Here is a 72089-nt window from a genome sequence, read left to right on the forward strand (position 1 = left end):
AGACCTGTAACTTCTTCTTTAAGAGGCTCCTCTGTCCTCCACTCGTTACCTGTATTAATGGCACCTGTTTAAACTTGTTATCAGTATAAAAGACACCTGTCCACAACCTCAAACAGTCACACTCCAAACTCCACTATGGCCAAGACCAAAGAGCTGTCAAAGGACACCAGAAAACAAAACTGTAGACAGGCTGGGAAGACTGAATCTGCAATAGGTAAGCAGCTTGGTTTGAAGAAATCAACTGTGGGAGCAATTATTAGGAAATGGAAGACGTTAAAGACCACTGATAATCTCCCTCGATCTGGGTCTCCACGCAAGATCTCACCCCGTGGGGTCAAAATGATCACAAGACCGGTGAGCAAAAATCCCAGAACCACACGGGGGGACCTAGTGAATGACCTGCAGAGAGCTGGGACCAAAGTAACAAAGCCTACCATCAGTAACACACTACGCCGCCAGGGACTCAAATCCTGCAGTGCCAGACGTGTCCCCCTGCTTAAGCCAGTACATGTCCAGGCCCGTCTGAAGTTTGCTAGAGAGAATTTGGATGATCCAGAAGAAGATTGGGAGAATGTCAGATGAAACCAAAACTTGTCGTGTTTGGAGGACAAAGAATGCTGAGTTGCATTCAAAGAACACCATACCTACTATGAAGCATGGGGGTGGAAACATCATGCTTTGGGACTGTTTTTCTGCAAAGGGACCAGGACGACTGATCCGTGTAAAGGAAAGAATGAATGGGGCCATGTATCGTGAGATTTTGAGTGAAAACCTCTTTCCATCAGCAAGGGCATTGAAGATGAAACGTGGCTGGGTACAGTGCCTTGCGAAAGTATTCGGCCCCCTTGAACTTTGTGACCTTTTGTCACATTTCAGGCTTCAAACATAAAGATATACAACTGTATTTTTTTGTGAAGAATCAACAACAAGTGGGACACAATCATGAAGTGGAACGACATTTATTGGATATTTCAAACTTTTTTAACAAATCAAAAACTGAAAAATTGGGCGTGCAAAATTATTCGGCCCCTTTACTTTCAGTGCAGCAAACTCTCTCCAGAGGTTCAGTGAGGATCTCTGAATGATCCAATGTTGACCTAAATGACTAATGATGATAAATACAATCCACCTGTGTGTAATCAAGTCTCTGTATAAATGCACCTGCACTGTGATAGTCTTAGAGATCCGTTAAAAGCGCAGAGAGCATCATGAAGAACAAGGAACACACCAGGCAGGTCCGAGATACTGTTGTGAAGAAGTTTAAAGCTGGATTTGGATACAAAAAGATTTCCCAAGCTTTAAACATCCCAAGGAGCACTGTGCAAGCGATAATATTGAAATGGAAGGAGTATCAGACCACTGCAAATCTACCAAGACCTGGCCGTCCCTCTAAACTTTCAGCTCATACAAGGAGAAGACTGATCAGAGATGCAGCCAAGAGGCCCATGATCACTCTGGATGAACTGCAGAGATCTACAGCTGAGGTGGGAGACTCTGTCCATAGGACAACAATCCGTCGTATATTGCACAAATCTGGCCTTTATGGAAGAGTGGCAAGAAGAAAGCCATTTCTTAAAGATATCCATAAAAAGTGTCATTTAAAGTTTGTCACAAGCCACCTGGGAGACACACCAAACATGTGGAAGAAGGTGCTCTGGTCAGTTGAAACCAAAATTGAACTTTTTGGCAACAATGCAAAATGTTATGTTTGGCGTAAAAGCAACACAGCTCATCACCCTGAACACACCATCCCCACTGGCAAACATGGTGGTGGCAGCATCATGGTTTGGGCCTGCTTTTCTTCAGCAGGGACAGGGAAGATGGTTAAAATTGATGGGAAGATGGATGGAGCCAAATACAGGACCATTCTGGAAGAAAACCTGATGGAGTCTGCAAAAGACCTGAGACTGGGACGGAGATTTGTCTTCCAACAAGACAATGATCCAAAACATAAAGCAAAATCTACAATGGAATGGTTCAAAAATAAACATATCCAGGTGTTAGAATGGCCAAGTCAAAGTCCAGACCTGAATCCAATCGAGAATTTGTGGAAAGAACTGAAAACTGCTGTTCACAAATGCTCTCCATCCAACCTCACTGAGCTCGAGCTGTTTTGCAAGGAGGAATGGGAAAAAATGTCAGTCTCTCGATGTGCAAAACTGATAGAGACATACCCCAAGCGACTTACAGCTGTAATCACAGCAAAAGGTGGCGCTACAAAGTATTAACTTAAGGGGGCTGAATAATTTTGCACGCCCAATTCTTCAGTTTTTGATTTGTTAAAAAAGTTTGAAATATCCAATAAATGTCGTTCCACTTCATGATTGTGTCCCACTTGTTGTTGATTCTTCACAAAAAAATACAGTTTTATATCTTTATGTTTGAAGCCTGAAATGTGGCAAAAGGTCGCAAAGTTCAAGGGGGCCGAATACTTTCGCAAGGCACTGTATTTCAGCATGACAATGATCCCAAACACACCGCCCGGGCAACGAAGGAGTGGCTTCGTAAGAAGCATTTCAAGGTGGAATGGGCCAAAATACCAGCAACAAGTGTGTGCAAACCTTGTGAAGACTTACAGAAAACGTTTGACCTCTGTCATTGCCAACAAAGGGTATATAACAAAGTATTGAGATAAACTTTTGTTATTGACCAAATACTTATTTTTCCACCATAATTTGCAAATACATTCATTAAAAATCCTACAATGTGATTTTCTGGATTTATTTTTCTCATTTTGTCTGTCATAATTGAACTGTATATATACATATATATATATATACCCATTGATTATATATATATATATATATATACACTGCTCAAAAAATAAAGGGCATATATATATATATATAGTTTGGACACACCTACTCATTCCAGGGTCTTTCTTTATTTTTACTATTTGCTACATTGTAGAGTAACAGTGGCAAAATACCACTATTATTCTACATTAAGAAGGAAATAAATTCCACAAATGAACTTTTAACAAGGCACACCTGTTAATTGAAATGCATTCCCTGTGACAACCTCACGAAGCTGGTTGAGAGAATGCCAAGACTGTGCAAAGCTGTTATCAATGCAAAGGGTGGCTACTTTGAAGAATTTCAAGTGTAAAATATATTTTGATTTGTTTAACACTTGGTTACTACATGATTCCACATGCGTTATTTAATAGTTTTGATGTCTTCACTATTATTCTACAATGTAGAAAATAGTCAAGATAAAGAAAAATCCTGGAATGAGTAGGTGTGTCCAAACTTCTGACTGGTACTGTATATATAATGTCTATATATATATGTCCAGAAATGGATGTAGCAACTACAGATTGCCCCTTTAAGTTTATCAAAGGTGTGAGAGTTTGAGCATGTGTCCATTAGGCCAATGGATTTGTATTTTTATCAGCATGAATTAGATTGGAATAAATGTGGGGCTTTTATTGCTCATATGCTGGGATCTGCACTATGCAGCTGTTGCTGGGATCTGCACTATGCAGCTGTTGCTGGGATCAGCACTATGCAGCTGTTGCTGGGATCTGCACTATGCAGCTGTTGCTGGGATCTGCACTATGCAGCTGTTGCTGGGATCTGCACTATGCAGCTGTTGCTGGGATCTGCACTATGCAGCTGTTGCTGGGATCTGCACTATGCAGCTGTTGCTGGGATCTGCACTATGCAGCTGTTGCTGGGATCAGCACTATGCAGCTGTTGCTGGGATCTGCACTATGCAGCTGTTGCTGGGATCTGCACTATGCAGCTGTTGCTGGGATCCGCACTATGCAGCTGTTGCTGGGATCAGCACTATGCAGCTGTTGCTGGGATCTGCACTATGCAGATGTTGCTGGGATCTGCACTATGCAGCTGTTGCTGGGATCCGCACTATGCAGCTGTTGCTGGGATCCGCACTATGCAGCTGTTGCTGGGATCTGCACTATGCAGCTGTTGCTGGGATCTGCACTATGCAGCTGTTGCTGGGATCCGCACTATGCAGCTGTTGCTGGGATCTGCACTATGCAGCTGTTGCTGGGATCTGCACTATGCAGCTGTTGCTGGGATCCGCACTATGCAGCTGTTGCTGGGATCCGCACTATGCAGCTGTTGCTGGGATCTGCACTATGCAGCTGTTGCTGGGATCCGCACTATGCAGCTGTTGCTGGGATCTGCACTATGCAGCTGTTGCTGGGATCTGCACTATGCAGCTGTTGCTGGGATCCGCACTATGCAGCTGTTGCTGGGATCCGCACTATGCAGCTGTTGCTGGGATCCGCACTATGCAGCTGTTGCTGGGATCTGCACTATGCAGCTGTTGCTGGGATCTGCACTATGCAGCTGTTGCTGGGATCCGCACTATGCAGCTGTTGCTGGGATCTGCACTATACAGCTGTTGCTGGGATCCGCACTATGCAGCTGTTGCTGGGATCCGCACTATGCAGCTGTTGCTGGGATCCGCACTATGCAGCTGTTGCTGGGATCTGCACTATGCAGCTGTTGCTGGGATCTGCACTATGCAGCTGTTGCTGGGATCCGCACTATGCAGCTGTTGCTGGGATCTGCACTATGCAGCTGTTGCTGGGATCTGCACTATGCAGCTGTTGCTGGGATCCGCACTATGCAGCTGTTGCTGGGATCCGCACTATGCAGCTGTTGCTGGGATCTGCACTATGCAGCTGTTGCTGGGATCCGCACTATGCAGCTGTTGCTGGGATCCGCACTATGCAGCTGTTGCTGGGATCTGCACTATGCAGCTGTTGCTGGGATCTGCACTATGCAGCTGTTGCTGGGATCCGCACTATGCAGCTGTTGCTGGGATCCGCACTATGCAGCTGTTGCTGGGATCCGCACTATGCAGCTGTTGCTGGGATCTGCACTATGCAGCTGTTGCTGGGATCCGCACTATGCAGCTGTTGCTGGGAACCACACTATGCAGCTGTTGCTGGGATCTGCACTATGCAGCTGTTGCTGGGATCTGCACTATGCAGCTGTTGCTGGGATCTGCACTATGCAGCTGTTGCTGGGATCTGCACTATGCAGCTGTTGCTGGGATCCGCACTATGCAGCTGTTGCTGGGAACCACACTATGCAGCTGTTGCTGGGATCTGCACTATGCAGCTGTTGCTGGGAACCACACTATGCAGCTGTTGCTGGGATCTGCACTATGCAGCTGTTGCTGGGATCCGCACTATGCAGCTGTTGCTGGGATCTGCACTATGCAGCTGTTGCTGGGATCTGCACTATGCAGCTGTTGCTGGGATCCGCACTATGCAGCTGTTGCTGGGATCCGCACTATGCAGCTGTTGCTGGGATCTGCACTATGCAGCTGTTGCTGGGATCCGCACTATGCAGCTGTTGCTGGGATCCGCACTATGCAGCTGTTGCTGGGATCTGCACTATGCAGCTGTTGCTGGGATCTGCACTATGCAGCTGTTGCTGGGATCCGCACTATGCAGCTGTTGCTGGGAACCACACTATGCAGCTGTTGCTGGGATCTGCACTATGCAGCTGTTGCTGGGAACCGCACTATGCAGCTGTTGCTGGGATCTGCACTATGCAGCTGTTGCTGGGATCTGCACTATGCAGCTGTTGCTGGGATCTGCACTATGCAGCTGTTGCTGGGATCTGCACTATGCAGCTGTTGCTGGGATCAGCACTATGCAGCTGTTGCTGGGATCTGCACTATGCAGCTGTTGCTGGGATCCGCACTATGCAGCTGTTGCTGGGATCTGCACTATGCAGCTGTTGCTGGGATCTGCACTATGCAGCTGTTGCTGGGATCCGCACTATGCAGCTGTTGCTGGGATCTGCACTATGCAGCTGTTGCTGGGATCTGCACTATGCAGCTGTTGCTGGGATCCGCACTATGCAGCTGTTGCTGGGATCCGCACTATGCAGCTGTTGCTGGGATCTGCACTATGCAGCTGTTGCTGGGATCTGCACTATGCAGCTGTTGCTGGGATCCGCACTATGCAGCTGTTGCTGGGAACCACACTATGCAGCTGTTGCAAGAGCACATTTTTCACTGGCTGTCCACTGGTTTCAAAAACAATGATTGATAGGCAGCTTAAACGTATTGAATTCAACCATTATTGGGTTCAAATACACATTTAGATTTGTGAACAGCAAGCCCATGTAATGCTTTGTAGGTTAGCAGTAAAACCTTGAAATCAGCCCTTGCCTTAACAGGAAGCCAGTGTAGAGAGGCTAGCACTGGAGTTATATGATAAATTGTTTTGGTTCTAGTCAGGATTCTAGCAGCCTTATTTAGCACTAACGGAAGTTTGTTTAGTGTTTTATCCGGGTAGCCGGAAAGTAGAGCATTGCAGTAGTCTAACCTAGAAGTGACAAAGCATGGATGAATTTTTCTGCATCATTTTTGGACAGAAAATTTCTGATTTTTGCAATGTTACGTAGATGGAAAAAGCTGTCCTTGAAACAGTCTTGATATGTTCATCAAAAGAGAGATCAGGGTCCAGAGTAAGAGTCTTAGTCAGGGAGGTGACCAAAAACCCAATGGTCACTCTGACAGAGCTCTAGAGTTCCTCTGTGGAGATGGGAGAACCTTCCAGAAGGACAACCATCTCTGCAGCACTCCACCAATCAGGCCTTTATGGTAGAGTGACCAGAAGGAAGTACATGACATTACAGTACTTAAAGACTCTCAGACCATGAGAAACAAGATTCTCTGGTCTGATGAAATCAAGATTGAACGCTTTGGCCTGAATGCCAAGCATCACGTCTGAAGGAAACCTGGCACCATCCCTACGGTGAAGAATGGTGGTGGCAGCATCATGCCATAGGGATGTTTTTCAGTGGCAGGGACTGGGAGACTAGTGAGGATCGAGGGAAAGATGAACGGAGAAAAGTACGGAGAGATCTTTGATGAAAACCTGTTCCAGAGTGCTCACGACTTCAGACTGGAGCAATGGTTCAACGAGCATAAGCACACAGCCAAGACAACTCAGGAGTGGCTTCGGGACAAGTCTCTGAATGTCCTTGGGTGGCCCAGCCAGAGTCTGGACTTGAACCCGATCGAACATCTCAGGAGAGACCTGAAAATAGCTGTGCAGCAATGCTCCCCATCCAACCTGACAAAGCTTGAGAGGATCTGCAGAGAAGAATGGGAGAAACTCCCCAAATACAGCTGTGCCAAGCTTGTAGCATCATACCCAAGAAGACTCGAGGCTGTAATCGCTGCCAAAGGTTATTCAACAAAGTACTGACTAAAGGGTCTGAATACTTATGTAAATGTGGTATTTCAGTTTTTTGTTTTTTTTATATACTGTATATTAGCAAACATTTCTAAAACCCTTTTTTCTTTGTCATTATGGGGTATTCTGTGTAGATTGGTGAGGGGAAAAAACTATTTAATCAATTTTAGAATAAGGCTATATTTTAACAAAAAGTAGGGGTCTGAATACTTTCCGAAGGCACTGTATGTTGTAGTCTTTTTCATTATAAGGTGACATCAGCTTTGCCATGAGAGGCACACTTCAAATAGAGTGAGTCTCTAAGAGTTAGACAATGAAGTCCACAGCAGTAACTACATCTGCCCTGCTGTAGACCAGTGTTCTGTAGAACAATGGGAACTATAGGTGAGCTTCTCATTAACAAGCGATAGCATGATTCATTGTACACTGATCAACTGTACACCTTGTTTCCTCTTTGTGTGAGAGCTCTCACCCCTAACCTCTTTCTACCTCACTTACTTACTACTTACTAAGGTATTTTACTCCTCATGGAACATAGGCCAGTGGATGAAGATGAAGATGTCTTTCTACCTCCCTCACTCTTATCAAGGCAGCTGAGGCCAGATAAGTACTTGAGCCGATGTGCATCTTCCGCTGAGCAAATGCTCTCCATCCAACCTCACTGAGCTCGAGCTGTTTTGCAAGGAGGAATGGGAAAAAATGTCAGTCTCTCGATGTGCAAAACTGATAGAGACATACCCCAAGCGACTTACAGCTGTAATCACAGCAAAAGGTGGCGCTACAAAGTATTAACTTAAGGGGGCTGAATAATTTTGCACGCCCAATTCTTCAGTTTTTGATTTGTTAAAAAAGTTTGAAATATCCAATAAATGTCGTTCCACTTCATGATTGTGTCCCACTTGTTGTTGATTCTTCACAAAAAAATACAGTTTTATATCTTTATGTTTGAAGCCTGAAATGTGGCAAAAGGTCGCAAAGTTCAAGGGGGCCGAATACTTTCGCAAGGCACTGTATTTCAGCATGACAATGATCCCAAACACACCGCCCGGGCAACGAAGGAGTGGCTTCGTAAGAAGCATTTCAAGGTGGAATGGGCCAAAATACCAGCAACAAGTGTGTGCAAACCTTGTGAAGACTTACAGAAAACGTTTGACCTCTGTCATTGCCAACAAAGGGTATATAACAAAGTATTGAGATAAACTTTTGTTATTGACCAAATACTTATTTTTCCACCATAATTTGCAAATACATTCATTAAAAATCCTACAATGTGATTTTCTGGATTTATTTTTCTCATTTTGTCTGTCATAATTGAACTGTATATATACATATATATATATATACCCATTGATTATATATATATATATATATATACACTGCTCAAAAAAATAAAGGGCATATATATATATATATAGTTTGGACACACCTACTCATTCCAGGGTCTTTCTTTATTTTTACTATTTGCTACATTGTAGAGTAACAGTGGCAAAATACCACTATTATTCTACATTAAGAAGGAAATAAATTCCACAAATGAACTTTTAACAAGGCACACCTGTTAATTGAAATGCATTCCCTGTGACAACCTCACGAAGCTGGTTGAGAGAATGCCAAGACTGTGCAAAGCTGTTATCAATGCAAAGGGTGGCTACTTTGAAGAATTTCAAGTGTAAAATATATTTTGATTTGTTTAACACTTGGTTACTACATGATTCCATATGCGTTATTTAATAGTTTTGATGTCTTCACTATTATTCTACAATGTAGAAAATAGTCAAGATAAAGAAAAATCCTGGAATGAGTAGGTGTGTCCAAACTTCTGACTGGTACTGTATATATAATGTCTATATATATATGTCCAGAAATGGATGTAGCAACTACAGATTGCCCCTTTAAGTTTATCAAAGGTGTGAGAGTTTGAGCATGTGTCCATTAGGCCAATGGATTTGTATTTTTATCAGCATGAATTAGATTGGAATAAATGTGGGGCTTTTATTGCTCATATGCTGGGATCTGCACTATGCAGCTGTTGCTGGGATCTGCACTATGCAGCTGTTGCTGGGATCAGCACTATGCAGCTGTTGCTGGGATCTGCACTATGCAGCTGTTGCTGGGATCTGCACTATGCAGCTGTTGCTGGGATCTGCACTATGCAGCTGTTGCTGGGATCTGCACTATGCAGCTGTTGCTGGGATCTGCACTATGCAGCTGTTGCTGGGATCTGCACTATGCAGCTGTTGCTGGGATCAGCACTATGCAGCTGTTGCTGGGATCTGCACTATGCAGCTGTTGCTGGGATCTGCACTATGCAGCTGTTGCTGGGATCCGCACTATGCAGCTGTTGCTGGGATCAGCACTATGCAGCTGTTGCTGGGATCTGCACTATGCAGATGTTGCTGGGATCTGCACTATGCAGCTGTTGCTGGGATCCGCACTATGCAGCTGTTGCTGGGATCCGCACTATGCAGCTGTTGCTGGGATCTGCACTATGCAGCTGTTGCTGGGATCTGCACTATGCAGCTGTTGCTGGGATCCGCACTATGCAGCTGTTGCTGGGATCTGCACTATGCAGCTGTTGCTGGGATCTGCACTATGCAGCTGTTGCTGGGATCCGCACTATGCAGCTGTTGCTGGGATCCGCACTATGCAGCTGTTGCTGGGATCTGCACTATGCAGCTGTTGCTGGGATCCGCACTATGCAGCTGTTGCTGGGATCTGCACTATGCAGCTGTTGCTGGGATCTGCACTATGCAGCTGTTGCTGGGATCCGCACTATGCAGCTGTTGCTGGGATCCGCACTATGCAGCTGTTGCTGGGATCCGCACTATGCAGCTGTTGCTGGGATCTGCACTATGCAGCTGTTGCTGGGATCTGCACTATGCAGCTGTTGCTGGGATCCGCACTATGCAGCTGTTGCTGGGATCTGCACTATACAGCTGTTGCTGGGATCCGCACTATGCAGCTGTTGCTGGGATCCGCACTATGCAGCTGTTGCTGGGATCCGCACTATGCAGCTGTTGCTGGGATCTGCACTATGCAGCTGTTGCTGGGATCTGCACTATGCAGCTGTTGCTGGGATCCGCACTATGCAGCTGTTGCTGGGATCTGCACTATGCAGCTGTTGCTGGGATCTGCACTATGCAGCTGTTGCTGGGATCCGCACTATGCAGCTGTTGCTGGGATCCGCACTATGCAGCTGTTGCTGGGATCTGCACTATGCAGCTGTTGCTGGGATCCGCACTATGCAGCTGTTGCTGGGATCCGCACTATGCAGCTGTTGCTGGGATCTGCACTATGCAGCTGTTGCTGGGATCTGCACTATGCAGCTGTTGCTGGGATCCGCACTATGCAGCTGTTGCTGGGATCCGCACTATGCAGCTGTTGCTGGGATCCGCACTATGCAGCTGTTGCTGGGATCTGCACTATGCAGCTGTTGCTGGGATCCGCACTATGCAGCTGTTGCTGGGAACCACACTATGCAGCTGTTGCTGGGATCTGCACTATGCAGCTGTTGCTGGGATCTGCACTATGCAGCTGTTGCTGGGATCTGCACTATGCAGCTGTTGCTGGGATCTGCACTATGCAGCTGTTGCTGGGATCCGCACTATGCAGCTGTTGCTGGGAACCACACTATGCAGCTGTTGCTGGGATCTGCACTATGCAGCTGTTGCTGGGAACCACACTATGCAGCTGTTGCTGGGATCTGCACTATGCAGCTGTTGCTGGGATCCGCACTATGCAGCTGTTGCTGGGATCTGCACTATGCAGCTGTTGCTGGGATCTGCACTATGCAGCTGTTGCTGGGATCCGCACTATGCAGCTGTTGCTGGGATCCGCACTATGCAGCTGTTGCTGGGATCTGCACTATGCAGCTGTTGCTGGGATCCGCACTATGCAGCTGTTGCTGGGATCCGCACTATGCAGCTGTTGCTGGGATCTGCACTATGCAGCTGTTGCTGGGATCTGCACTATGCAGCTGTTGCTGGGATCCGCACTATGCAGCTGTTGCTGGGAACCACACTATGCAGCTGTTGCTGGGATCTGCACTATGCAGCTGTTGCTGGGAACCGCACTATGCAGCTGTTGCTGGGATCTGCACTATGCAGCTGTTGCTGGGATCTGCACTATGCAGCTGTTGCTGGGATCTGCACTATGCAGCTGTTGCTGGGATCTGCACTATGCAGCTGTTGCTGGGATCAGCACTATGCAGCTGTTGCTGGGATCTGCACTATGCAGCTGTTGCTGGGATCCGCACTATGCAGCTGTTGCTGGGATCTGCACTATGCAGCTGTTGCTGGGATCTGCACTATGCAGCTGTTGCTGGGATCCGCACTATGCAGCTGTTGCTGGGATCTGCACTATGCAGCTGTTGCTGGGATCTGCACTATGCAGCTGTTGCTGGGATCCGCACTATGCAGCTGTTGCTGGGATCCGCACTATGCAGCTGTTGCTGGGATCTGCACTATGCAGCTGTTGCTGGGATCTGCACTATGCAGCTGTTGCTGGGATCCGCACTATGCAGCTGTTGCTGGGAACCACACTATGCAGCTGTTGCAAGAGCACATTTTTCACTGGCTGTCCACTGGTTTCAAAAACAATGATTGATAGGCAGCTTAAACGTATTGAATTCAACCATTATTGGGTTCAAATACACATTTAGATTTGTGAACAGCAAGCCCATGTAATGCTTTGTAGGTTAGCAGTAAAACCTTGAAATCAGCCCTTGCCTTAACAGGAAGCCAGTGTAGAGAGGCTAGCACTGGAGTTATATGATAAATTGTTTTGGTTCTAGTCAGGATTCTAGCAGCCTTATTTAGCACTAACGGAAGTTTGTTTAGTGTTTTATCCGGGTAGCCGGAAAGTAGAGCATTGCAGTAGTCTAACCTAGAAGTGACAAAGCATGGATGAATTTTTCTGCATCATTTTTGGACAGAAAATTTCTGATTTTTGCAATGTTACGTAGATGGAAAAAGCTGTCCTTGAAACAGTCTTGATATGTTCATCAAAAGAGAGATCAGGGTCCAGAGTAAGAGTCTTAGTCAGGGAGGTGACCAAAAACCCAATGGTCACTCTGACAGAGCTCTAGAGTTCCTCTGTGTAGATGGGAGAACCTTCCAGAAGGACAACCATCTCTGCAGCACTCCACCAATCAGGCCTTTATGGTAGAGTGACCAGAAGGAAGTACATGACATTACAGTACTTAAAGACTCTCAGACCATGAGAAACAAGATTCTCTGGTCTGATGAAATCAAGATTGAACGCTTTGGCCTGAATGCCAAGCATCACGTCTGAAGGAAACCTGGCACCATCCCTACGGTGAAGAATGGTGGTGGCAGCATCATGCCATAGGGATGTTTTTCAGTGGCAGGGACTGGGAGACTAGTGAGGATCGAGGGAAAGATGAACGGAGAAAAGTACGGAGAGATCTTTGATGAAAACCTGTTCCAGAGTGCTCACGACTTCAGACTGGAGCAATGGTTCAACGAGCATAAGCACACAGCCAAGACAACTCAGGAGTGGCTTCGGGACAAGTCTCTGAATGTCCTTGGGTGGCCCAGCCAGAGTCTGGACTTGAACCCGATCGAACATCTCAGGAGAGACCTGAAAATAGCTGTGCAGCAATGCTCCCCATCCAACCTGACAAAGCTTGAGAGGATCTGCAGAGAAGAATGGGAGAAACTCCCCAAATACAGCTGTGCCAAGCTTGTAGCATCATACCCAAGAAGACTCGAGGCTGTAATCGCTGCCAAAGGTTATTCAACAAAGTACTGACTAAAGGGTCTGAATACTTATGTAAATGTGGTATTTCAGTTTTTTGTTTTTTTTATATACTGTATATTAGCAAACATTTCTAAAACCCTTTTTTCTTTGTCATTATGGGGTATTCTGTGTAGATTGGTGAGGGGAAAAAACTATTTAATCAATTTTAGAATAAGGCTATATTTTAACAAAAAGTAGGGGTCTGAATACTTTCCGAAGGCACTGTATGTTGTAGTCTTTTTCATTATAAGGTGACATCAGCTTTGCCATGAGAGGCACACTTCAAATAGAGTGAGTCTCTAAGAGTTAGACAATGAAGTCCACAGCAGTAACTACATCTGCCCTGCTGTAGACCAGTGTTCTGTAGAACAATGGGAACTATAGGTGAGCTTCTCATTAACAAGCGATAGCATGATTCATTGTACACTGATCAACTGTACACCTTGTTTCCTCTTTGTGTGAGAGCTCTCACCCCTAACCTCTTTCTACCTCACTTACTTACTACTTACTAAGGTATTTTACTCCTCATGGAACATAGGCCAGTGGATGAAGATGAAGATGTCTTTCTACCTCCCTCACTCTTATCAAGGCAGCTGAGGCCAGATAAGTACTTGAGCCGATGTGCATCTTCCGCTGAGCACAGCAAAGTCCTCCTAAACCTCAACCTAAAAAAGGTTAGGTCACTCATACGCCATGTACCCCTGCATCTCGTTCCCCCTGCCCCAGGAGTCTTCTGTCCTTGTGCCCTATTGGCCATCCCTGATCAGGTGGACAGAGGATGCCTAAAATCTTCTCTAAGACTTGAAAACACTCAATCATTTGCCTCTCCGGTGTTCGTTAAAAGCAGTTGACGTGGCATCTGCGTAGTTGACGACACCAGTCGGCCCTCTAGGTGATCAGCTAGGACGGTTTTCTCCTTTTATTTGGTTTTAAGCTGAAGCCGGGGTGTGAGCATGGGGGCCGGAGCGAGCGCAGAGGACAAGCACTCCAAAGAACTTGAGAAGAAACTCAAGGAGGACGCAGAGAAGGACGCCAGGACAGTCAAGCTGCTGCTTCTGGGTAATGTCTGCCTGTCTGGCCCTCTGGTCCTCTGGCCCTCTGGTCCTCTGGTCCTCTGCTCTGGGGAAGGGCCTGTGTGGAGGGTGGTCTATGGGGTGCCTCATCATAACCTGGTATCCAGACTATGCACTAAATGAGTCATAGGCTCTAAGGCCCTATGTGACTGTCTAGTGATTGAGTCTTATCTGGTCAAAGGTCTGTTGCTCGGGATGGCTTCCTTAGTATTTAATAGAACGTGAAAAGGTTTCTTTCTTAAAAGCAACCTTTGGACACTAAGTGTGTAATCCCATGTTTATATTGCTGAGTAGACTCTACTACACTCTTAGAAAAAAAGGGTTCCAAAAGGGTTTTTCGGTTGTCCCTTTTAGGTTCTAGATCACACCTTTTATCCTAAGAGGGATAGGGATAGAGATAGTTCTGTCCTCCGTCATTTAACCTTGAGAGAGATGTGAAGATCATGTCCATAGTAGTCTCCTGTGGTGTTGAATAATGCAGGTGTGTAGACAGAGACAATGTTATCTTGTCTCTTCGTATTATATTATTAATCATGCAGTTGCCCTAAACCAAATTGGATTGTAATTTAGATTTTACCAGCCTTGCAAACTCATTATTTTGTAATGATTTTGTCTTTATTGGGGATCAATCAAGGTAACTGTCAAAGCTAATAGAACTACTATGACAAATACATTTACCCTCTTGTCGACATATGCTAAATTGACTGAAAATGCTGATATTCAGAGTCACTACATTTTGCATTAGCAACAACGGTGAAGCTAAGTATCCTTGGTCACTCTGCAGGAGCCCGAGGCTGTAGTTTATCCCCCCTGGCTTTCACACTATTGTTCTGAACACTTTGGTAATTACTCAGCTCAAGCCCCTGGTAATCCTCAAACAACAATTGTTGCAGTACAGAAGTCTTAACCCCACACTACTGCACACACACCCTAACCTAATTACCCCAATGCAAACCTATTATAGCTCCACTGACCCCAACATCCACGCTTAACCGAACACCCTGCACCAATACTTCATGAACTAAGTCTTAGCAAGTATCTAGGGGACGAGCGAGAGAGAGAGAGTGCGAGAGAGAGAAACAGACAGACAGACAGTGGGAGGGAGACAGACAGTGGGAGGGAGGGAGGGAGGGAGCACTTTCATGTCATCATAAACTTGATTAAGACCACAACATTGATTGTAGATTCCTGAGTTGTAATAGCCATGTAGTGAACACATGCAGATTGAGGTGGTTCTGTTGACAGAAGAACATTCAGCACAGCACTCTGTTGACACTGTCCCTGAGGGGCCTCAATACCTCATAGACACTCTATTAGAGACTGAGCTAGTGTGTGTCTCTCCCTGACATCGATCAATCAATCAAATTCATTATATAAAGTCATTTTTACATAAGCAGTTACCCGGGCAACTAATAACCATGATGACTGTAGAGGGGCAGCAGGGTCAACTAATACCCATGATGACTGTAGAGGGGCAGCAGGGTCAACTAATAACCACGATGGTTGTAGAGGGGCAGCAGGATCAACTAATAACCATGATGGCTGTAGAGGGGCAGCAGGGTCAACTAATACCCACGATGGCTGTAGAGGGGCAGCAGGATCAACTAATAACCATGATGGCTGTAGAGGGGCAGCAGGGTCAACTAATAACCACGATGGCTGTAGAGGGGCAGCAGGGTCAACTAATAACCATGATGACTGTAGAGGGGCAGCAGGGTCAACCAATACCCATGATGACTGTAGAGGGGCAGCAGGGTCAACTAATAACCATGATGACTGTAGAGGGGCAGCAGGGTCAACTAATAACCATGATGACTGTAGAGGGGCAGCAGGGCCAACTAATACCCATGATGGCTGTAGAGGGGCAGCAGGGTCAACTAATACCCATGATGGCTGTAGAGGGGCAGCAGGGTCAACTAATACCCATGATGGCTGTAGAGGGGCAGCAGGATCAACTAATAACCATGATGGCTGTAGAGGGGCAGCAGGGTCAACTAATAACCATGATGGCTGTAGAGGGACAGCAGGGTCAACTAATAACCATGATGGCTATAGAGGGAAAGCAGGGTCAACTAATAACCATGATGGCTGTAGAGGAGAAGCAGGGTCAACTAATAACCATGATGGATATAGAGGGGCAGCAGGGCAAACTAATAACCATGATGACTGTAGAGGGGCAGCAGGGTCAACCAATACCCATGATGACTGTAGAGGGTCAGCAGGGTCAACTAATAACCATGATGACTGTAGAGGGGCAGCAGGGTCAACTAATAACCATGATGACTGTAGAGGGGCAGCAGGGCCAACTAATACCTATGATGGCTGTAGAGGGGCAGCAGGGTCAACTAATACCCATGATGGCTGTAGAGGGGCAGCAGGGTCAACTAATACCCATGATGGCTGTAGAGGGGCAGCAGGATCAACTAATAACCATGATGGCTGTAGAGGGGCAGCAGGGTCAACTAATAACCATGATGGCTGTAGAGGGACAGCAGGGTCAACTAATAACCATGATGGCTATAGAGGGAAAGCAGGGTCAACTAATAACCATGATGGCTGTAGAGGGGAAGCAGGGTCAACTAATAACCATGATGGATATAGAGGGGCAGCAGGGTCAACTAATAACCATGATGGCTATAGAAGGGCAGCAGGGCAAACTAATAACCATGATGACTGTAGAGGGGCAGCAGGGTCAACTAATAACCATGATGGCTGAAGAGTGGCAGCAGGGTCAACTAATAACTATGATGGCTGAAAAGGGGCAGCAGGGCCAACTAATAACCATGATGGCTGTAGAGGGGCAGCAGGGTCAATTAATAACCATGATGACTGTAGAGGGGCAGCAGGGTCAACTAATAACCACGATGGTTGTAGAGGGGCAGCAGGATCAACTAATAACCATGATGGCTGTAGAGGGGCAGCAGGGTCAACTAATACCCATGATGGCTGTAGAGGGGCAGCAGGGTCAACTAATACCCATGATGGCTGTAGAGGGGCAGCAGGGTCAACTAATAACCACGATGGCTGTAGAGGGGCAGCAGGGTCAACTAATAACCATGATGACTGTAGAGGGGCAGCAGGGTCAACCAATGCCCATGATGACTGTAGAGGGGCAGCAGGGTCAACCAATACCCATGATGACTGTAGAGGGGCAGCAGGGTCAACTAATAACCATGATGACTGTAGAGGGGCAGCAGGGTCAACTAATAACCATGATGACTGTAGAGGGGCAGCAGGGCCAACTAATACCCATGATGGCTGTAGAGGGGCAGCAGGGTCAACTAATACCCATGATGGCTGTAGAGGGGCAGCAGGGTCAACTAATACCCATGATGGCTGTAGAGGGGCAGCAGGATCAACTAATAACCATGATGGCTGTAGAGGGGCAGCAGGGTCAACTAATAACCATGATGGCTGTAGAGGGACATCAGGGTCAACTAATAACCATGATGGCTATAGAGGGAAAGCAGGGTCAACTAATAACCATGATGGCTGTAGAGGGGAAGCAGGGTCAACTAATAACCATGATGGATATATAGGGGCAGCAGGGTCAACTAATAACCATGATGGCTATAGAAGGGCAGCAGGGCAAACTAATAACCATGATGACTGTAGAGGGGCAGCAGGGTCAACTAATAACCATGATGGCTGAAGAGTGGCAGCAGGGTCAACTAATAACTATGATGGCTGAAAAGGGGCAGCAGGGCCAACTAATAACCATGATGGCTGTAGAGGGGCAGCAGGGTCAACTAATAACCATGATGACTGTAGAGGGGCAGCAGGGCCAACTAATACCCATGATGGCTGTAGAGGGGCAGCAGGGTCAACTAATACCCATGATGGCTGTAGAGGGGCAGCAGGGTCAACTAATACCCATGATGGCTGTAGAGGGGCAGCAGGATCAACTAATAACCATGATGGCTGTAGAGGGGCAGCAGGGTCAACTAATAACCATGATGGCTGTAGAGGGACAGCAGGGTCAACTAATAACCATGATGGCTATAGAGGGAGAGCAGGGTCAACTAATAACCATGATGGCTGTAGAGGAGAAGCAGGGTCAACTAATAACCATGATGGATATAGAGGGGCAGCAGGGTCAACTAATAACCATGATGGCTATAGAAGGGCAGCAGGGCAAACTAATAACCATGATGACTGTAGAGGGGCAGCAGGGTCAACCAATACCCATGATGACTGTAGAGGGGCAGCAGGGTCAACTAATAACCATGATGACTGTAGAGGGGCAGCAGGGCCAACTAATACCCATGATGGCTGTAGAGGGGCAGCAGGGTCAACTAATACCCATGATGGCTGTAGAGGGGCAGCAGGGTCAACTAATACCCATGATGGCTGTAGAGGGGCAGCAGGATCAACTAATAACCATGATGGCTGTAGAGGGGCAGCAGGGTCAACTAATAACCATGATGGCTGTAGAGGGACAGCAGGGTCAACTAATAACCATGATGGCTATAGAGGGAAAGCAGGGTCAACTAATAACCATGATGGCTGTAGAGGGGAAGCAGGGTCAACTAATAACCATGATGGATATAGAGGGGCAGCAGGGTCAACTAATAACCATGATGGCTATAGAAGGGCAGCAGGGCAAACTAATAACCATGATGACTGTAGAGGGGCAGCAGGGTCAACTAATAACCATGATGGCTGAAGAGTGGCAGCAGGGTCAACTAATAACTATGATGGCTGAAAAGGGGCAGCAGGGCCAACTAATAACCATGATGGCTGTAGAGGGGCAGCAGGGTCAATTAATAACCATGATGACTGTAGAGGGGCAGCAGGGTCAACTAATAACCACGATGGTTGTAGAGGGGCAGCAGGATCAACTAATAACCATGATGGCTGTAGAGGGGCAGCAGGGTCAACTATACCCATGATGGCTGTAGAGGGGCAGCAGGGTCAACTAATACCCATGATGGCTGTAGAGGGGCAGCAGGGTCAACTAATAACCACGATGGCTGTAGAGGGGCAGCAGGGTCAACTAATAACCATGATGACTGTAGAGGGGCAGCAGGGTCAACCAATACCCATGATGACTGTAGAGGGGCAGCAGGGTCAACCAATACCCATGATGACTGTAGAGGGGCAGCAGGGTCAACTAATAACCATGATGACTGTAGAGGGGCAGCAGGGTCAACTAATAACCATGATGACTGTAGAGGGGCAGCAGGGCCAACTAATACCCATGATGGCTGTAGAGGGGCAGCAGGGTCAACTAATACCCATGATGGCTGTAGAGGGGCAGCAGGGTCAACTAATACCCATGATGGCTGTAGAGGGGCAGCAGGGTCTACTAATAACCACGATGGTTGTAGAGGGGCAGCAGGGTCAACTAATAACCATGATGACTGTAGAGGGGCAGCAGGGTCAACTAATAACCATGATGGCTACAGAGGGGCAGCAGGGCCAACTAATAACCATGATGGCTGTAGAGGGGCAGCAGGGTCAACTAATACCCATGATGGCTGTAGAGGGGCAGCAGGGTCAACTAATAACCATGATGACTGTAGAGGGGCAGCAGGGTCAACTAATACCCATGATGACTGTAGAGGGGCAGCAGGGTCAACTAATAACCATGATGACTGTAGAGGGGCAGCAGGGTCAACTAATACCCATGATGACTGTAGAGGGGCAGCAGGGTCAACTAATAACCATGATGGCTGTAGAGGGGCAGCAGGGTCAACTAATACCCATGATGACTGTAGAGGGGCAGCAGGATCAACGAATAACCATGATGGCTGTAGAGGGGCAGCAGGGTCAACTAATACCCATGATGGCTGTAGAGGGGCAGCAGGGTCAACTAATAACCACGATGGCTGTAGAGGGGCAGCAGGGTCAACTAATAACCATGATGACTGTAGAGGGGCAGCAGGGTCAACTAATACCCATGATGACTGTAGAGGGGCAGCAGGGTCAACTAATAACCATAATGACTGTAGAGGGGCAGCAGGGTCAACTAATAACCACGATGGTTGTAGAGGGGCAGCAGGATCAACTAATAACCATGATGGCTGTAGAGGGGCAGCAGGGTCAACTAATACCCATGATGGCTGTAGAGGGGCAGCTGGGTCAACTAATACCCATGATGACTGTAGAGGGGCAGCAGGGTCAACTAATAACCATGATGACTGTAGAGGGGCAGCAGGGTCAACTAATAACCATGATGGCTGTAGAGGGGCAGCAGGGTCAACTAATAACCATGATGACTGTAGAGGGGCAGCAGGGTCAACTAATAACCATGATGACTGTAGAGGGGCAGCAGGGTCAACTAATAACCATGATGGCTGTAGAGGGGCAGCAGGGTCAACTAATACCCATGATGGCTGTAGAGGGGCAGCAGGATCAACTAATAACCATGATGGCTGTAGAGGGGCAGCAGGGTAAACTAATAACCATGATGGCTGTAGAGGGACAGCAGGGTCAACTAATAACCATGATGGCTATAGAGGGAAAGCAGGGTCAACTAATAACCATGATGGCTGTAGAGGGGAAGCAGGGTCAACTAATAACCATGATGGATATAGAGGGGCAGCAGGGTCAACTAATAACCATGATGGCTATAGAAGGGCAGCAGGGCAAACTAATAACCATGATGACTGTAGAGGGGCAGCAGGGTCAACTAATAACCATGATGGCTGAAGAGTGGCAGCAGGGCCAACTAATAACCATGATGGCTGTAAAGGGGCAGCAGGGTCAACTAATAACCATGATGGCTGTAGAGGGGCAGCAGGGTCAACTAATAACAATGATGGCTACAGAGGGGCAGCAGGGCCAACTAATAACCATGATGGCTGTAGAGGGGCAGCAGGGTCAATTAATAACCATGATGACTGTAGAGGGGCAGCAGGGTCAACTAATAACCACGATGGTTGTAGAGGGGCAGCAGGATCAACTAATAACCATGATGGCTGTAGAGGGGCAGCAGGGTCAACTAATACCCATGATGGCTGTAGAGAGGCAGCTGGGTCAACTAATACCCATGATGGCTGTAGAGGGGCAGCAGGATCAACTAATAACCATGATGGCTGTAGAGGGGCAGCAGGGTCTACTAATAACCACGATGGCTGTAGAGGGGCAGCAGGGTCAACTAATAACCATGATGACTGTAGAGGGGCAGCAGGGTCAACTAATACCCATGATGACTGTAGAGGGGCAGCAGAGTCAACTAATAACCATGATGACTGTAGAGGGGCAGCAGGGTCAACTAATACCCATGATGACTGTAGAGGGGCAGCAGGGTCAACTAATAACCACGATGATTGTAGAGGGGCAGCAGGATCAACTAATAACCATGATGGCTGTAGAGGGGCAGCAGGGTCAACTAATACCCATGATGGCTGTAGAGGGGCAGCAGGATCAACTAATAACCATGATGGCTGTAGAGGGGCAGCAGGGTCAACTAATAACCACGATGGGTATAGAAGGGCAGCAGGGCAAACTAATAACCATGATGACTGTAGAGGGGCAGCAGGGTCAACTAATAACCATGATGGCTGAAGAGTGGCAGCAGGGCCAACTAATAACCATGATGGCTGTAGAGGGGCAGCAGGGTCAACTAATAACCATGATGGCTGTAGAGGGGCAGCAGGGTCAACTAATAACCACGATGGCTGTAGAGGGGCAGCAGGGTCAACTAATAACCATGATGACTGTAGAGGGGCAGCAGGGTCAACTAATACCCATGATGACTGTAGAGGGGCAGCAGAGTCAACTAATACCCATGATGGCTGTAGAGGGGCAGCAGGGTCAACTAATAACCACGATGGCTGTAGAGGGGCAGCAGGGTCAACTAATAATCATGATGACTGTAGAGGGGCAGCAGGGTCAACCAATACCCATGATGACTGTAGAGGGGCAGCAGGGTCAACTAATAACCATGATGACTGTAGAGGGGCAGCAGGGTCAACTAATAACCATGATGACTGTAGAGGGGCAGCAGGGCCAACTAATACCCATGATGGCTGTAGAGGGGCAGCAGGGTCAACTAATAACCACGATTGCTGTAGAGGGGCAGCAGGGTCAACTAATAATCATGATGACTGTAGAGGGGCAGCAGGGTCAACCAATACCCATGATGACTGTAGAGGGGCAGCAGGGTCAACTAATAACCATGATGACTGTAGAGGGGCAGCAGGGTCAACTAATAACCATGATGACTGTAGAGGGGCAGCAGGGCCAACTAATACCCATGATGGCTGTAGAGGGGCAGCAGGGTCAACTAATAACCACGATTGCTGTAGAGGGGCAGCAGGGTCAACTAATAACCATGATGACTGTAGAGGGGCAGCAGGGTCAACTAATACCCATGATGACTGTAGAGGGGCAGCAGGGCCAACTAATAACCATGATGACTGTAGAGGGGCAGCAGGGTCAATTAATAACCATGATGACTGTAGAGGGGCAGCAGGGTCAACTAATAACCATGATGACTGTAGAGGGGCAGCAGGGTCAACTAATACCCATGATGACTGTAGAGGGGCAGCAGGGTCTACTAATAACCACGATGGTTGTAGAGGGGCAGCAGGGTCAACTAATAACCATGATGACTGTAGAGGGGCAGCAGGGTCAACTAATAACCATGATGGCTACAGAGGGGCAGCAGGGCCAACTAATAACCATGATGGCTGTAGAGGGGCAGCAGGGTCAACTAATACCCATGATGGCTGTAGAGGGGCAGCAGGGTCAACTAATAACCATGATGACTGTAGAGGGGCAGCAGGGTCAACTAATACCCATGATGACTGTAGAGGGGCAGCAGGGTCAACTAATAACCATGATGACTGTAGAGGGGCAGCAGGGTCAACTAATACCCATGATGACTGTAGAGGGGCAGCAGGGTCAACTAATAACCATGATGGCTGTAGAGGGGCAGCAGGGTCAACTAATACCCATGATGACTGTAGAGGGGCAGCAGGATCAACGAATAACCATGATGGCTGTAGAGGGGCAGCAGGGTCAACTAATACCCATGATGGCTGTAGAGGGGCAGCAGGGTCAACTAATAACCACGATGGCTGTAGAGGGGCAGCAGGGTCAACTAATAACCATGATGACTGTAGAGGGGCAGCAGGGTCAACTAATACCCATGATGACTGTAGAGGGGCAGCAGGGTCAACTAATAACCATAATGACTGTAGAGGGGCAGCAGGGTCAACTAATAACCACGATGGTTGTAGAGGGGCAGCAGGATCAACTAATAACCATGATGGCTGTAGAGGGGCAGCAGGGTCAACTAATACCCATGATGGCTGTAGAGGGGCAGCTGGGTCAACTAATACCCATGATGACTGTAGAGGGGCAGCAGGGTCAACTAATAACCATGATGACTGTAGAGGGGCAGCAGGGTCAACTAATAACCATGATGGCTGTAGAGGGGCAGCAGGGTCAACTAATAACCATGATGACTGTAGAGGGGCAGCAGGGTCAACTAATAACCATGATGACTGTAGAGGGGCAGCAGGGTCAACTAATAACCATGATGGCTGTAGAGGGGCAGCAGGGTCAACTAATACCCATGATGGCTGTAGAGGGGCAGCAGGATCAACTAATAACCATGATGGCTGTAGAGGGGCAGCAGGGTAAACTAATAACCATGATGGCTGTAGAGGGACAGCAGGGTCAACTAATAACCATGATGGCTATAGAGGGAAAGCAGGGTCAACTAATAACCATGATGGCTGTAGAGGGGAAGCAGGGTCAACTAATAACCATGATGGATATAGAGGGGCAGCAGGGTCAACTAATAACCATGATGGCTATAGAAGGGCAGCAGGGCAAACTAATAACCATGATGACTGTAGAGGGGCAGCAGGGTCAACTAATAACCATGATGGCTGAAGAGTGGCAGCAGGGCCAACTAATAACCATGATGGCTGTAAAGGGGCAGCAGGGTCAACTAATAACCATGATGGCTGTAGAGGGGCAGCAGGGTCAACTAATAACTATGATGGCTGAAAAGGGGCAGCAGGGCCAACTAATAACCATGATGGCTGTAGAGGGGCAGCAGGGTCAATTAATAACCATGATGACTGTAGAGGGGCAGCAGGGTCAACTAATAACCACGATGGTTGTAGAGGGGCAGCAGGATCAACTAATAACCATGATGGCTGTAGAGGGGCAGCAGGGTCAACTAATACCCATGATGGCTGTAGAGAGGCAGCTGGGTCAACTAATACCCATGATGGCTGTAGAGGGGCAGCAGGATCAACTAATAACCATGATGGCTGTAGAGGGGCAGCAGGGTCTACTAATAACCACGATGGCTGTAGAGGGGCAGCAGGGTCAACTAATAACCATGATGACTGTAGAGGGGCAGCAGGGTCAACTAATACCCATGATGACTGTAGAGGGGCAGCAGAGTCAACTAATAACCATGATGACTGTAGAGGGGCAGCAGGGTCAACTAATACCCATGATGACTGTAGAGGGGCAGCAGGGTCAACTAATAACCACGATGATTGTAGAGGGGCAGCAGGATCAACTAATAACCATGATGGCTGTAGAGGGGCAGCAGGGTCAACTAATACCCATGATGGCTGTAGAGGGGCAGCAGGATCAACTAATAACCATGATGGCTGTAGAGGGGCAGCAGGGTCAACTAATAACCACGATGGGTATAGAAGGGCAGCAGGGCAAACTAATAACCATGATGACTGTAGAGGGGCAGCAGGGTCAACTAATAACCATGATGGCTGAAGAGTGGCAGCAGGGCCAACTAATAACCATGATGGCTGTAGAGGGGCAGCAGGGTCAACTAATAACCATGATGGCTGTAGAGGGGCAGCAGGGTCAACTAATAACCACGATGGCTGTAGAGGGGCAGCAGGGTCAACTAATAACCATGATGACTGTAGAGGGGCAGCAGGGTCAACTAATACCCATGATGACTGTAGAGGGGCAGCAGAGTCAACTAATACCCATGATGGCTGTAGAGGGGCAGCAGGGTCAACTAATAACCACGATGGCTGTAGAGGGGCAGCAGGGTCAACTAATAATCATGATGACTGTAGAGGGGCAGCAGGGTCAACCAATACCCATGATGACTGTAGAGGGGCAGCAGGGTCAACTAATAACCATGATGACTGTAGAGGGGCAGCAGGGTCAACTAATAACCATGATGACTGTAGAGGGGCAGCAGGGCCAACTAATACCCATGATGGCTGTAGAGGGGCAGCAGGGTCAACTAATAACCACGATTGCTGTAGAGGGGCAGCAGGGTCAACTAATAATCATGATGACTGTAGAGGGGCAGCAGGGTCAACCAATACCCATGATGACTGTAGAGGGGCAGCAGGGTCAACTAATAACCATGATGACTGTAGAGGGGCAGCAGGGTCAACTAATAACCATGATGACTGTAGAGGGGCAGCAGGGCCAACTAATACCCATGATGGCTGTAGAGGGGCAGCAGGGTCAACTAATAACCACGATTGCTGTAGAGGGGCAGCAGGGTCAACTAATAACCATGATGACTGTAGAGGGGCAGCAGGGTCAACTAATACCCATGATGACTGTAGAGGGGCAGCAGGGCCAACTAATAACCATGATGACTGTAGAGGGGCAGCAGGGTCAATTAATAACCATGATGACTGTAGAGGGGCAGCAGGGTCAACTAATAACCATGATGACTGTAGAGGGGCAGCAGGGTCAACTAATACCCATGATGACTGTAGAGGGGCAGCAGGGTCTACTAATAACCACGATGGTTGTAGAGGGGCAGCAGGGTCAACTAATAACCATGATGACTGTAGAGGGGCAGCAGGGTCAACTAATAACCATGATGGCTACAGAGGGGCAGCAGGGCCAACTAATAACCATGATGGCTGTAGAGGGGCAGCAGGGTCAACTAATACCCATGATGGCTGTAGAGGGGCAGCAGGGTCAACTAATAACCATGATGACTGTAGAGGGGCAGCAGGGTCAACTAATACCCATGATGACTGTAGAGGGGCAGCAGGGTCAACTAATAACCATGATGACTGTAGAGGGGCAGCAGGGTCAACTAATACCCATGATGACTGTAGAGGGGCAGCAGGGTCAACTAATAACCATGATGGCTGTAGAGGGGCAGCAGGGTCAACTAATACCCATGATGACTGTAGAGGGGCAGCAGGATCAACGAATAACCATGATGGCTGTAGAGGGGCAGCAGGGTCAACTAATACCCATGATGGCTGTAGAGGGGCAGCAGGGTCAACTAATAACCACGATGGCTGTAGAGGGGCAGCAGGGTCAACTAATAACCATGATGACTGTAGAGGGGCAGCAGGGTCAACTAATACCCATGATGACTGTAGAGGGGCAGCAGGGTCAACTAATAACCATAATGACTGTAGAGGGGCAGCAGGGTCAACTAATAACCACGATGGTTGTAGAGGGGCAGCAGGATCAACTAATAACCATGATGGCTGTAGAGGGGCAGCAGGGTCAACTAATACCCATGATGGCTGTAGAGGGGCAGCTGGGTCAACTAATACCCATGATGACTGTAGAGGGGCAGCAGGGTCAACTAATAACCATGATGACTGTAGAGGGGCAGCAGGGTCAACTAATAACCATGATGGCTGTAGAGGGGCAGCAGGGTCAACTAATAACCATGATGACTGTAGAGGGGCAGCAGGGTCAACTAATAACCATGATGACTGTAGAGGGGCAGCAGGGTCAACTAATAACCATGATGGCTGTAGAGGGGCAGCAGGGTCAACTAATACCCATGATGGCTGTAGAGGGGCAGCAGGATCAACTAATAACCATGATGGCTGTAGAGGGGCAGCAGGGTAAACTAATAACCATGATGGCTGTAGAGGGACAGCAGGGTCAACTAATAACCATGATGGCTATAGAGGGAAAGCAGGGTCAACTAATAACCATGATGGCTGTAGAGGGGAAGCAGGGTCAACTAATAACCATGATGGATATAGAGGGGCAGCAGGGTCAACTAATAACCATGATGGCTATAGAAGGGCAGCAGGGCAAACTAATAACCATGATGACTGTAGAGGGGCAGCAGGGTCAACTAATAACCATGATGGCTGAAGAGTGGCAGCAGGGCCAACTAATAACCATGATGGCTGTAAAGGGGCAGCAGGGTCAACTAATAACCATGATGGCTGTAGAGGGGCAGCAGGGTCAACTAATAACAATGATGGCTACAGAGGGGCAGCAGGGCCAACTAATAACCATGATGGCTGTAGAGGGGCAGCAGGGTCAATTAATAACCATGATGACTGTAGAGGGGCAGCAGGGTCAACTAATAACCACGATGGTTGTAGAGGGGCAGCAGGATCAACTAATAACCATGATGGCTGTAGAGGGGCAGCAGGGTCAACTAATACCCATGATGGCTGTAGAGGGGCAGCTGGGTCAACTAATACCCATGATGGCTGTAGAGGGACAGCAGGGTCAACTAATACCCATGATGACTGTAGAGGGGCAGCAGAGTCAACTAATAACCATGATGACTGTAGAGGGGCAGCAGGGTCAACTAATACCCATGATGACTGTAGAGGGGCAGCAGGGTCAACTAATAACCACGATGATTGTAGAGGGGCAGCAGGATCAACTAATAACCATGATGGCTGTAGAGGGGCAGCAGGGTCAACTAATATCCATGATGGCTGTAGAGGGGCAGCAGGATCAACTAATAACCATGATGACTGTAGAGGGGCAGCAGGGTCAACTAATACCCATGATGGCTGTAGAGGGGCAGCAGGATCAACTAATAACCATGATGGCTGTAGAGGGGCAGCAGGGTCAACTAATAACCATGATGGCTGTAGAGGGAAAGCAGGGTCAACTAATAACCATGATGGCTATAGAGGGAAAGCAGGGTCAACTAATAACCATGATGGCTGTAGAGGGGAAGCAGGGTCAACTAATAACCATGATGGATATAGAGGGGCAGCAGGGTCAACTAATAACCATGATGGCTATAGAAGGGCAGCAGGGCAAACTAATAACCATGATGACTGTAGAGGGGCAGCAGGGTCAACTAATAACCATGATGGCTGAAGAGTGGCAGCAGGGCCAACTAATAACCATGATGGCTGTAGAGGGGCAGCAGGGTCAACTAATAACCATGATGGTTGTAGAGGGGCAGCAGGGTCAACTAATAACAATGATGGCTACAGAGGGGCAGCAGGGCCAACTAATAACCATGATGGCTGTAGAGGGGCAGCAGGGTCAACTAATAACTATGATGGCTGAAAAGGGGCAGCAGGGCCAACTAATAACCATGATGGCTGTAGAGGGGCAGCAGGGTCAATTAATAACCATGATGACTGTAGAGGGGCAGCAGGGTCAACTAATAACCACGATGGTTGTAGAGGGGCAGCAGGATCAACTAATAACCATGATGGCTGTAGAGGGGCAGCAGGGTCAACTAATACCCATGATGGCTGTAGAGAGGCAGCTGGGTCAACTAATACCCATGATGGCTGTAGAGGGGCAGCAGGATCAACTAATAACCATGATGGCTGTAGAGGGGCAGCAGGGTCTACTAATAACCACGATGGCTGTAGAGGGGCAGCAGGGTCAACTAATAACCATGATGACTGTAGAGGGGCAGCAGGGTCAACTAATACCCATGATGACTGTAGAGGGGCAGCAGAGTCAACTAATAACCATGATGACTGTAGAGGGGCAGCAGGGTCAACTAATACCCATGATGACTGTAGAGGGGCAGCAGGGTCAACTAATAACCACGATGATTGTAGAGGGGCAGCAGGATCAACTAATAACCATGATGGCTGTAGAGGGGCAGCAGGGTCAACTAATACCCATGATGGCTGTAGAGGGGCAGCAGGATCAACTAATAACCATGATGGCTGTAGAGGGGCAGCAGGGTCAACTAATAACCACGATGGGTATAGAAGGGCAGCAGGGCAAACTAATAACCATGATGACTGTAGAGGGGCAGCAGGGTCAACTAATAACCATGATGGCTGAAGAGTGGCAGCAGGGCCAACTAATAACCATGATGGCTGTAGAGGGGCAGCAGGGTCAACTAATAACCATGATGGCTGTAGAGGGGCAGCAGGGTCAACTAATAACCACGATGGCTGTAGAGGGGCAGCAGGGTCAACTAATAACCATGATGACTGTAGAGGGGCAGCAGGGTCAACTAATACCCATGATGACTGTAGAGGGGCAGCAGAGTCAACTAATAACCATGATGACTGTAGAGGGGCAGCAGGGTCAACTAATAACTATGATGGCTGAAAAGGGGCAGCAGGGCCAACTAATAACCATGATGGCTGTAGAGGGGCAGCAGGGTCAATTAATAACCATGATGACTGTAGAGGGGCAGCAGGGTCAACTAATAACCACGATGGTTGTAGAGGGGCAGCAGGATCAACTAATAACCATGATGGCTGTAGAGGGGCAGCAGGGTCAACTAATACCCATGATGGCTGTAGAGGGGCAGCAGGGTCAACTAATACCCATGATGGCTGTAGAGGGGCAGCAGGATCAACTAATAACCATGATGGCTGTAGAGGGGCAGCAGGGTCAACTAATAACCATGATGGCTGTAGAGGGACAGCAGGGTCAACTAATAACCACAATGGCTGTAGAGGGGCAGCAGGGTCAACTAATAACCATGATGACTGTAGAGGGGCAGCAGGGTCAACTAATACCCATGATGACTGTGGAGGGGCAGCAGGGTCAACTAATAACCATGATGGCTGTAGAGGGGCAGCAGGGTCAACTAATAACCATGATGGCTGTAGAGGGCCAGCAGGGCCAACTAATAAACATGATGGCTGTAGAGGGGCAGCAGGAGAGAATAACAACCATGATGGCTGTAGAGGGGCTGCAGGGTCAACTAATAACCATGATGGCTATAGAGGGGCAGCAGGGTCAACTAATAACCATGATGGCTGAAGAGGGGCAGCAGGGCCAACTAATAATCATGATGGCTGTAGAGGGGCAGCAGGGTCAACTAATAACCATGATGGCTATAGAGGGGCAGTAGGGTCGACTAATAACCATGATGGCTATAGAGGGGCAGCAGGGTCAACTAATAACCATGATGGCTATAGAGGGCAGCAGGGCCAACTAATAACCATGATGGCTGTAGAAGGGCAGCAGGAGAGAATAATGACCATGATGGCTGTCGAGGGGCAACTAGGTCAACTAATAACCATGATGGCTGTAGAGGAGCAGCAGGGCCAACTAATAACTATGATGGCTATAGAGGGGCAGCAGAGTCAACTAATAATATGATGGCGGTAGAGTGGCAGCAGGGTCAACTAATAACCATGATGGCTGAAGAGTGGCAGCAGGGCCAATTAATAACCATGATGGCTGTAGAGGGGCAGCAGGGTCAACTAATAACCATGATGGCTATAGAGGGGCAGCAGGGCCAACTAATAACCATGATGGCTGTAGAGGGGCAGCAGGGTCAACTAATAACTATGATGGCTGTAGAGGGGCGGCAGGGCCAACTAATAACCATGATGGCTGTAGAGGGGCAGCAGGGTCAATTAATAACCATGATGGCTATAGAGGGGCAGCAGGATCAACTAATAACCATGATGGCTATAGAGGGGCAGCAGGGTCAACTAATAACCATGATGGCTGAAGAGGGGCAGCAGGGCCAACTAATCACCATGATGGCTGTAGAGGGGCAGCAGGGTCAATTAATAACCATGATGGCTATAGAGGGGCAGCAGGGTCAACTAATAACCATGATGGCTGTAGAGGGGCAGCAGGGTCAACTAATAACCATGATGGCTGTAGAAGGGCAGCAGGAGAGAAGAATAACCATGATGGCTGTCGAGGGGCAGCAGGGTCAACTAATAACCATGATGTCTGTAGAGGGGCAGCAGGGTCAACTAATAACCATGATGGCTATAGAGGGGCAGCGGGGTCAACTAATAACTATGATGGGTATAGAGGGGCAGCAGGGTCAACTAATAACCATGATGGATATAGAGGGGCAGCAGGGCCCATTAATAACCATGATGGCTGTAGAGGGGCAGCAGGTTCAACTAATAACCATGATGGATATAGAGGGGCAGCAGGGCCAATTAATAACCATGATGGCTGTGGAGGGGCAGCAGGGTCAACTAATAATGAGATGGCGGTAGAGGGGCAGCAAGGTCAACTAATAACCATGATGGCTGTAGAGGGGCAGCAGGGTCAACTAATAACCATGATGGCTGAAGAGGGGCAGCAGTTTAAACTAATAACCATGATGGATATAGAGGGGCAGCAGGGCCAATTAATAACCATGATGGATATAGAGGGGCAGCAGGGCCAACTAATAACCATGATGGATATAGAGGGGCAGCAGGGCCAAATAATAACCATGATGGATATAGAGGGGCAGCAGGGTCAACTAATAACCATGATGGCTATAGAAGGGCAGCAGGGCAAACTAATAACCATGATGGCTGTAGAGGGGCAGCAGGTTCAACGAATAACCATGATTGCTGTAGAGGGGCAGCAGGGTCAACTAATAACCATGATGGCTGTAGAGGGGCAGCAGGTTCAACTAATAACCATGATGGATATAGTTGGGAAGCAGGAGAGAATAATAACCATGATGGCTGTAGAGGGGCAGCAGGTTCAACTAATAACCATGATGGATATAGATGGGAAGCAGGAGAGAATAATAACCATGATGGATATAGATGGGAAGCAGGAGAGAATAATAACCATGACAGCTGTAGAGGGTGCAGCAGCAAAGTGAGTCATACTGCATCTCTGTGACAATATAGGTCAGGGATAGAGAAAGTTCTTCCTGACATCAGCTTTGAAGGGGCTTAGGACAGGAGTAATGAGCTTGGTGCCCTTGTGTGGCTCCTCTGTGGGCCAATGTACACACCAACTCAACAGGGAGGACCATAACAAGTCAGGAAAGAAAATGGTGGGAATAGTAGCAGAGGAATGTTAAAGAAAAGTGAAATAGAATAAGGGAGTACACTTTGTGACCTTGTTTGCCCCTAGTTTTTGTAATCCAGGTCTAAAATAGTTTAACACTGCAGCCAAGTGGTCATGTTTGGTACTTTAAATGTGATGCCTACTTCTATAGAGACTGATCTACACCCTCCCAAGACCTTGCCATGCCCAGATAATGGTCTCCTACCACTGGCTGTCATTTATATATACAGTACCTGAGATCTAAATAAGTGTACTGTTTTCCTCACTTTTGTGCATATAGGTGCTGGAGAATCAGGAAAGAGCACAATCGTGAAACAGATGAAGTGAGTCTAGTAACTCTATTGTACCAATTTAAATGTCATAAAAGGATCAGTGTCTCAACAATCAAATTAATTTGTGGAATCTTGTTTTCTCACAACAGAATTATCCATCAAGATGGTTACTCTCTTGAGGAGTCTATGGAGTTTGTCACCATCATCTACAGCAATACCCTTCAGTCCATCATGGCTATTGTAAAGGGTATGACTCAACTCAACATTGGCTATGGTGACTCCGCTCAGCAGGTAGTTACTGACTGTCTACTGCAGGGTTCCTAAACTCGATCCTGGAGCACGTTTTGGTTTTTGCCCTAGCACTACACAGCTGACTAAAATATCCAACTCGTTATCATGCTTTGATTATTTGAATCAGCTGTGTAGTGCTAGGGAAAAACCCAAACCGTGCACCCAGAACCAAGTTTGGGAAACGTTGTTCTAGAGAACACTATTCCGACAGATGGTTACATAACATAACCAAGCCAGGCATCATATTATTTGGGATATGATGTTCCTTTGTCAGACTGGGTATAGTACGCAATCTAAGTGTGGAGGTATGATTTTGTACTTGCTTGTGTCTGCGTGTGTTGGTTTGTAGGACGACTCCAGGAAGCTCATGCATCTAGCAGACACCATTGAGGAGGGCTCCATGCCCAAGGAGTTGTCTGACATCATCATCCGGCTGTGGAAGGACACTGGCATCCAGGCATGCTACGACAGGGCCTCTGAGTACCAGCTTAACGATTCTGCTGGATAGTAGGTTCACTCTCCTGGACTGGACCAACCCCATCCCCGTTCCCTTTTCCCCATGACAGCACACCATCATATCCACAAAGGGCTTGTTTCCCAGACACATATTAAGTTAAATCCTGAACTAAAATGCTCTTTGAATGTAGGATCTCCATTGTGAATGCTTTTTAGTCCAGGACCAGGGTGTCTGGGAAACTAGCACCTAAGAGCTTTGTTCTCTCTTACTAGTCTGTTGATGAACCAGATTAAGGTAGGTTGTTTTTCATAACCACTCTCTCCGTGTCCCAGCTAACTATCTGAGGCTGGATATATCCTCACTGAGCAGGATATAACCTCACTATGTCCCACCTAGCTATCTGAATGACTTGGAGAGGCTGGTCCAGCCTGGATATATCCCCACTGAGTAGGAAGTAACCACTCTCTCTCACTATGTCCCACCTAGCTATCTGAATGACTTGGAGAGGCTGGTCCAGCCTGGATATATCCCCACTGAGTAGGAAGTAACCACTCTCTCTCTCGGTGTCCCACCTAGCTATCTGAATGACTTGGAGAGGCTGGTCCAGCCTGGATATATCCCCACTGAGTAGGAAGTAACCACTCTCTCTCTCGGTGTCCCACCTAGCTATCTGAATGACTTGGAGAGGCTGGTCCAGCCTGGATATATCCCCACTGAGTAGGAAGTAACCACTCTCTCTCTCGGTGTCCCACCTAGCTATCTGAATGACTTGGAGAAGCTGGTCCAGCCTGGATATATCCCCACTGAGTAGGAAGTAACCACTCTCTCTCTCTCGGTGTCCCACCTAGCTATCTGAATGACTTGGAGAGGCTGGTCCAGCCTGGATATATCCCCACTGAGTAGGAAGTAACCACTCTCTCTCACTATGTCCCACCTAGCTATCTGAATGACTTGGAGAGGCTGGTCCAGCCTGGATATATCCCCACTGAGTAGGAAATAACCACTCTCTCTCTCGGTGTCCTACCTAGCTATCTGAATGACTTGGAGAGGCTGGTCCAGCCTGGATATATCCCCACTGAACAGGACATGTTGCGATCCAGGGTAAAGACCACTGGTATCATAGAGACCCAGTTCGGCTTAAAAGATCTCAACTTCAGGTGAGGCTACAAACACAACACAATTATACCCGCATTAATCCCCATGGATCAGAATCACAAAAACATTGAAAAGCAACAATTATCTTTAAGAAATCGAATAAGCTTAGATGTCCATTGTAATAATATAGTAATAACATTGGCGATCAACATTGACATCTGTCTCTCTCTCGCTGTCCTGCAGGATGTTTGACGTGGGCGGCCAGCGTTCAGAGAGGAAGAAATGGATCCACTGTTTTGAGGGAGTGACCTGTATTATCTTCATCGCTGCTCTGAGCGCCTACGACATGGTGCTGGTGGAGGATGACGAAGTGGTGAGATACATTATCGTCACATTGTAGACACTAGATTGAGGTAGTCACTGTAGGACGAAGTGGTGAGATATCAGCATCATCATCATAGACACTAGATTGAAGGAGTCGCTGTAGGACGAAGTGGTGAGATATCATCATCATAGACACTAGATTGAAGGAGTCACTGTAGAATGAAGTGGTGAGATATCATCATCATAGACACTAGATTGAAGTAGTCATTGTAGGACGAAGTGGTGAGATATCATCATCATAGACACTAGATTGAAGGAGTCGCTGTAGGACGAAGTGGTGAGATATCATCATCATAGACACTAGATTGAAGGAGTCACTGTAGAATGAAGTGGTGAGATATCATCATCATAGACACTAGATTGAAGTAGTCATTGTAGGACGAAGTGGTGAGATATCATCATCATAGACACTAGATTGAAGGAGTCGCTGTAGGACGAAGTGGTGAGATATCATCATCATCATCATAGACACTAGATTGAAGGACTCGCTGTAGGACGAAGTGGTGAGATATCATCATAGACACTAGATTGAAGGAGTCACTGTAGGACGAAGTGGTGAGATATCATCATCATCATCATAGACACTAGATTGAGGTAGTCACTGTAGGACGAAGTGGTGAGATATCATCATCATAGACACTAGATTGAGGTAGTCACTGTAGGATGAAGGGGTGAGATATCATCATCATAGACACTAGATTGAGGTAGTCACTGTAGGACGAAGTGGTGAGATATCATCATCATAGACACTAGATTGAGGTAGTCACTGTAGGATGAAGTGGTGAGATATCATCATCATAGACACTAGATTGAGGTAGTCACTGCATTGTCTCACGTCAGAAAGCACGGCGGCCGTCTGCACTGATGGCTCCTGGAGATGCTTGTCACGTTAGAAAGATGCCATCTGACGGAAGACAATGGTAGTCACCATGGAACTGTATGGACAGAGTAGTGGTCACACTAGCTGCTTTGTGATCTCATGGAGAGATTTATTGTAGAATAATCAGTTTCATTAGCTTGTTTCTTGCGTGTAATCCATCGGTGTGATTCTCTCCTCATGAAGAACCGAATGCACGAGAGTCTCCACCTGTTCAACAGTATCTGCAACCACCGCTACTTTATAGCCACCTCCATCGTACTCTTCCTCAACAAGAAAGATGTCTTCACCGAGAAGATCAAGAAGGCTCACCTGAGCATGTGCTTCCCCGACTACGACGGTGAGCTCACAACAGCAGATCTGCCACTGGTCTATTCTCCTTGGAACACTCAGTGTTTTCTCAATGTTCTTTTGATGTTAGACCAATGTCAGCTCTTAACTATTGCATATTGTGTTTGTCCATAGCATAAGCCAGGTTTGATTTCAGCTCTTGTTGACTCTTTTGACAGTATTGTAAGTATTATTTCCCTAAATGTTGTTGGATTCCCTGTAGGCCCCAACACCTATGAGGATGCTGGTAACTACATCAAACTCCAGTTCCTGGATCTGAACTTGCGGCGAGATATCAAGGAGGTCTACTCACACATGACCTGTGCCACAGACACAGAGAACGTCAAGTTTGTGTTTGACGCGGTAACTGACATCATCATCAAAGAAAACCTAAAAAGCTGTGGTCTCTTCTAAGAGCCACGCCGTATAGCCATATAGGTGAGTGGAACTCTTCTGGTCTAGACTATACTAGGATACTGAGAGATTGTCTGCCTCTGCCCATTGAATCCCAAAGCCCCATAGTAAACTATAGTTTACCTGAAAGGCGCCACACACAACTCACTATGAATCAGCACATAATTTCTCTGTCACCCACCCAATGGCAGACACGTTGTTATCTCCTATAAACACTCCTCTGTTACAGGCCTAACTCCTCCCCCTTTCAAACTGCAGGCAACAATCTCAAGACCGGATCAAGATGAGAAACTGTCCCTACGAGCTGCCATTCTCCAATAGATTACTACACACATATACAAAGACATTCATTCATACAGTCCAACGCAGTATCATAACCAAAGACAATTCAGTTAATTTGAGACCTTGATGAGCCCTGAGAGAGGTGTAATGTCAGATGATCTATCCTGTACATATGTTATAAGTCAATCATAATCAAGCTGTCATACTTTCTTAGGAACTGTAGTTGAATCATCGACCCTTCGGTCAGCAGAAAGTGCTTCTTCTCCCAGACAGTAAATGTGAATAGGTGTAAGGCAATGTATCATCTCTACGCTCCAGTAACTGGCATATAAAGCCAAAAGAGATGGAAACGAGACGGAAACAAGATGGCCTCCACCTGCACACGCACTTCAACTTGTGTTATAATAAGTTACAAAACCCAATCATTAGCAAAAATGGGTTTTAAGTGTAGATAAGGCATACTAGAACAAAGATTGAGCTGTTAAGTATAGTGGGCACAGTATGAAAGACCTCAAGCTACTGGAGAGGACCAATGTCACATGAAATCGGACCAGTTCATTTTTATATGTCAAACATCAAAGAATTGCAAAGGTAAGGGTAACTTGTAACTCTCTAACTGATGAGCAACTGTAGTAAAAATGCAGTATTTTTAAGTTTGTCGCTTGGTCACAAACCAATTTGAATGCCTTGTAGGTCTTTGGGCCACACATTCTGTACAGAAAAGACAAAGGATGTTACTGTGAAATGTGAATCAGATGATGAGTTATTAAAGCTTCTGTAGAAAACTAACCTCTCTGTGAACTACTTATTGAATAAATTCCTCTCAGTATCGTCACGTTCTGTACTTGCCATTTATTTCACATACAATATTTGTATAGATTTTTCTGACATTAAGAGAAAAACATTCTTACAGCATTGTCTGAACAGTATTGTAGAGGTCAAAAGCCCACTTAGTTAAAACTCAAGATGACCTGAGAGAAGAAAGTTAAGTCCTGATTTGATTATCTAAGACAAAAAATAGAGAACTCACAAGACAGACGCAAAACAAGATGTCAATCACAAAAAATATGTTCCTCCCCACATACTGGTACTTGACATAGTCTGTTAGCACCATTAAGTCAAGGGAAGGTTGCACAAGGTCATCCACATACACATACTGTACTGCTGTGTACTAACTCTTTGGATATACAGCTAAATTAACATGAACATACAAAGCAGCACAACCGGTGTATAGCCGCATGAATAGCCCTTCCTTGAATATTAATACTTGGAATAGAAATTCAGAATTGTTCAATAGAGACATGATACTCTTACACAACCTTAAACATTACACACTTTATGGCTTTGTTTAAACCCACAGGAAGTGTCAAAAATATTGTACTAAAGAGGAATGATTTCCACCTTCTATACCGGTCACAGAATGGAAGTTATTCACTTTTTTCACTTTATCACAACCATCTTGGCTTTTATGTTGTGTCACGTCTGCATTAATCAGGTGTCACGTCTGCACTAATCAGGTGTCACGTCTGCACTAATCAGGTGTCACGTCTGCACTAATCAGGTGTCACGTCTGCACTAATCAGGTGTCACGTCTGCACTAATCAGGTGTCACGTCTGCACTAATCAGGTGTCACGTCTGCACTAATCAGGTGTCACGTCTGCACTAATAAGGTGTCACGTCTGCACTAATAAGGTGTCACGTCTGCACTAATAAGGTGTCACGTCTGCACTAATAAGGTGTCACCTCTGCACTAATAAGGTGTCACCTCTGCACTAATAAGGTGTCACCTCTGCACTAATAAGGTGTCACCTCTGCACTAATACCAAGTCTGTATAAATAATGTGTCACGTCTGCATTAATAAGGGGTCACGTCAGCATTGACAATCCTAGTGAGGCACTACTTAAAATGATGCTGTGGACATTAAACAGGTATCTGGATGGCACTGTTCCCTCAACCCAATAACAGTTCACAGATCAGCGGTATGTTCAGAACACCTAGCTACACACCCAAACCAAAGCTCGAACAGTAAAGCCCTCATCACTGCTTCATTCATTCCTCAACCAAAACATCCCAGTTATAATGACACCAAACAACACTCAAAGAGTCACATTTAAAATGCTGTGGAACAGGAATCCAGCAAACCTTTAACTGAAAAAAAAAGAAAAGATTGTCCTTTACAAAATAAACTGATGCATATTATAAAACAATTGAAATGGTATTTTTAAAAAGGTCCTAGAGAGTATTGTCCACCTTGGTCCTGAGCAGCAGAGCGGTAGAGCAGGGTGAGGTAAGACCCCTCTGTCCTCTTCACACAACAAGCTGTGCCTGAGTTAGTGAGTCTACAAACTGAGGACACAGACACAGCAGTGATCTCTCCTCAGAACAGTCCCACCATGTGATCGATCTGTCTCATGTACACACTCTTCAAAGGCAGGGAGTACCTCCGCTCCTCAGAGACCCTGTCACATTGAAGAAAGGAAGCAGAGGAGATGATGATGATTTGTACGAAAAATATAACTATTTTAATTTATTTTTTACCTTTATTTTACTAGGCAAGTCAGTTAAGAACAAATTCTTATTTTCAATGACGGCCTAGGAACAGTGGGTTACCTGCCTGTTCAGGGGCAGAATGACAGATTTGTACCAGCTCAGGGATTCGAACTTGCAACCTTTCGGTTACTAGTCCAACGCTCTAACCACTAGGCTACCCTGACCTAACTCCGCATATTTCAAATATGTTTGTGCTTATTTAGCAGAAAGAAATGCACGGCATTCATTACTGTATATTTTAAGCTGCAGTATTTGATAATGCAGGCAGTGTCAGGGTAATATATATTTATATATCAGAGGTCATTACATTGATATTGTTGATAGAAAATGACCCGTTGGAGGTCTCCTGGTCTGTCACCACTCTCTCCTCACAGGGGAACAGGTCATTCCACTGCTTCTCCCGGAAGCGCGCATCAATAGGTACCACATGGCCCTCTGTGGTGAAGATGTACTTGTTCTCTGATTTGTGCAAGGGGTTGTCATCATCAAACAGCTGGAAGGAGAATGTCCCAGGATTAACTAGAATGACAGGTTCTATTAGCTCAGAAAAGCTAATAGAAAAAAAAGCTAAGCGAAAAAAAAATAAGCTAAGCAATTTAAACATGTATATGATACTGCAAAAATTTCCCCATGGGGACAATAAAGTCAGTAAAGTACATACCAGGTAAAGGTATTTGCAGGTCTCGCTGAGAAAAAAGCTCTCCATGCGATCCTCTTTGGACTTGTCCACCATGTGGTGAAGAGTGGCATACCCACACCTGTCATATCCACACATCAGTTTAGGGAACAGTAGAAACAGGCTTCCTCTCTAAAAGTAAAAGTGTTTTTCAACAACCAGACTTTGGCATTTTTTTCCAGACTCTCAAGGATGTCCAGTCCTACGTGCAAATACAAAGGATGTTTGGTTGCCTGTGAGGGGAAATGAAATAGCGCAAAGCAGCTCAAAACAAATAAAACTAACAAACATTCTGTATCAAATGTTGTCTCCAATGCATGTGCAGCACTGGTACCTGGTAGAGGAGATAGGTGGACTCCACCAGTTCTGGCCTCAGGGGGTAGAAGAGCACGTCAGGCGCCTGTAGCTGCCAGTTGTACCTCTCCGGTAGGAGAGGTAGGGCCCCGAAGCGCTTCCAGATGGCGTAGTAGAAGGCATGCATGCAAATGGCCTCCTCAACACCACTATTCAACACCTGAGGTGGTCAGGCACGGGGTCAGAGCACAGACACGGGGTCAGAGCACAGACACGGGGTCAGAGCACAGACACGGGGTCAGAGCACAGACACGGGGTCAGAGAACAGACACGGGGTCAGAGAACAGACACGGGGTCAGAGAACAGACACGGGGTCAGAGAACAGACACGGGGTCAGAGAACAGACACGGGGAAAACATCATAAACAGTAGTAACGCTGTCAGGTTGAACATACACCAAGGTATTCTACTGAACAACATTTATTGGGACATTGTAGGTTGAGGACATATGCAGGGTTTGTACTGCTCCCCATTCCCAGAGAGAGAGAGAGGTGTCTACCAGGAGGCCAGGGAAGAAGGCTTGCAGGGAGTCGATCCAGGTGTTCATGATCTGGCCGTTGAACATGTTCACATTGACGTAGAGTGGAGGGTCCCCTTCTCCCTCATTACATGACTCCCTCCTGCAGGTCAACATCAACACACACACACACACACACACACACACACACACACACACACACACATTACCTTTACAGAATGTAGATCAATACTAAACAACATGCCGCCACATTACTAATATAACCTCAAATATGGCCAATCATTCAACACACAACCATTAGAACACTATGCATCCACACAAACACACCCTCATCAAGTCAATTCAAGCACAGGACTGACCCCATTCTCAGGTGGTTCTGGATGCTCTCATAAGAAGCTTGGAACATCCGCTAGTCCTCTCTCTCTCCAAACAGGACGTAAGACTTAAGCAGGTACTCGTAGAACGAGTCCATCCCTGCTCCCAGGCCACTTTGCATGCCAACCCACTGTCCCGTTTGAATGTTCACCACGTTCCCTGAGAGTTGAAGAGAAGAGGTAACCATGTGCGATACAACAAGAGAGAAAGATGCAGGTACACATGAGCAAACATCTACATACAAACTACAAAGATGATCTCTACTCACCTAGCAAGCCTGTCTCGTTGCTCCTCAGTTTCCACAGGGCTCGGACAGCCCGTCTTGCCACCCACTCAAACGTGGAGTCTCCAATCAGACGGCTCAGAATGCCAAACTCCACCATCAGGGAGCCAGCCCCAGATGTGCAAGTCTCATCGATGCTGTCTGGAGAGACACCACTCTTCAGGTTCACCTGAGGAAATGAAGTGACAGGGTAATCAGTCACTGAAGAACATTACAGTTATTTCAGTACGGCATAGTTGTGCTCGTTATATATACACACATTGTGTAAACAACAGGTGAAGTAAATGTCAAGACTGATAGTGGACCTCTGTTGTTGTTTAATGGTCTTAGATCTATCTCCACCTGTCGGCAAAGCCAGCCCTGTCAAATCGTTAAGAACCCAGGACAGACCAGGCCATTAACCATGCAGCTCTCCTCTCACCCTGGGGTGGGGGATGCCTGTGCTGGTGTTCTCGAAGGATGGCAGCAAGCGGACTGCCAGGTCGTGGGCCAGGTGTAGTAGGTCATTGTCATAATCGTCCATGCCCACGTCACCGAAGGGATGCTTGGGGTCAGTCAGGAGGATGTGAGCAGAGATCAGACTACCCAGGATCCTGGAGGCACAAAGAATGAACGAATGAGACAACCATCAAGAGAAGTTAGAAGGCAGTCCTTGTTTAAACATTAAGGTGGCTAGGATTCAGAGATAGATGCATTGAACTTTGCTCCTACCACTAGATTAGAGCTACCATTACCCTACTTTAAACAATATAAACACCCTTCCCTCCCTCCACCACCACAGCACCTGCAATTTTTTGTTTTCTTTGCAGCTTGGAAAGATTACGAAATGGTACTTGTGGTTTACTGAAATGTGAGCTGCAACTCCACCGCTGTTTGCTACATCTTTACATCTGGAACTTGAACCTGAGCTAACAAAAAAAGTTCTAGTCAATACGGATATTACATTTATACCTGATGTTAGCCTCAAACACTTGCAGTGTCGAAAGATACCGTGTCTATCACCAACTTCACAGCTCTATGGAACTCTGACACATTCCCCAGCACCTGGAGCGAGAAACATTATCAGGATCATTGAAAAACTTCCTAAACCGTTTGAATACCAATATCCTAAAAGCTGACACAAATGAAAGAGGAATAGAAAATACAGCTGCTTACCAGTAGTGGGTGTCAATGAATAGTTTCCCAAGACATCATTGATGTTGATGTTTCACTACTGTTGTTTCAGGTCAAACATGTAAAAAAGAGGCTTGACAATAATTGAGGGTATGTACATGTAGGCAATAATGCAAACACCATGGTGGGAATTGTGGGACCACATTCAACTTGATCACAAGCTGAACAAGTTAAATGGATTGACCCTGTTTCAGCTTGAGAAAAATTACATTTCATCCAGCTGTGCATTTTCTTTGTGCCTTTTGTTATCAGATTCAAAATAATGTATTTCAAAGTAGATAGAGTGGACAAACAAGTATAATGTCAGTCTTACAGTAACTGTATTTGGTTAGCTATTTACATCAACTTAACCAGATTTGATAACAAGTCCTGCATGACAGACAGGTGCAAATTACAATAACCGCACAGTTAACATCATCCGTCACAATGTAAATAATGAATGGACACTGGACACACACTTCAGCTAGTTGGACAGGGCAGTCTACCAACCGAATAATCAATTGCACGTGTTACCAGATTGGTTCTAGGCCTAATACTCACGGGTTGAAAACGTCAGGACCTCTCCCTTGACAGTCAATGGGATTGAGCTCATCTTCAGGAAAGGCATATTTCATGTAGTTGTCGTATCCAAAGTAGAACATGTCTTTGGCCATGCCTTTCATCTTTAACTTGAGTGTGTCCGAGAAGGAGCTATATCTCCTGTCCCCTTCAAAGAGGCTAAGGTAAGACTTCTTCTTAGGTGAATCTTCTTCACCAAGTTTGGCACAAGAGGTCCTGCTTTGTGCGTCTCCATTTAAATTTAGGGTGAAGTTGAACCCCCAGCTAGGTCCCAGTCCAAACGCTAGCTATAGTAGACTACTGAAAGTCAGTCTGAGTACGACGAGACCAACCAGTATCGACTTCCATTGCATCTTTGTTCTGGGTCGGTCTTAAAATACATAGTTCAAATAGACAATTTTTGATGAACAAATGGCTGAATTGTCTTCCGTGTAATGCTTACAAGCCACCTAGGCTAAACTGGCTGAAAAGGTCGATAGCGCTCCACACTTTGTCAACAAACCAAACCCATCCGTTGTCACTAGTTGCCACAATGTAAAATGTCTATATGGTAACAATTCATGATTTTGTTAAGATATGTTCTCTTAAGTGAAGGTTAGGCATAAGATTAGCAGTGTGGTTAAGGTTAAAATCTAATTTTAAAATATATGAAAGAAACATAATATGACTTTGAAACGTTCCCGGTTTTAAGGTGTGATTGGAGTTCCAGGTATGTCGTCAAGAAAGAGGGGGCAGGCGCGTTTCAGCAATTGGCTACCATGCATGTCAGTCTTGCCGTGTGTCAAGCAATATCACCTTTACACCAATAGAAAACATCCACAAGCATTAAAAAGTAGATGCTCAGACAGGTGAAGAGTCAGAAAATACCCATGTCAAAACCAATCTGGAGGTATAAAAATCATTTTTTTCACTTTCCGACATTTGTTTTCGAATCTGATGTTTTCGAGTTAAAATCATAGTAGAGGCTATTGGTAGTAGGCTATGATTATTGATACAAGTATTAGTCCAATGAGTGTAGTCAAATGTCGTTAATTTTAATGACAAAGTTCATCTTTAAGCATAGTTTACGTTTTTATCCACCCAGATAACATAATTACTAAATAATTCCAAGTATTGACACCATAAATATATATTTCAAAAATGCGCCACAGAAAATATCGCAACTGAGGGTGAACGATAACAGTACAATGTCTAAATTAACAAGAATGCCTTTCGATTTCTTGAATATATATATAGGAGTGGTGTTTTCTCTGCTCAGGAAGGCACACTTTGCATGCTGTTTGCTTCAGAGATGAGATATTGCACAAGGCACTTTGAATTCTGCCACTCTCTCTCAGCTCATTGCCCGCAGTAGACATAATTTCACTGAGGCAAATTACAAACAGGGCTGATAACCACACAACCAACCCACTATCTTGACCATCAGTACATTAATATAAAATATCCATATGTGCTCACATATGTAAAAATCTTAACAGCTTGATATTTGTACATACCTAGCTACTGAACTACTTACATAATTCATTGCTCAAAAATTTGAATTGGCAAAAAAAAAGGCAAAGGCCATAAAGCTGTTAATCTCACAGTAGAACATGACAGAGACAAGAAGGGAAACCAGAAAGTCTATTTACTTTCCCTGTGACGTATATTAACATACACTATATATACAAGCGTATGTGGACACCCCTTCAAATTAGTGGATTTGTCTATTTCAGCCACACCCGCTGCTGACGGGTGTATAAATTAAAGCACACCGCCATGCAATCTCCATAGACAAACATTGGCAGTGGAATGGCACGTACTGAAGAGCTCAGTCACTTTCAACGTGGCACCGTCATAGGATGCCATCTTTCCAACAAGTCAGTTTGTCAAATTTCTCCCCTGGTCAACTGTAAGTGCTGTTATTGTGAAGTGGAAACTTCTTTGCGCAACAACGGCTCAGTGGTAAGCCACACAAGCTCACAGAACGGGACTGCCGTCTGTACTCAGTTGCAACACTCACTACCGAGTTCCAAACTGCCTCTGGAAGCAACATCGGCACAATAACTGTTCGTCAGGAGCTTCATGAAATGGGTTTCCATGGTCGAGCAGCCGCACACAAGCCTAAGATCATCATGCACAATGCCAAGCGTCAGCTGGAGGGGTGTAAAGCTCGCCACTATTGGACAATGAAGCAGTGGAAAGGCGTTCTCTGGAGTGATGAATCACGCTTCAACATCTGGCAGTCCGACGGACAAATCTGGGTTTGGCGGATGCCAGGAAAGCGCTACCTGCCCGAATGCATAATGCCAACTGTAAAGTTTGGTGGAGGAGGACTAATGGTCTGGTGTTGTTTTTCATGGTTCAAGCTAGGCCCCTTAGTTCCAGTGACGGGAAATCTTAACGCTACAACATACAATGACATTCTAGATCATTCTGTGCTTCCAACTTTGTGGCAGCAGTTTTGGGAAGGCCCTTCCCTGTTTTAGCATGACAATGCCCCCGTGCACAAAGTGAGGTCCATACAGAAATGGTTTGTCGAGATCGGCATGGAAGAACTTGACTGGCTTGCACAGAGCCCTGACCTCAACCCCATCAAACACCTTTTTTGATGAATAGGACAGCCGACTCCGAGCCAGGCCTAGGAGGGACCAACTCCATATTAATGCCCATGATTTTGGAATGAGATGTTCGACGAGCAGGTGTCCACATACTTTTGGTCATGTAGTGTATGTCTTATTTTCCCTATAGCTTCACACAGGACTGTCTGGAGAACATGTATAATGATGAGGCCCCAGTCAGTGGCTAAACAACCCATCCTGAGGGTGCAGGATCGCTACACTAGTGTTATAAACAGTTGGACTTACAGGTGTGGGAAACGCCTGTCGTTCAGCCCATAGAATGAAAAAGGCTGACAGACTAAACCTCCGTTCAAGAGACTGAAGTAGCACCTCATGGCAGAGGTGTAATGCCCATTCTGTGACTCATGGGATGTGGTATTTGGCATTGACCAGGGGCTACCATCTTTTAGTAGTGCAGAGGTATGGGGGTTTATGGGGGAGAATCATTGGATAAAATTAGAACAACAGGGAGGAACGGGCAGGGGGCACAGTGCAGCATCGGAGTTGGAGGGAACACTGTACATGTGTGAACAGGGTGTGGCATGAGGGTAACATGGAAGATGGAGCTGGGAGGACAGAGTTCCTGTACTTTCAGCTTCTCCCAGATTTTGATTGTTGGATGAGCCACTGCAGTGTGATATCTGGAAGGCAGGAGAAGCATGGGGGTCAGTGTGAGACAGGAGAGACAGCAGGTGAAACACGAGACGCCTACAGTGGTGGGTAAGTATGATTCAGAATACACAAGTGTATATATGTAGCCACTTTGGGTGCACCATGTTATTGTTCATTTGTTTCCTCTCCTCCAGCCTTCCACTCAGACAAGCAAACCGTTCCACCATCACCATCTTACTCACCTATGTTGTCTCTCTCTTTGCAGGAAATGGAGTAGCAGCAAATCTCTCTGTCTTGAATAGCTGCCAAGTTCCTGCAGAAAGAAAGCGGTAAAGAAAACTGATAACCTGCCATCAACTGTGATGTTGGTGTTAATATTAACTGGCCAACAGAGGGAGCTGTTTCCTTTTGAAAACCTGTATAATTTCTAAAAGCAGTAGAGTACTAGCAAGGAGTTTCTAAACCCAGAGGTGCAACATCACAAGACTTCTGGGAAATCTTGCGAAGCAGACCAGGCTGGCATTTGAGAAGTGAAACATTCTTCCTTAGTTCATTTTCTCGAAATGTAAAGGCACAACATTCGAGCCAATGACTTAAGTAGTTAGTGCTGAGCGACTAGTGCTTTTGAGATCGGTTCGGTTTTGATTAGATTATTTTAAAAATCACGGTTTATGTGGGTTGACTGCTGTAAAACAGAATAAAACAATCAATAAAAGTCCCATGATGGTAGTGACTGCCCATGACTGCTTATCACTTAATAACTTAATAACTATACTTTAATAAAATATTTCAGTTGTGTATATTACTTTTGTTTCATTTTATTACTTAATTCCAAGTCATCTCTATAGAGCTGCTGTCTGACAAAATGAGTATTTTGGTAGTTCAAAGTAAATAGCGCTTACTTCTGAATAACAACTATTTTTACCTTTTTATTTAACTAGGCAAGTCAGTTAAGAACAAACAACTATCAATCACTTAGATCATGTACTTTCAGGTAAAGATACCTAGCGAAGCAACTGCTCTCTCTTTCTCCCTCTCTCCTAACGTAGCAGGCATAAAAGGAACACACAGACCAGACAAGAAGGCGTGCAATGGATTATGGTAATTGTAGTTAAAGGAGTGCCTTTGATTTGCTGGCCTGTAAATGTGCAGTTTGGCACAAGACAACCTTCAAACCCAACGACGTGTTTCTGTGCATGAGCTTAGCTAGCCAACGTCGCCTACAAGCGTGGTCAGGGATTTCTACTGGAGAAGCCGTTTCTGCCCATCTTCATACTGTACTCTATTTGGTACAAGTGACAGAATAATGCAATGTTTCTCTATGAAAAAGGAAAACAAAGCTTCTAAAAAAGGCATGCCTAGAAAGTCCTAAATCATAACTTCTCTTCTATAATAAAACCATTAGGTCTTTGCTGATGTGAGATTAGTAAAAGGATAGCAGTGTTCAAAACTCCAGCAAAGTACTTCAAGAATGGTAACTAATCTTCCAAGGTAGTTATGGTCATAAGAAAAAAAAATAACAATAGAAAATGTGACTACAATATCTAACTTCTCGGGGACCTGACCAAATTCACATAGAAATGTCAGTTATAGATCTTTCATTCTCATTGAAAGCGAGTCAAAGCGGTAGATCTGTTCTATGTGCGCTATTTCAATGCTTTCCGTTTTTTGAGTTGAGTTTTTGTACACCAGCTTCAAACATCCAAAACAACATTATTTTTATTTATTGCAAAGGTATTTCACAGCGGTTTAGATGGTACAATGATTCTCTACACAATGGACTGCTTGTTTTGTCACAAACTGAAATTATGGCAAATTATTAGAATTGTAGAAACCAGGAAATGGTGGAACGATTTCTGCATAGTGCATCTTTTAAAAAGTAATTGTGTGTGTGATGAATGTCTTTGTACTGCTACTATATTAGTGTATCCATCTTGAAGTGGATAAGCACAGCCAAGGACACAGCATGGAAGGAAACTGAAAAGCTCTTGTTTAAAAGTTTGTAGAAGAAACAATTGTGACATCAGTGATGCCATCACCATTTCATAAGTACCCTGTTAAACCTGAAATATTATGAGAAGCACATGATCAGAATATAGAAAGGCCCTAACTCACAATGGCAATGTTCAATATCCATCTCCAGACTTTTCAAATCGGGAAGGGGGGGGGGGGACCACAATGGAAATAAGTCTGACTTTGTGATATCCCCATCACTTTTTAAAATGTATGTACAGTGTGTATACATGTGTTGGCAATAAAAATCAATCAAGGCACAATAAGAGAGGGACTCCTCCTCCGTCATTTAGTTAGAATGAGTATACTCAACTTTAAAAAAGGGGGTGTAGAGTTGATTCACACTACCTCAGCTAAGATGCATCAGATGTTGTGTGATTACTTCTGTGGGTTTACTACTAGGAAACACCTCATCTTTTCTCTTCATACTCACATGTTTTCAATGAGCTGCTTCTCATCTAGAGCACTGGGGATATCTCTTTTGTTGCCAAGAACCAAAATCTAAAAAGCCAAACCACAGTTTAGCTCATGTGGCAGAAATGCTTGCTGATCATATTAAGAAACTCTGTCATTTACATGAATTCATTCAATTCAGCAGTTTCGGAAGTGTAGGCTTACTTACAGGAATTCCTTGCAACTGAGGCTTGTCTAACAAATTGTGCAGCTCATTCCTGGAAGCCTCCACCTTCTCACGGTCAGCTGCATCCACCATGTATCTAAAGAAATCAAATATTTAAAAGACATGGCACAAGTTGACAAAACGCATCAAAAATAATGTTATGTATACTTTAAAGAATTGGACGTGCTCAAAACATACCCAACTCAATGTTTGACCATTGACTGGTTTTCACTGAACGTGTCTCTTAAGACAAACAGAACAATCAACAGTCCTGTACTCTTCCTGAATATAAATTGTACCCATGCAGACTGACAAATGGACAAACTCAGATACTCACACAATTGCGTTAACTCCCCGACAGTAACGTTCCCACATGCTCCTGAACCTCGGCTGCCCTCCTATATCCCAGATCTGGAAAAGCAGAGGTCACACATTTTTTCAATCATGCAGTAGGTATAGATTGCCACTGTGAAACATTACAGTAGCCTACATACTGTAGTGACTGAAGACCTACCTTGATGTTAACGTTGCCTTTTGTGATCTTCCTCATGTTGAATCCAACTGTAGGGATCATGTCTTCACTAAAATGCCCAGACTGAACAAGAAGAGAAAAGACCATTGATCACTTTTGAGTGATTGTACAAGCTGAGCTGACATGGAACTGACATGGAACAAGCTTGGCTGACATGGAATAAACATGGAAAAGCTAGGTCAAAGTGTTCCTAATTCTAACATGTCACCTGGAATTGCCACCTGTATACAAGGCCTAACTAAAATGGTATACCAGAGACATAAACCTAATTGTCGTGGCTGGGCTGCGTTTGTAAATTCACACTGGCTATCTACTCAGATTTGACAGCACTCGCCTGAATGTGCCAGAGTGCGAAATAAATGATGAATTTACGAATGCCCAACACCCGATGAATAAGACCGATTCAACGTCTGCAAAAAAACGTTATTCAATTGTTGCTAGCAGCAGTTAGGTCACCAACGGTCTAGATAACCAGCTCTGCTAGGGTGAGTAAAATGGTCAGAGTGAGGTGTTCTCTCATTTGTGTCTGCAAGTAGCTAGCGAACTCGGCCAGAGCGTCCAGTGTGCTCTGAACGCTGTGAGAGCGAAACACTCTGAATTTACTAACAGACAATCTGACAACGCTCAGAATTTACGAATGACCTGGAGCGCACTCTGGAACACACCCCATATTTTGCACAATTCCTGTTGTAAAAAAAACTGCTCACCTGCTAAAAGTTTTGTGGTATTTGCACAAGTGCCTCCCTTATGTACATTTTTTTTGACAGAAATTCTTTCAAAATAATGTTAATTTATTCATTTCTAAGGCTTGTAAGGGGTCACAACCTCTAGAGGAAATATGTTTGGAATGCAGACAAGTTTCAGATTTTAAAGGAGACAATTTGTCCGTTTGTCACTAAAGTCCCATATACCACCCACCACCGCAACCTGTATGCTCTCATCGACTGGCCCTCGCTACATATTCGTCGCCAGACCCACTGGCTCCAGGTCATCTATAAGTCTTTGCTAGGTAAAGCTCCGCCTTATCTCAGCTCACTGGTCACCATAACAACACCCACCCGTAGCACGCACTCCAGCAGGTATATCTCACTGGTCACCCTGGGGCGGCAGGGTAGCCTAGTGGTTAGAGCGTTGGACTAGTAACCGGAAGGTTGCAAGTTCAAACCCCCGAGCTGACAAGGTACAAATCTGTCGTTCTGCCCCTGAACAGGCAGTTAACCCACTGTTCCTAGGCCGTCATTGAAAATAAGAATTTGTTCTTAACTGACTTGCCTAGTTAAATAAAGGTAAAATAAAAAAAATCCCCAAAGCCAACACCCACTTTGGCCATCTTTCCTTCCAGTACTCTGCTGCCAATGACTGGAACTAATTGCACAAATCGATGAAGTTGGAGACTTATAGCTCCCTCACTAACTTTAAGCATCAGCTATCTGAGCAGCTTACCGATCGCTGCAGCTGTACACAGCCCATCTGTAAATAGCCCATCCAACTACCTACCTTATCCCCATATTGTTTTAATTTACATTTTTGCTCTTTTGCACACCAGTATTTCTACTTGCACATCAACATCATCTGCACTTCAGTGCTAATTTGCTAAATTGTAATTACTTCGCTACTATGTCCTATTTATTGCCTTACCTCCTTACTCCATTTGCACACACTCTATATTGATTGTTCTATTGTGTTATTGACTGTACTTTTGTTTATCCTATGTGTAACTCTGTGTTGTTTTGTCGCACTGCTTTGCTTTATCTTGGCCAGGCCGCAGTTGTAAATGAGAACTTGTTCTCAACTGGTCTAGCTGGTTAAATAAAGGTCTATCGCCTAAGAACCCTGTCTTATGAGAAGAATAGGTGCAGGGAGGCAGAGGGAATTTAAAGGTCCAATGCAGACATTTTTAACACATTACATAATTTCTGGGTAACAATTAAGTACTTTACTTGTGATTGAATTTTTTATTTATTTTTTAAATAGCTTTTTAGCAATTTCTCAAGCAAGAATTGTGCTAGGACTGACCGGGAGTGGTCTAAGTGGGGAGGGGAAAACTGAAAAATGCATCTTAAACAATAGGTGTAGCCTAACAGTAACATTTTTACTTACGGGTCCTTTTCCAACAATGCAGAATTAAAGATAAAAAATAAAATCTAGAAATAGTGACATGAGGAATACACACAGTGAGTAACCAATAACAATTACAAGAGGTTTGGCAGAGAGGTTTGGCAGAGAGGTTTGGAAGTCTTATTGGTCTATTAACCAAAACTCCATCCCACCAAAACAGGCTGACATTTCAGGTGGTCTTTCAAACAGCTCTTACACTAAAAAGGGCATTTTCATAAATTTCACAATATTATTCCAACTGCTGTGTGGAAATATAAAACACAGAAATATCACGTTTTTGAATGCACTGGGCCTTTAAAAGAGCAATGCGAATGGTGTCTTTTTAGCCAACCCTAAATCCTAGGCCTACACTCTCGATGACAGGACAGAGAAACAATTGAAGTCATTCTGCAGTCAACTGTCTTTGCCCTTTACTTGAACCCAAACAGTCTCTGAGCAAGACATATGCTTTGTCTGCCGCACATTAGTAACCACATGACTTGATTAGTCACCTGACCAGGCCAAAGTAGAAGTGAGTGTAGTGGTCTCGTGAGTGAAGCCTGGCTGGAAACACCACCACCCTAACATATTACAACTAGCCACATGGGCACTTCCCCATCAACGGCATGCATCTCATTCACTACAACACTGACTGACTCAGAATAAGTCCGTAGTGTTACTCTCTACATCCTATAAGAAATACCTGGAATTATAGGCTACCTGGAAAAGTTTAGGTATCAAATCGTGAACAATTTCTCATTCATATTTATTATGTTGTTAGATACAGTAGAAACAATGACTGGGTGTTTTGAGGCAAGAATGCTGCTGAAGGGAATCAGAGCACAGAATGGAGTGATAAATCATGTGTTTATGTGTTTGATACCACTCTATTCCAGCCATTATTGTGAGCCGTCCTCCCCTCAGCAGCCTCCACTGCATAGGTCTTCAAGTTCATCTCATTCTGTTCTGTTGGAACTGTTCTGGTCAGCTAGCGTCTTTCTGTCTTTGATCTTGCACATCCAAACCACTGTGATGTCAAGAGGAAAGGATCACGATTTCCAAGGCCTAATAATCAGCTTTTGAGAAACCCTAGTTGTAACACTAATGACAAAATGATCGTATAAGAGACCCTGGCCTGTTTGTTTAGCCAACGCAACTAGCTGAAAATCAAATGTATTGGTCGGGTATACAGTTTAGTGGGTGTTAGCTGTGAGTCATTGAGAGTGAAGACTGTGGGAGAATCTGAACTGCATTCTCCTCGGCACCTTCTCAAAACCCATTGGAGGAGAAAGCCAAAGGTTCCTCCCCTCTGACCTTTTCCAATGGGTTTTGAGACGGTGAGGAGCGAGGACGTGAGCATTAGGGCTGTGACGGTACCAGCATAACAATGTTTTTTCCATGCCAAAAATTAAAACACAAGGCAGACAAAACTCTTTGGTCCTTTGAAAACTTGCTATATGCTAAATATTGTGTGCTATAGCTTGGAAAATAAAATGTGACTCTGGATGACAACATAATGATGCTTGAGAATGCCAAGAGTGTGAAAAGCTGTCATTAAGGCAAAGGGTGGCTACTTTGAAGAAACTAAAACATGTTTCAAACTTTTTTAGTTACTACATGATTCCATGTGTTATTTCATAGTGTTGATGTCGTCACTATTATTCTACAATGTAGAAAATAGTAAAAATATAAATCCCTTGAATGAGTAGGTTTGTGTGTATGTATATATACACACACATACAGTACCAGTCAAAAGTTTGGTCACACCTACTCATTCAAGGGTTTTTCTTTATTAGGTTGGAATAATACTGTGAAATTGTGAATATTATGATAATGCCCTTTTAGTGTAAGAGATGTTTGAAGACAGCCGGAAATGTCAGCCTGTTTTAGTAGGAGGGAGTTTTAGCCTTCCATGGTGACATCATTATGCGGTAAATGAGTTAATAAACCAATAAAAGAGTTCCAAACCTCTCTGCCAATAACATCACATTTTCAGTTTTCCTCTCCCCACTCAAACCAATCCCAGATAGTCCTTGCAAACTTCTTGCTGGAGAAATAGCTTTTTTCAATAACAGTTTTTTTTATAGCCCAGCCTAAATGTCCACCAGAGGGCATTATTCCTGATGTTTGGCTCGTTCATAAAACATCCTCCAATTAAGCTGCAAAGGCGTCAGTTTCTTCCTTAAACCGATCAAATTGGCGCTCCTCCCCAAAAAAGGACAAATTTGCAAATTCTTAATAAAAACAATTTTCCACCACCATGCTAGAGTGGCTAATACTACTTCTGGAATAAATTACCAAACTATAAAACTAGATAACCAGCTATGGGTAACTGTAGCTAGCTACATGACAGGAGTGCTAACTAGATACATTAGCTTACTATGTATATTAATAGCTTTAGGTTGGTTGTTTTTAAGGTCAACATCAAGATTTCCACCAAGGTCGTTACCTCTCTTATCATCCCTCTTTCTCACTTTGGAAAGGGGCATTTAAGGTACACTCGGACGTGACGATCCAAAACGTCATTCTAGGGCCGAGGGTTGTCTACTTTGGCTGCGTTTCAAACTCATAGTAGACACACTCTCGTCCACTTACCCTCGCCTTATGCCCTTGGGGGAATCCCCGCAGCCATATTGGTCGTCGGTCCAAATGATTAGCCAAGCAAGGGAAGTTTGCAACACAAGCCCTTGTTTTTAATGGAGTTTGCGAGTGTACAATTACGTTCACTACTGGGCTTGAAACGCACAGTAATTCAATTCGCGATGATTGTACATCCGCCAAAACATAAAACCTCAACGTCAATATAGAGTCAACATACAAGTACGTGTAAGTAAAAAACAAATGTAAATAAGTTAGAAATTGTGCTACTAATGCACATGACGGTAATTATGTTTTTGTTCGGTTAGCTTTTGGGAATTGTAGAAATAAAACATCCTTCAGAAGTTCCAGGTAGGCAGGCTAACATTATTTAGATAATTAATTTGCTAGCTATCATACAGTAGGCATATATTAATAATTATATTTAATGTAAGTAGACATACAATCATAATTGACTATCGCATTTAAGGCACCCACAAGCTACCGGTGGCTGAAAAGACAATCGCGGGAAGTGACGAATTTCCGGGCAAGGGAAGTCCATTTAAAAATAATTCCTTCCTCCCTATTTTTTTAAATTATTAACAACAAATCAATACAGAAAGTACATGAGGGAACACAGGTATATATAGATTATATACAATGGACAATCGAGCTAGGGGGTACAATATCACATAATTACACAAGGACCTTAAGGGACATACATAAAGTTACAATTCTAACAGCTTTTTTGTTAGTAGAATATTTAAAATACAGTTCAATTTATTTTTGTAGGGTAAGAAAATGTGTTTTTTTTTTGTTTGTAAATTTACATTTGTGTATATGAAATTTGGCCAAAAGAATAATGAAATTAATTACATAAAAATGTTTCAGCTTATTTCTATCGTATGTAAAGAATTCAAGCAGTACATCTCTCCACAATAGTGTAAAATCTTCATAAATGTGTTCAATTATAAATCTACTGATGTCTTGCCACAGTTTTCTTACATGAATACAATGCCAAAAAATATGACCACCCAGAAACAGTGTTGCGTCACAAAAGGAGCAATTTGAGTTGATGGTTTCCTTAAACTTCTTCATATAGTGGTTGGCAGGATAATATTTATGAATAATTTTAAAGGAAACTTCCTTAATTTTGTTAACAAGTGTGTGTGGCAACATCCAAACTTTCCAAATATAAAGATAGAGCGCCATATGTTAGTCTAGAGATACCTTTAGCCTTGGTTATTAGGACTTGGTTATAAGTCCCTCTGTAGCCATAGATTTAGCTTCTTCTGGGTATTTTTAATAAGAGGGTTAAAATGTAGTAAGCCTCTAGACTTTTGATCCTTTGTAATGGTTAAGCCTAAATATGTAAGTTCTTCTTTTACTGGAATACCATAATATGAAGGGGTCACACAATCTTTGACAGCTATGAGTTCATATTTATTAATGTTAAGATATAGACCAGATGCTTTGGAAAAGGATTGTATCACATTGATCGATATGGGAATTTGGTTAGCGTATTTCAGAAAAAGTGTAGTACCATCAGCCAGCTGGCTTATAATAATTTATTTACCAGCTATGGAAATACCTTACAGGACTATTATTTAAAGAATTTGCAAGAAGTTGGGTGATTAACAAAACCAGATACGGGGAGATAGGAATTAGGCAAGGTTGTCCTCTCTTTAACTCAAATCTAGGTGAGGTGCCATATTTCAATTTGATAGAGCTGTTACCATTTGCATAGTCTTAATAGCCTTACAGAAAAAAATCCCCAAAGCCAAGTCTCTCAAGGGAGTGGAAGAGAAACTGATGCTCTACTGTGTCAAATGCTTTATAAAAATCTTAAAATAATATGAAGCTATCCTCGGTTATTAGGTCTGAGTAGTCAAGTATGTCTAATACTAGTCTGACATTGTTAGAAATATGTCTGTTCCTCATTAAGCCAGACTGTGTTTCATCAATGATTGCATCCAGGACTTCTTTAATTATTTTTGCAAGTAGTAAAGGCGAATATCTTATAGTCATTATTAAGCAGACAAATTGGACACCAGTTATCGATGAGCAGCACTTCTTTATTAGTAGGTATCAGTGTTATTAATCCCTGACTCATTGTAGGAGGGAGAACATTGTTTTTAATACTCTCTAAAAAATACTTCAAATAGGAAGGGAGCTACTTATTCAGAAAATAATTTGTAAAATTATGATGTAATTCCATCAACACTTGGTGATGTATTGTTCTTTAGATGTTTGATAGACTCTAATCTCTTCAACTTTGATGGGTTCATCACAATGTTTAGAATCTATATCACTGAGAGTGAACATTATTCAGTGAGTTAAAAAAAACTTATCTGTGGATTCCTGACAGTACGTAGAGCTATACAATTTTCTGTAAAAATTGCTACAGTATTTAGCGATGAATTTTTGGTCATCTGTAATAACACCATCAATGTTAAATTTATGGATAGTGTTATTTTTAGAGTGAAATTTCCCAAGTCTAAAGAAATAGGATGAATTCTGTTCTCCCTCCTCAATCCATTTTTTCCTAGATCTAATAAAGGTTCCTTCTGTTTTTAATCTATATATATATTATCCAGTTTATTTTGTAACTCAATTAGTTCCATCTTCCCCTCCCGCGAGAGGCCGTCTGGGGACCACTGAGAAAGGGAAGTTATCTTAATGATCACCTTTTCCTCCTCAGCTCTTCTGGTCTTAGTAAGATTACTACCATATTGTCTAAGGTATTTGGACACCTCAAATTTAAAGAGCTCCCAGTTCTTGCAATAAGATCTTTCTTCACAAACCCTTTCCCAAAAGTGTGAGAGCAGATCTTTAACCTCAAATTTAACTATATCATTATTTAATAATGAGCTATTTAGCTTCCAATAGGATGCTCTGCCAAGGTTAGTATCAGGGGTAAATATTTTGATATCAATGTAAATAGCCCTATGGTCTGTGAGGGGAGTAGTACAAATATTTGTGGTAACACACTCGCCATCAATATATTTGGATATAAGCCAAAAATCTATTCTAAGGTCCTTGTGTAATTGTAATGTGATATTGTACCCCCTAGCTCGATTGTCCATTGTTTGTAATCTATGCATGCTTGTGTTCCCTCATGTGCTTTGTTTTGATTTGTTGTTAAAAAAAAAAAATATTAAAAAAACAAGTAAAAGATATGTGAACATGCCAGGTATAGCTATCTAATAAAGAGATACGTTAAGAATTATCCTGTAGTACTGCATTTCATTATTTTGTACAAAGTGTGCAAAACAAAACAACTTGTATGTTGACTTCTCCATTGCTGGCGGTTTTTTTTTTGCGGATGTACAATCGTCGCGAATTGAATTATGGGGAGGTTCAGGCCCCGGAGTGAACATAATTATTCACTCGCAAAACCCAATGAAAACGAGGGCCTTACATTGCAGACTTCCCTTGCTTGGCTAATCATTTGGACCGGATTCCCCCAAAGGCATGTGGCAGAGGGTGTCTTTTAAGTGTTTGGAGAGCAGCCACGGTGGAAAAGTTTATTTACCACGTTTTTTTTATTTTTTTTAAAGTCAGCACGGCATTATTTTATGAACGAGCTGGTCACTGGGGTGTATCACCAGCTGGGTAGATGACATTTGGACATTAATAATACATAATAATAATATCGCCCTATTGTGGGCATTAAGGCTGTTGCTTGGCCTGTTGTAGCTAGTAAAAAGGGGAATTGGCTAATTAGCTAGTTAATCCAGATGTTTTAGGAATAAACCTTGACTAGCGAGCAAAATAATATTTAACCAAATTCCCAAAAAGTGGGTGAACAGTCTGATTATATTGCCATCAAACCACAAATAAAGACCTCTAACTAGCAGTAGACAGCTAGTTTGGAAGGTTAGCCGCGAAGTATGACTTGTGCTATTGTACGTTAACGTAGCTGGCTGACTTTGCAGAAGACAATTGTCGGATAGGCTAGTCAATCAATAATATAGATAGCAGAGGGACGATACTAAATCGATATTGCTGAAGTCGCTAACTTAGCTAGTTAGTGCTTACGTAACTAGAAAGCTACTATAACTAGCTGCTAACATTAGCTAACAGCAAAATAAAAACTTACAGCTATAACGTTAACAAATGTGGTTTTCCCCGAGTGTTGAAGTCCAACCAGAGTCAACTCCATCTCATCTTTCCAAAAGAGGGACTTGAACCAGTCCAAAAGCCGGTTTATGAGTGCCAGCATCTTGAAATTGATATTACCACTCAACTTCGACAGAAAACGACCAGTGTTGTGGCGTTCGCACAAGTGTAGAGGAAATGCTTAGTGCTGTCATATGACTTGTGACCGCGCACAATGGACGCTTCAAGAAACGAATACTCTCTTCCTTTCTTTTGTCCCTTCATATGCGGTCACTGGGTGAATCTCAATTGTATTCTCGTCGCGTCCTCAGTATTCACTCCTTCTCAAAACCCATTGGATGAGAAAGCCAGAAGTCCCGCCTTTCTGACATTATCCTCCAATGGGTTTAGGAGGCAAGGAGAGGATGCAAGGAAGAAATTGAGATTCTCCCACTGTTCTGCTTCTGTCCAGTGTCCACTCTTCCTTCCTTGCGCCCTTTACTATGCTCAATTTTGATAGTTTCTTTCTGTCCTTTGACATTGATTGCATCGATTTCACTTGTTCAAATCTTGTTAAAAAAAAGAAAGTAATATGAGGAATTAGAAGATGCCTCTACATGTTTTTGTCATAGCTGAGAGAACAGTTAATGTTCTTATCAGTAATTTACATGAGTATTATTATTACTCTTAAGAAATAGAAAAGGAAAAAAAACAGTATTAATTGTTCAAAAAAAGTAAGAAAAGCTGTAGAAATAATAATTACTATTGATGAAAGACTGCACAAATGAAGGAAGCAAGCGATAAACAAGATGACAAAATACAGGGGAATTATAGGTGGCTTAATTAACGTTGTTTCTGTAGAAGACTTCAATTTGTTCACTTGGGACTAGCTGCCATGCTATCTCTGAAATAAAAGCATTCCTGCAACACATGTCAGATCATACAGTGGAGATGCTCTCCATTGACAGCAGACTCTGGCTGGCATGGTCCTTGGTTTAAGCCTGCTGGATGAGCAGGCCACCACTCCTCCTTTGACAGTGGACAGACACATATATCTGAGGAAGCGATGGAAATACTTGTAGCAGGGCAGTTCACTGAGGGAGAAAGGGTTGTGAAAAGGTTGTTTTGAACACGTCACTATTTGAACTTGAACTTTACATCTGAATACTGTAATTAATTTGAGAATACAATGTTGCCTATGCTTTATGTTCCAAAGAATTTCAAAATTACCGACACACCGTGTCAAAGATGTGTTAACCTATTCTGTGGTAGGCTACTCACTGGCTTTAGGCTTCTTGTGTCTGATTATCCTGATGCAGGCTTGAGTGAGGAACACCAGGAGTATGACAGTAAAGAAGAAGGAGCCAATGGCCAGAATCAGCTGAATGGAACACCCGTCCTCTTTGCTTCCTGTCGCTGATGAACAGTCAAACAATTAGATCTACCCAAATACACTACATGGCCAAAAGTGTGGACACCCCTTCAAATGAGTGGTTTTCGGATATTTCAGCCACACCCATTGCTGACAGGTATATAAAATTAAGCACACAGCCATGCAATCTCCACAGACAAACATTGGCAGTAGAATGGCCCATACTGAAGAGTTCAGTGACTTTCAACGTGGCACCGTCATAGGATGCCACCTTACCAACAAGTCAGTTTGTCAAATTTCTGCGCTGCTAGAGCTGTCTCTGTCAAATGTAAGTGTTTTTATTGTGTAGTGGAAACTTCTAGGAGCATCAACGCTGCAAAGTGGTAGGCACACAAGCTCACAGAACGGGACCGCCGAGTACTGAAGTGCGTACAGCGTAAAAATCATCTGTCCTCAGTTGCAACACTCACTACCGAGTTCCAAATTGCCTCTGGAAGCAACATCAGCATACAAACTGTTCATTGGGAGCTTCATGAAATGGGTTTCATTGGCCGAGCAGCCACACACAAGTCTAAGATCAGCATGCGCAATGCCAAGTGTCGGCTGGAGTGGTGTAAAGCTCGCCGCTATTGGACTCCGGAGCAGTGGAAATGCATTCTCTGGAGTGATGAATCATGCTTCACCATCTGGCAGTCAGACGGACAAATCTGGGTTTGGCGGATGCCAGGAGAACGCTACCTGCCCAACTGGATAGTGTCAACTATACATTTTGGTGGAGGACGAATAATGGTCTGGGGCTGTTTTTCATGGTTTGGGCTAGGCCTCTTAGTTCCAGTGAAGGGAAATCTTAACGCTACAGCATACAATTCTAGACGATTCCATACAGAAAGGGTTTGTCGAGATCGTAGTGGAAGAACTTCACTGGCCTGCACAGAGCCATGACTTCAACCCAATTGAACACCTTTGGGATGAATTGGAACGCCGACTGCGAGCCACATCTAATCGCCCAACATCAGTGCCTGACCTCACTAATGCTCGTGGCTGAAAGGAAGCATGTCCCCGCAGCAATGTTTCAACATATAGTGGAACACTTTCCCAGAAGAGTGGAGGCTTTTATAGCAGCAAAGGGGGGACGAACTTCATATTAATACCTATGATTTTGGAATGAGATTTTCAACAAGCAGGTGTCCATATGCTTAGTATACATTGGAAATTACTTTGGATTGTGATTTGTTTGACTAATTGCCAACATACCATGTATGCCACATTTTGAGTTATGGGTCTTGTTCCCAGGGAATATCACATCAAGTCCATGTGCACCACACCTGTTGGTGACAAGGTATTACAAGTTCTTTTGGAGCCACTAGAAACATTTCACATGATAGAGGAGCTCTGCTAAAAGTGATATCTGGCTATTTTTCAAAACAGTGTTCTTACTGTGTTAGCAGTTTTCAGTGACCATGTTCAGTGTCAGTGTATGTGTTATTAGGACATGGGACACATTTCCAAGTGTACTCCCTGGAACCTGTAGATGGAAAACATTATTCAGGTTAGCAGTGGTATGGACATGCCTGTTGACCACTTCCCAGAATTAAGATGATGTTGTTTTTTGCTGCATTTGTAAACGGAGTCAGTGACAGGTAGTAGAGGAAGGAAAACATATGACAGTCTTACCTGTCCTTTTCAGTTCCTCCCCCTTGCCACATTTATTTTCCTTTTCACATTTTGAGAAGATGTGGTCTGAGCATAGGAAACCAGAGCCACACGAACAGTTTGCATTTGGGGTTGAGGTGCACACTCTTGTGTAGACTGCCCAGAAAAGCAACGAGAGAAAGAAGACTATCAGGTGAGAGTCTAGTAATTCAGTGGAGACATTTACAAACCATTACATGAATGAACAGTGTGAGCCTCTCTCTGTGCCTGCCCCAACAGCCACTGCTTTCCTGTTATTTAGTTACTTTGACCATTGAGGGTCGATCAACAATCTAAGGGTAGGACGCTAATGATTTTTAAGAGCTAGACCAATAGAATGTTTTGTTTATGTCACCTGTCATCCACAGGAGGTTGGTGGCACCTTAACTGGGGAGGACGGGCTTGTGGTAATGGCTAGAGCTTAATAAGTAAACAAAATTCAAAAGGCACTCGCACATCTGAGCAATCTAATTTGCAGGTGCATGGCAACAATTGAACAAGATGAAGGAAAAAGGAAACCGCACACTGCTCTTGATAGTATCACCGATCTTTAATAAGCTTACGTATTAATAAACTTACGGCCTTCTTCAGAGCTTTTGGGATTTTTTGAAAGTTGCACAATTATGTGGACCTAGCCCCTCCCACATCCGTTCTACACATCGAAGGGGGTTGGAGGCAAAGGAAAAATAAATAAGTGCTACCAAATATAACAATATGCATTTCATAAATATTACAAAAGTGTATAAATAAGGTGTATTAAACACGTCTGTAAAATCTCAATAAGGACATAGCAAGTTTTCATTAATCATAGAGTACATCATACGAAAAACGTCAGAATAATCTACAAGAGACACATATTTCATGTTCAAATTCACAACATAACATACATAGGCATTTCATCATTAAGTCCTTTAGAAAATAATGTCTGGAGGGTGAAAACTCATAACATTCTCTTTTACTCAGAGTATTATTCATATCTCCTCCCCTATCTGATATCTTAACTTTCTCTATGCCACAAAATCTAAAGGTAGAAATGTCATGCTTCAGGTCATTGAAATGTACAGCGACTGGATAATCCCTGTCATTTCTCTTGATTGAACTTTTATGTTCACTAATTCTCTGTTTGAGAGAGCGGGTGGTTTTACCGACATAACAGAGCCCACATGGACATTTAATAATGAAAATAACATGGGTGGTGGAACACATAATAATGTCATTTATTTGGAACCGTTTTCCTGTGTGTGGGTGGCAGAAAAATTCTCACTTTATCATATTGTTGCACTGTGCGCATCCTCTGCATTTATAGCTACCATTTGGTAGAGGGCGTAAAAGAGTTTGACTCATTTTATTGTGTGGCTGGCAGTTGGCATGAACCAATTTATCGCGTAAATTGCGACCTCTCTTATACACAATACGTGGTGGATATTTAAATTCAGCCGGCAAAACTGGATCTGATGATAAAATATGCCAGTGTTTCTTGACCACACCTCCCACTTTTCGTGAGTTCAAAGTATATGTAGTTGTGAACATTACGGAGTGTTCTTTGGCTTTAGCGGGTCTTTTTTGTAGCAGTTCATCTCGTGTGTTTTCCAATGCCAAATTATGAGCTTCATCCACACATTGTGAGGAATAGCCTCTTCTTAGAAACCTCATGCACATCTCCGCTGCTTCTTCTAGATAATCCTCTGTGGAGTGGCATATACGGCGCAGTCTAAAAAACGGGCTTCTTGGAAGTCCTCTTTTTAATGGCTCAGGGTGGAAGCTGTCACTCTGTAATAGAGTATTTCTGTCCGTTTCTTTTCTGTACAGAGCTGTAAATAGGGTTCCATTTGATTTCTCAATCCACATCTCGAGATAATGAACACGTTGAGTGTCACGTTCAATAGTGGATTTGAGATTAGGGTCAATGTCATTGAGTAGTGCCATAAAATCTGACAAATCTTCTTGAGTTCCTTCCCATATACAAAAAAATTTCGTCAATATATCGATACCACTTCAGGACTTTATTCAAAAATGGATTCTCGTTTACAATATTAACAAAACGTTCTTCAAACCTCGGAGCGAATGTAGAGCCCATCGATGTTAGATTCGTTTGGAGGTAGAATTCATCATTTGAAATAGTTATACGTCAAAACATATTCAGCCAATTCTAAAATGAAGTTTGTTGGTGGATATTCGTTAGTATCTCTGTCTCCCAAATAGTGTGCTAGTGATAGTTGCCTTGTTGTGTTTTAGGTTTGTGTAATTTCGGTAAAATATATATGCATGGACGTATGGCACATTTGCAGCAAAGATATTCATTTTCAGGTTTTGAGATTAGGTTGTTTAATAGGGCTCCAGATTCGAGCATATTTTTCGTATGATGTACCCAATGATTAATGAAAACTTGCTATGTCCTTATTGAGATTTTACAGATGTGTTTAATACACCTTATTTATACACTTTTGTAATATTTATGAAATGCATATTGTTATATTTGGTAGCACTTATTAATTTTTCCGTTGCCTCCAACCCCCTTCGATGTGTAGAACGGATGTGGGAGGGGCTAGGTCCACATAATGGTGCAACTTTCAAAAAATCCCCAAAACTCTGACGAAGGCCGTGTGGCCGACACGTAAGCTTATTAAAGACCGGTGATACTATCAAGAGCAGTGTGCGGTTTCCTTTTTCCTTCAGAGCGTAATAAGTGGAATGGTATCAAACACATGGTTTCTATTCTATTTGCTCCATTCTGGTCATTATTGTGAGCCGTCCTCCTCTCAGCAGCCTCTTGTGCTGTCATCATAACCCTTACCTTGTTGGCATTTGAGGCATGGTTGACAGTCCTCAAAGAGGTCATTGGTCTCAGAGTAGAAGCCCACTGGGCAGTCACCACAGTCAGTTTTGGTGCATGCTGTGCATCGCTTCTTCACAAATGTACCTATGAGCCAGCCAGTCAGAGATCAACTAAATATTAGTTCAGTTATATTCTTACATGCTTCTAACAGGCAAGTCTTACCTGGTGGACAAAGTTCACAACATTTGCCATCTTTCTCATACAAATCATTGCATTGTTGATCAGCTGCTAAAGCCATAGTCCAAAAATACAGAAGACAGATGACTGTCATATGGATGTACTGAATGTCCATTATGTTTAACACATTCTCCTTTCTCCCCCAATTATTTTATGTACTGTATGCAGTGATGTCAGGTATCTCTCTCTGTCTGGGAGCGTGAGTGTGTGGTAAGCAATCTAGGAAGCAAGTGTTTCTGTGATGTTTATCTAGCTGAAGCAATCTATGATGTGTACAGTATGAATGGTGTGAGTTTGACAGTAGACCTAGGTACATAAGCTGAATGTGTGAGCATCTCTCTCTTTCTCCCAATGTGCTAACTTTTTTTCTTACAAAAAATGTATTTGGTATCAGCGTTGCTGGGTTCATTAAAAACTCTGATGGATTTTGGATGTCCTTGGTCTTATTTATTTTTTAGAGGGCCTATACATGAGGACAACTTTACCATATTATCCTGGAGGCAAACTTACACCGTCTCATTACTTTGCATGAATGATATTGCTGAACTTTAAGCAATGCAAAATCATTTGTTTAGCTTCTTTCTATTCTGTGGATGAAAGAGCTAGCATGAGCTGAAATCATTGTCCACCTTAAGGTATAAAACTGGCCACTGGGCGAAATATTTTTTTAGATAGCCTCCTTTCTTGTCTCTGTCACTCTTTCATTCCTAACCCACCGATGTTGACTGCATCAGTTGTGAGACACAGGAACACATCACAACTGTCACAACGCCTCTTCACAGTGACGTCAGCTGCAGATCAGGACCACAGGGAACGAGGTAGGTGGTTGTGTGGGGCCCTAAATGTCACAATACTATCGTAGGCTACATACACAGCTATAGTTCCCCTTATTGATTCCTCTTCTCAGTCGACAGAGCCATGGCACACACCACTCACTGCTGCCTACAACTAGGATCACACGTCACCTGGTCAACTCTACCCTTTAGTGGTGGAGACCCACTTTTATTTATTTTATAAATGTTTTATTTAACCTTTATTTAACTAGGCAAGTCAGTTAAGAACAAATTCTTATTTACGACGACAGCCTACTGGGGAACAGTGGGTTAACTACCTTGTTCAGGGGCAGAACGACAGATTTTTACCTTGTCAGCTCGGGGATTCGATCCAGCAACCTTTTGGTTACTGGACCAACGCTCGAACCACTAGGCCCAAAATTATTAAACTGTCTGGTTGAATTAACTTTTGATGTGCTCAGGTATTTTGTTACATATGTAACGGATGTGAAACGGCTAGCTTAGTTAGCGGTGGTGCTGAGGTAACGGATGTGAAACGGCTAGCTTAGTTAGCGGTGGTGCTGAGGTAACGGATGTGAAACGGCTAGCTTAGTTAGCGGTGCGCGCTAAATAGCGTTTCAATCGTCGACTTCACTTGCTCTGAGACCTTGAAGTAGTGGTTCCCCTTGCTCTGCAAGGGCTGCGGCTTTTGTGGAGCGATGGGTAACGATGCTTCAAGGGTGACTGTAGTTGATGTGTGCAGAGGGTCCCTGGTTCGCACCCGGGTATGGGCGAGGGGACGCTCTAAAGTTATACTGTTACACATATACTGGTATATTTTTACAGGGGCGCAACTTTCACTGGGGATGGGGGGGACATGTTCCCCCCACATTCTGAAATAGCATTTTTGTCTCCCCCAGTTTTATCATCGGAATGTGAAACAAAGTGAGGCAACAGTGTGCTTTAGGACCATGAGGATGCCTCTGAGTGGTTTATACAACTGAATAAAAATGATTAATAACGTGTTGTCCCCCCCATGTGTAAAACCAAAGTTGCGCCCCTGTATTTTTTATAAACTCAGGTGTAGTGTTGCAAATACAACAGGTTGATTATGCTGATCAAAATGGAGTTACAAAAGCTTTTTACAGGAGTTACACAACATATGTCTGGTCCATGTTTACTGCTCACAGGATATATTTTTATGAAGCCAGTGATGCAACATTTTAACCAGCCTTTGTCAAATTGCTTATGTTTCTATCATTTTGGCCTGTTAAAGTGATTATGAATTTTGACACATTTCTGTAAGTTTTGGTTTTGGTAGAAGCGCATGCAGAAACAGAGCCATCATCAGTGTTGCAAAGATTACAAATTATAGAGAGATCCTGATAAAGGTATGATAATTCTAATTCCTAATTCTATGGGTGAAATTCTAACTACTACTGGAAGGTGTGGGCCACCAGGGGGCATTAGTCCTTTGGTGAGCTCACAACCAGTCCAGTCCAGTAATGGGATCCTGTGCTATTAAAAATGTTCCATCTATTAGATGAGGCTTTAAATCATGACCCTGAGGCTGAATGCATTTAGAAAAAAGGTTAAGGCCAACATGTTATTTTTTCGGTAACCTTAAGCCCAAAACAGTCTTAGTGGCTGATGTAGATCGAAATGTTTTTGACCACCCATCACTCATTTTCCATCCTATTATGCACACAACATCCCTTCATTTTGTAAAACTACATATCTACTACAACCTTAGTAATTAACATTGCTGAGATATGTGAAAAGTGATGATAAAAAAAAGATAAAGTGGAACCTATCAGAACATGAAAAGTGATCAACAACATAAGATCTCGCTCACGATGGCAGCCTCTGTCTTTGACTTGATGGTTCCGATTGAAAACGTGAGTGGAAGTCATACAGACTGGGTGGAAGTATCTCTCATTGAAAATAAGTAACAGACCTATAGCCTATCCACAGGGGGAAGACCCTACCCAGTGTCAGTGTCTGTAGTGTACTGATTCTTCTCCCTCTACATCCTGATACTTCTGTTCTTGCTGGGTCTTAGTTTATGTAAATGTCAACTCCTAAGAATGTGCATATGGACATTAGGATCATGCTAAATGTGAAAAAGTTTATTTGCAAAGACATAAACAACCACAACATTTAACACAATACACATTTTACAAAATGTTGCCACATTATTTTGCCACCATAGCATTGTTTTCACATAATCTCCCCTGTAAATCTAACCAGACACCTGAAGGAACAGGAAGTAGTATTTATCATTATTTTGTCAGACGCCCATTTGTGAAAATAAAATAATATCTAGATCCCCCAGCTCAGCCAAGAATAATGCTATTGTTGACAAATAGATTGAAAACAAAGTAATGTCTAAAATGCTTTTCCATAATAACAGAATACATGATAAACAAATATTGACAATATTTTAACATTTTCAAAAACTGTTTAAGTTGTTTCTGGTTTAAAGGAGTAGCATTGAGAATAACAGCAACATTTTGACAATATGAATTATTTGACAGACAGAGAGCCAGGTATCTCTATCATGGCTCCCCCAAACTTGGTTGTTTTACCAGGGAAGAGAAACTGCTGTCTCCACTTTCTTCAACTGGCCTCCGGCACATTGAGTCCTGAGCTAGGGTAGAACAATAGAGTCAGAATATACAGATTCAAATATTCAGATTCAAGAGCCCATCAAGCTCAAATAACTACAATGTACATAATAGCTAAAGAAACTAACGTAACACTTCTCATAACGATTGTGTGACTTATAGTTTCCCTAACAGTTGCACATACATTTTCTGACAGCTGGTTTCTTGTGGTTCTTGATGCAAGGAATGGTGATCAGTTTGCAGGTCACAGTGGTCAGTAGAAAAGTAAGCAGCAGGACAATTCCCATGAGTGTCATTACTGGAAGACAGAAATAAGGCGTTATTCATATAAAGCTATACAATGATCAACTGTAACACAAAGTTATACATGAACGTATGTCATGGACGAGAGTCAAGAACAGCATTTACCTTGGCCAAATTCTGCCGTTGAGAACTTGGGACTTTTGGTCACCTTGATAGTGGGGGCTGGTGTTAAGGTGGGGACATCAGGATGAGGGGATGACCTTTGGCTCTGGATCAATAACTTAGAGGTCTGGATCTGGATGGAGGTCTGGATGGAGCCAGATGGGGAAGTGGTGTGTGTGGAGGAGAGGGTCTTTCCCTCTGGCTCTGAATTCTCATTACAGGTCACATCTGATGTCACACTGCCCAGAATCCTCACTCCACTCCTACACCTGAGACACAAGCAGACACACAGCCATGAGTCAGACTGCCATAAAAAGGCTTTGAAATCAATTGCAGAGGATGACAAAAAGTCCAACATTATATTGTAAATGTAAGGAGATTGCTTGATACTTTAGCAAATAGAAAAAATTGGACAAATGCTAGTTAATTTACATACTCTCGCCATTTCACACATTTAGAGTCCATTTTGGTGGAAAAGGATCCCTCCTTACATTCACGGCATATTAATCCTGAGGTGAGAAATTATATAATGCCAGTTATTTACATTTACTAATCAATCCATTCAAAATCATCAGTATTACATGCTCCAGCTTTACCTGATATATCCAGCTCAGACCCCTTGGCACACTTGCATAACGAAGACTCATCGTTCCTTCTAATGAATCCTGTACGACACTGACATATAGCATTGGAAGTCTTCGTGCACTCTGATATCAATTCACTGTCTGAATAAAAAACAACGTTTTTATAGTTTATTGATACAAACAAACAAACAAACGTGTCTGTGGGTTACACTGGCATATTGTATGGCTATTATTTGTATTCAAATCTAATTTATTTATAAAGCCCTTCTTACATCAGCTGATATCTCAAAGTGCTGTACAGAAACTCAGCCTAAACCCCCAAACAGCATAGCAATGCAGGTGTAGAAGCACCTGTGGCTAGGAAAAACTCCCTAGAAAGGCCAGAACCTAGGAAGAAACCTAGAGAAGAACCAGGCTATGAGGGGTGGCCAGTCCTCTTCTGGCTGTGCCGGGTGGAGATTATAACAGAACATGGCCAGATGTTCAAATGTTCATAGTATTCAACTCAAGATTTGGTGTGGGATCATTATACAGACACTATTTTCTGTCAACAGGTCATTTGTTTACATCATCTATTAATACTGATTGTAACTTCTTACAACATGATTATAACTTACTCTCAAGGCAGTCGGTGCAGGGTTCACATCGCTGAGAGCGATTTGGTCCTGCCTGGTAGTGCCTTTCAGGGCATGGGTCACAAAATCTTCCTCTCCGTCTACTTATCATCTCACCTTGATAATATCATTCACATTATTGTCTTTGTACTGTAATTGTTGTTAACATTGGACTCATTTCACATTAGAAGTAACTTTAATAGTATCAATGGTAAAGAAAAAGTATTCAAGATATATCTACATTCATTGCACATTAGAGTATAACTCACACAATAGCACCTAATAATTAATAACTCATACTTTACCTTTTTTGCATTCGAAAGTTGCCTCCACTGCATTTAAAAATCCTTTACAAGAGAATACACATAAATAGATGAGCACCCAAAATCCAGACAGGATCATCATATAACTTTCGCTATAGAAAAGAGCACGGCTGTCTGTGAACCTGTACAGGGGGGGATTTAATACTATATGAAAACCACTATGATGTGGTGTAGTTCAGCTGTGCCATGTGCACGTTTAAGATAGTGTGATGAATCATATGATTTCCTGCTCCTCTTTAGTTATCACCGCCCCAAGTGTGGTAAATAAATTATAATCCTCATTCTTTTCAACTGAAAATACTCTGTCCTTCAAGGTTTATTATATTTCTTTGACATAACACCCAAATAAACAGATCACTTCCACTCATATTAATGCTGTTTTCTTTTATGTTTCTGAGAGGTACAGTAGGTAGGACATGCTATGTGTACTAAACCCCAGCGTAACTCCCACCTTCTCCTTTTTATTTCTTTATTTTATTTCACCTTTATTTAACCAGGTAGGCTAGTTGAGAACAAGTTCTCATTTACAACTGTGACCTGGCCAACATAAAGCAAAGCAGTTCGACACATACAACAACACAGAGTTACACATGGAGTAAACAAACATACAGTCAATAATACAGTAGAAAAATAAGTATATATACAATGTGTGCAAATGAGGTGAGATAAGGGAGGTAAGGCAATAAATAGGCCATGGTGGCGAAGTAAATACAATATAGCAATTAAACACTGGAATGGTAGATGTGAAGTAGATTTAGCTTCTCATTAGGTCCACTAAAAGTGAAACTTATATATTGTTTTGTGATGACTCATTGTTGTTCACTATTCTATATCATATGTGCTATAGTTGACATTTTGGCATGAAAAACAACCAGAAACATTGCATTATCAGAAATCTATTTTACATAATTCCTTTCCTACCCTCTGCAAAACACTCCATGACGATTCGACTGCGTGGTGATGTAGGCATTGAGTAGGATTACTATCTGCATGGGGTTCCTATGTTTTCTATACCACATCTAACAGACTCACGGAGAGACAAATAGTTTTTTTCACACAGAAGTGCTGTGGTACCATCATCGTGTTAAAGTAATGGGCTGATCAAAGAGATACGTCTTGAGTGCCGATAATACAATGTTATCTGGTATGACTAGAAGGGAGAGACGTTCACATTATTTTAACATTGTTGCATGGTGATATAGTTAAGCAAAAAGGCAATAGGGGGTGTGATATATGGCCAATATACCACGGTTAAGGGCTGTTCTTACGCACGACGCAACTCGGAGTGCCTGGATACAGCCCTTAGCTGTGCTATTTTGGCCATATACCACAAATGCCCGAGGTTCCTTATTGCTATTATAAACTGGTTATGTAACTAGAGCAGTAAAAATGAACATTTTGTCATACCTGTGGTATACGCTCTGATATACCTCGGCTGTCAGCCAATCAGCATTCAGGCTCGACCACCCAGTTTATAAGGCTCTTTATGATGAGGCTCCCAAGTAAAAAATATATACAGTATGTCTCCGGAGAGGTGGAGTAGCGTATGTCAGAAAGTTATCATTATTATTACCAAAGTATTTGGAAAGAGTTATTACAAGGGGTTAAATTGGGAACTCAGAGGTGGGAGAGCCCAATTAGGGTAAAGGCTAAGCCAGGAATTAACATAAAGACATGGTAAAGGTTATGCCAAGATTAGTGTTGTGGCTAGGGTTAGGGTTCAACCTGGGTGTGGACATGGAGCTAGAGTTAGGGTTATGGCTAAGGTTGGGTTACTACTGTATGTAAAATGTAGTAGAATTTTAGGGTTAGGGTTAGTACTTTTAGACTACTTTCTATCTTTTCAAATGCGTAATGTGCTCCGCCTGGCTCTCTCTTTGACACATTTCATCACCATGTGACACCTCTGCAGGCCCTTTTTTATGTTTTTCCTTAATTGTTGAATTCATTTATTTATTTTTTAAAGGAGATTTTTTTAAAGGAGATGGCTTCTGCAGAAATAAATGCCTATTAACAGAAACTGTTTAAACATGTTTTGCCACTTAGAAGTTCAGGTGGTGTCGGTACTTTGATTGCTATTACAGATAGAAACACATCTCTTGCTAATCTGCAAGACAGGTTACAACCACGCAACTTCCACTGGGGATGGAGAACACTCAACATTGTTTTGGTTTCCTCTCCCTATCATCTGCCAGCCATTGTTACATTTATGATGTTCATCTACAATTAGCAGCAGATAGAGCACACATATGCAATCAATCAAACATCCATGCAGGAAAATCTCAAATAAAACATGGCACCAACATATAGAGAATTGTAATTTTGCGGTTTGACGTCTTAATTACTCACCTCAAAGATACAAACAAAATGTAATGAACAAAAAGTAGATACAGAGGTGTGGGCCTATACAGTATATCCTTGTGATTCAAATGTTTAAAAAATGGGGTTATTTCCCACTGCAGTGCAATAGTAATCAATTGAAAACTACCCATTGACTCTTGATAAATACTTATGAATTCAAATTGATTGAATACAAATCAATAGTTATAACATATACACATTCCTATATTATAAATGCCATATGCATTTACAGCTGGCTTATCCTATCAAAAAGCAAAATGCAAGGTTGTAGTTAGTTTGTTTCTGTTGTCATTCGAGTGAACAAAGTACACCTTCAATCCCATTATATCTCAATGGACAGTCATAAAATACATTGCCTTATTGGTGCAGCCATAAAGCACAAGAGGTAGGCCTTG

At 43.9% G+C, this 72089-nt stretch overlaps 4 protein-coding genes across 6 annotated transcripts; 1 reads left to right on the forward strand and 3 right to left on the reverse strand.

The window, feature by feature from the left end:
* Nucleotides 1-13636: 13636 nt before the first annotated feature.
* On the forward strand, nt 13637-37162 carry LOC109864765 (guanine nucleotide-binding protein G(t) subunit alpha-1). 2 transcript variants are annotated; one of them, XM_020452741.2, is made up of 9 exons: nt 13637-14014; nt 32210-32252; nt 32351-32492; nt 32842-32999; nt 33978-34106; nt 34288-34417; nt 35492-35645; nt 35859-36073; nt 36308-37120. In XM_020452741.2, the coding sequence occupies exons 1-8, from the start codon at nt 13909-13911 to the stop codon at nt 36047-36049; spliced, it is 1053 nt and encodes a 350-aa protein (XP_020308330.2). In that variant the 5' UTR covers nt 13637-13908; the 3' UTR covers nt 36050-36073; nt 36308-37120. The 2 variants fall into 2 exon arrangements, with proteins under 2 accessions (XP_020308330.2, XP_031693045.1); XM_031837185.1 differs by having other exon boundaries at nt 13642-14014; nt 36279-37162.
* Nucleotides 37163-37168: 6 nt separating this feature from the next.
* LOC109898758 (ER degradation-enhancing alpha-mannosidase-like protein 1) lies at nt 37169-42883 on the reverse strand. Its single transcript, XM_031833801.1, is given in 12 exon segments — nt 37169-38792; nt 39191-39376; nt 39545-39641; nt 39719-39792; nt 39894-40073; nt 40412-40532; nt 40750-40924; nt 41034-41217; nt 41470-41641; nt 42000-42026; nt 42028-42092; nt 42773-42883. Coding segments are annotated over 12 exon segments (1401 nt in total). The 3' UTR covers nt 37169-38783.
* Nucleotides 42884-43788: 905 nt separating this feature from the next.
* LOC109898749 (ADP-ribosylation factor-like protein 8B-A) lies at nt 43789-58182 on the reverse strand. The gene is made up of 7 exons (XM_020493850.2): nt 57932-58182; nt 49138-49218; nt 48961-49034; nt 48627-48720; nt 48438-48505; nt 46234-46304; nt 43789-46020 (listed from the first exon to the last, which is right to left on the reverse strand). Exons 1-7 carry the CDS (start codon nt 58052-58054, stop codon nt 45971-45973), a joined length of 561 nt encoding a protein of 186 aa, XP_020349439.1. The 5' UTR covers nt 58055-58182; the 3' UTR covers nt 43789-45970.
* Nucleotides 58183-66888: 8706 nt separating this feature from the next.
* Nucleotides 66889-69513, reverse strand: LOC109864650 (tumor necrosis factor receptor superfamily member 9). Of its 2 annotated transcripts, none has more exons than XM_020452542.2 (7): nt 69316-69513; nt 69014-69127; nt 68409-68537; nt 68249-68321; nt 67816-68081; nt 67592-67705; nt 66889-67430 (listed from the first exon to the last, which is right to left on the reverse strand). In XM_020452542.2, exons 1-7 carry the CDS (start codon nt 69413-69415, stop codon nt 67339-67341), a joined length of 888 nt encoding a protein of 295 aa, XP_020308131.1. In that variant the 5' UTR covers nt 69416-69513; the 3' UTR covers nt 66889-67338. The 2 variants fall into 2 exon arrangements, with proteins under 2 accessions (XP_020308131.1, XP_020308210.1); XM_020452621.2 differs by having other exon boundaries at nt 66889-67425; nt 69316-69512.
* Nucleotides 69514-72089: the final 2576 nt, after the last annotated feature.

Source organism: Oncorhynchus kisutch, linkage group LG1 (assembly GCF_002021735.2).
Source record: "Oncorhynchus kisutch isolate 150728-3 linkage group LG1, Okis_V2, whole genome shotgun sequence".
NCBI lineage: Eukaryota > Metazoa > Chordata > Actinopteri > Salmoniformes > Salmonidae > Oncorhynchus > Oncorhynchus kisutch.

What these genes read in the sequence shown, in the direction of transcription:
- LOC109864765 (XM_020452741.2), top strand. Translation starts at nt 13,909, where the DNA reads ATGGGGGCCGGAGCGAGCGCAGAGGACAAGCACTCCAAAGAACTTGAG. An exon ending in ACAATCGTGAAACAGATGAA is followed by an intron (nt 32,253 to 32,350) that starts GTGAGTCTAGTA and finishes TTCTCACAACAG; the next exon opens with AATTATCCATCAAGATGGTT. An exon ending in ATGGTGACTCCGCTCAGCAG is followed by an intron (nt 32,493 to 32,841) that starts GTAGTTACTGAC and finishes GTTGGTTTGTAG; the next exon opens with GACGACTCCAGGAAGCTCAT.
- LOC109898749 (XM_020493850.2), bottom strand. Translation starts at nt 58,054, where the DNA reads ATGCTGGCACTCATAAACCGGCTTTTGGACTGGTTCAAGTCCCTCTTT. An exon ending in CGGGGAGTTAACGCAATTGT is followed by an intron (nt 48,721 to 48,960) that starts GTGAGTATCTGA and finishes TGATTTCTTTAG; the next exon opens with ATACATGGTGGATGCAGCTG. An exon ending in CTCAGTTGCAAGGAATTCCT is followed by an intron (nt 48,506 to 48,626) that starts GTAAGTAAGCCT and finishes TTGGCTTTTTAG; the next exon opens with ATTTTGGTTCTTGGCAACAA.
- LOC109864650 (XM_020452542.2), bottom strand. Translation starts at nt 69,415, where the DNA reads ATGATGATCCTGTCTGGATTTTGGGTGCTCATCTATTTATGTGTATTC. An exon ending in AACTTTCGAATGCAAAAAAG is followed by an intron (nt 69,128 to 69,315) that starts GTAAAGTATGAG and finishes GATATTATCAAG; the next exon opens with GTGAGATGATAAGTAGACGG. An exon ending in CTGCACCGACTGCCTTGAGA is followed by an intron (nt 68,538 to 69,013) that starts GTAAGTTATAAT and finishes TTTTTTATTCAG; the next exon opens with ACAGTGAATTGATATCAGAG.